This window comes from Pongo abelii, chromosome 16, assembly GCF_028885655.2.
Source record: "Pongo abelii isolate AG06213 chromosome 16, NHGRI_mPonAbe1-v2.0_pri, whole genome shotgun sequence".
Classification (NCBI taxonomy): Eukaryota; Metazoa; Chordata; class Mammalia; order Primates; family Hominidae; genus Pongo; species Pongo abelii.
The window spans coordinates 31,078,993-31,150,292 of record NC_072001.2 but is presented as its reverse complement, the minus strand read 5'-3'; the positions used below and the strand labels follow the sequence as shown (position 1 = coordinate 31,150,292).

At 45.4% G+C, this 71,300-nt stretch overlaps 3 protein-coding genes across 11 annotated transcripts; 1 reads left to right on the top strand and 2 right to left on the bottom strand.

Annotated features, from left to right (window-relative positions):
- Positions 1–23,288: 23,288 nt before the first annotated feature.
- LOC129050432 (golgin subfamily A member 6-like protein 26) lies at positions 23,289–31,957 on the top strand. Of its 4 annotated transcripts, none has more exons than XM_054532455.2 (10): positions 23,289–23,749; positions 25,396–25,524; positions 26,322–26,351; positions 26,616–26,666; positions 26,755–26,848; positions 26,944–27,050; positions 28,424–28,482; positions 28,813–28,954; positions 29,601–30,752; positions 31,410–31,957. In XM_054532455.2, the coding sequence occupies exons 1-10, from the start codon at positions 23,372–23,374 to the stop codon at positions 31,470–31,472; spliced, it is 2,205 nt and encodes a 734-aa protein (XP_054388430.1). In that variant the 5' UTR covers positions 23,289–23,371; the 3' UTR covers positions 31,473–31,957. The 4 variants fall into 4 exon arrangements, with proteins under 4 accessions (XP_054388430.1, XP_054388431.1, XP_054388433.1 ...); XM_054532458.2 differs by having other exon boundaries at positions 23,291–23,749; positions 29,598–30,752; XM_054532456.2 differs by lacking the exon at positions 26,322–26,351.
- A 3,392-nt stretch (positions 31,958–35,349) lies between these two features.
- On the bottom strand, positions 35,350–37,064 carry LOC129050028 (sterol regulatory element-binding protein 1-like). The gene is given in 4 exon segments (XM_063716108.1): positions 35,350–35,622; positions 35,625–35,744; positions 35,746–35,913; positions 36,879–37,064. Coding segments are annotated over 4 exon segments (747 nt in total).
- Positions 37,065–43,482: 6,418 nt separating this feature from the next.
- LOC103889486 (E3 ubiquitin-protein ligase HERC2-like) lies at positions 43,483–56,528 on the bottom strand. Of its 6 annotated transcripts, none has more exons than XR_008514068.1 (7): positions 56,415–56,528; positions 55,507–55,756; positions 53,378–53,571; positions 48,929–49,129; positions 46,528–46,756; positions 45,955–46,440; positions 43,483–44,946 (listed from the first exon to the last, which is right to left on the bottom strand). XR_008514068.1 is itself a non-coding variant. In XM_054532452.1 (6 exons), the coding sequence occupies exons 2-6, from the start codon at positions 55,538–55,540 to the stop codon at positions 46,418–46,420; spliced, it is 681 nt and encodes a 226-aa protein (XP_054388427.1). In that variant the 5' UTR covers positions 55,541–55,756; positions 56,415–56,528; the 3' UTR covers positions 43,483–46,417. The 6 variants fall into 6 exon arrangements, 2 of the variants coding, with proteins under 2 accessions (XP_054388427.1, XP_054388428.1); XR_008514069.1 differs by having other exon boundaries at positions 46,311–46,440; XR_010137435.1 differs by having other exon boundaries at positions 43,483–44,680; positions 44,768–46,756.
- Positions 56,529–71,300: the final 14,772 nt, after the last annotated feature.

The window sequence follows — 71,300 nt, the reverse complement described above, 5'->3', positions numbered from 1 at the left end:
AAATAAATAAATAAACAGTAATAATAATAATAACAAAACCTTGTCGATCATGGTCCTAGATCTTTATGTTTCTTACTTGATTTTTGACTACTTGTTCTGTAGATTTCTAAAGATAAAATTTCCCACAAAGCCATGGATTTGTTTTCTCCTTATAATTCTCAGTTTTCATATTACATATTTCAATCCTATGTTACTAGGTACACACAAGCATAAGGCTAAACCTATTAGTAGATGGAGTATTTTATCACTATGAAATATTATTTTTTGTCTTTTTGAGTAACAATGATTATTTTTGCCTTAAAATCCGTTTTGCTGAAGGGTAAGATTGCTTGTACCACTTGCTTTCCTTTTCTTGGCATTTTTCCAGTTACCTTTTCCATCTCTTTATTTTCAATCTTTCTGTATCACTCTGTTTTGCTGTCTCTTACACAACAACACATGGTTCAGCTCTTTTTAAACTCAATTCAAAAGTCTCTGTCTTTTAGCAGCGAATTTTATGTAGTCATATTTATTATGGTTACTGATATATTTGCACATTTTCTACCAATTTACCTTGTGCTTTCTATTTTATGTGCTGTTTTTATGTTTCTTTTTCATCCCTGATCTTCAGTTAGCTGTTGGCATTTTACTTGTTCCCAACTAATTTTTCTTCTAATGAATTGAAAAGTATGTGTTTAGATCCTGTATCTTTATATTTTTATACAGTAGCTATGCCTATTATTAATTGACATCCAGAGCTAATCAAATAGATAAAATGAGACTCCTAGCATGCTTTTACTTCTCTCTCGTACCTCCTTTCCAGACTTCATAACTTTCCATCCTAAGTTATCTCAGGTTTTACTTTATTATTATAGGTTTATTCTGATAATTTATTTAGACTTAAAAGTAAACTTTACTGATTCTCTTGCTCACCTGTGCTTCTTATATCCCTTTTTTCTTCCCAGGTTTATTTTCTTTTTGAATATATTTTCAACACCGTGGTTTCTCAACCAGAGGTGATACAGCACCATCTCCAAATGTGGGGCTGTTGTGTATTGTCACGGGGAGGAGAAACGCTACTGGCATGTAATGGATGATGGTCAAGGACACTAAGCAACCTGCGATGTGTGGATCAGTCTTACACAATGAAGAATTGTTCAACCCCAAATGCCAATGGTACCCTGTTGAGAAAGGTTAGTCTATGTGGACAGTGAATTATAAACATTTTGAATCTGTTTTTGTGTCTTAAAATGTCTTTATGATGCCCTCACATTCACTTGCACTTTGGCTGGTTAAACAATGTTAAAAGAAAACTTCAAATTAAACGGAGTTTAATTGAGCAAGAAAGAAAAAAAAAAACAATTCACAAGTTGGGCAGCCTCCAGAACCACAGCAGATTCAGAGAGACTTCAGGGATGCTTCATGGTCAGAACAAATGTATAGACAAGAAAAGGAAAGTGACACACAGAAATTGAAAGTGAGGTAAAGAAACAGCTGGATTGGTTACAGGTTGGCATTTGCATTATTTGAACACAGGTTGAACACTCAGCAGTGTATGAGTGATTGAAATATAGTTGCTGGGATTGGCCAAGATTCAGCTACTGTTACAGATGCATACTCCTAAGCTAGGTTTTCAATCTTGTCTATTAAGTTAGGTTATGGTTAGTCCACAAGGACTCAAATACAGAAGTACAGAGTCCTTCTCAGGCCATATTTAGTTCACTTTAACAAGAATCATAAGTTCACAAGTATTTTCACCAGAAAACTGTAAAAATGTTATTCTGTTTTCTTACCATGTTGCAAATGTAAAGTCTGGTATCGATCTTATTCTTATTCCATTCCACACAATTCTTTTCACTCTGAAAACATTCACAGTTTCCTCCTTATCCTTAGTGTCCTGAAGTTTTATCATTATTTACTTACATGTCAGTCTTTTTACAATCTTCCTGTAAATATTCACTGCTTCCTCTCAATATGAGTATTTCCAGTTTCTAAGAAATTGTCTTAAATTTTTGCTTTGTTTTAGGCACTCTCCTTCCTTAATTTTCTTCTCTCCTCTAATTCATATTATGCAGATAGTGGAACTTTTACAGCTGTCATTCACGTCTCATAACGTTTTGTTCATTCTTTCCATCTATTTATTGTTTTGCACTGCATTCTGGGAGAATTGCTTAGCACAATATTCTGGTTCACTGATTTACTCTTCAATCCATTTTGCTATTCAACCCATCTATTGAGATTTTTATTTCAAGAATACAATTTTTTAATTTCTAAAAACCTCGATAGATTTTTTATATTTTTAAAAAATGAAAACAGTAAGCTCTGTCATTTGTCCAAGGTATATAATGATACTTATTCCATAGTCTGGTTCTATTTGCTCTCTTTATTTCTTCAGGTGTAAGTTCTTTGGTTTGTTGTTTTTGATGTTACTATTTCATGTGTTGGGTTTTCCAAATATCTGGTGACTCTTGGCTATGTTTTTATTTTGAAGTTTAAAATTTCTTGTCAGCCTATCTGAAAGTGCTTTCTCTGTTCACCACAGTCTACCTCAAGGGATAGGTTATAAATTTGTTTTCTGGACTTTGAGACCCCTGTTACTTAACCCACCCACCCAGGATACAGTATTTGCAGTCAGACTTACTGCTGCCATCTGTGGGGAGACACTTATGTAACTTACTATTTCAAAACAGGGTGGATGGGAGGGAGCTGGTCACCATGCCTGACTGCTTCTCTTGCACAGCTCCAAATCAATCCCCTATCTCCCCAACCTCTCGGCTCTAGGTATCTACCACCCTTGGAATGATACCCATTATTTACTACCTTGGTGTGTTTGAGGCTGTTTTTACTTCTCTTTAATCTCATCTTTTGTAGTGTCTAAACCACAGGAGGCATGCCTTCCTGATTTCCTATATGGTTTTGCAAGACACACACACACATACACACACACACACACACTTCTGTTATTTCTAGATATTTAGAGGTGGGGCGAGGATGCTGCTAAGTGTTCCATCTGCCATCTTGACCCAATCATCCATAGATCACTTTTATGAGAAAAAAAAGATAATAGCTACTCCTGGGACCTTCCTCTATTTCAAAACAGCTGTGTTTCTGCTGTGACTTGGTATCCTCTGGCTGCTCCTTCTTTTCTTCCAACAGAATTTACAGTAAAGCCAGGCCTGCCTTTGTGGGGAGGCAGCCACCGTAGAAAGACTGACTGAGCATAAAGAGCACGGCAGAGGGGGCAGAGCAGAGGCTGTGTTGTCAGATAGGCCATTTGCTAGCTCTCTGACCCTGAGCAGTGGTTGCACTAGCAGCAACAGTAGTGCTAATCTATTAAGTAACAAACACATGTTGAGTATCTGCTATGTCCCAGGCAATATGCTATATGAACTGTAATCCCCGATGCATCCTAGAGGTAGGATTATTATTGTCCCTGTTGTACAGATGAGAAAAGAGGCCAGAGGGGTGAGTCTCAACCTCATCATCTGTTAAACAGAAATGATAAGACCTACCACTCAGTTTTGTTATGGCTATTAGTGTTAACATAACGTCAGACATGTGTTGCACACTAAATACCTATTTGCCGAATAGGCAAAAGTGATATAATCTATGTAAAATACCCGGCACATACATAGTAGGTATTCATTAAGTGGAAGCATATCACCATTCTTATCATTATTCTTATTATTAGCATTCACTGAGATAATGACATTCAAGGATTTTATGTTCTGGGTTTCAACTATGTAAGAATGCCACCACCCCTCCCACCTTCAGATCTATGACATGGACTGACTTATAACTTTGCTGAGGCATGAATTTGAACTACAAGTAGCAAGGCTGGTGTGTGGGAGTGGAAATGTGCCCAGCATCTGTCTTCCAAAATGGGTTTATGTTTTTAACATATGGCACCAGTTAACCCTCACCACTACCCCAAAAGGCAAATGTCATTATTCCAGTTTTATAGGACGATAAACCTGAAGAAATTGGAAGCTATAGTCACAGGGCAGTGGATTAGGACTCCAGGCTAAGCATTTGGATGGATGGACGTGGTTCTTTCTGACTGCAGAAACAAACTCTCTGGGCCTCAGTTTCTTCTTCTGTAAAATGGGCCTTACAGTGACTCTTTTGTCAACTCAGTTGGAATTCTACTCATCACTCATCCTTCAATGCCTAGTACAAGGGCATTGTACCACTTCAAAGGATTAGAACCATTCAGGCTGAACTGTCCCCACATGTCCCCACATTCCGCCATCTCCTCCAGCCCTTCATTCACGAAAAGCATCACATGTTGTACATCCCATGTACAGCTGATTGTACATGCATCTGCTCCCACAACTGAACAGAAAGGAACTGAAGAGAAGCACTTGAAGTGACAATGAGATGACTTCTCCAAATCTTAGAAATTAGGCTGACCTCTGATAATTAAATGCTTTGTAAAAATGGGATGGAAACAGAGAAATACAATGTCCCCTGTTCCACTAATTAAGCTGCGGACTCTCAGCTCCAAACCGAACTTTCCATACCCTGCTCTGTGGTGCTGGAGCTGGAATTCTGAAAAACTGCACTTCTGCTTCACCAGCAGCTCTCTTCATCCCTGCTAATGGGGGTGCTCAAGGGAAGAGGAAAAGGACTTGCCCTTTCTTGTTTGCTTTTTGGGGAATTGTTTTGAGCATCACTTACTCACCTTGGCAACAGTGGTGCAGTGTCTTCTTGTAACACCAGCTGAGTCCAGTTTGCAGGTTTCTTCAAAACTTGCAGACCAGTTTCTAAGTCTTAATAATTCCAATGTCTTTCCTTTGTTCCTTTCAGCCCTAGAGGTGGTAGATGTTTTTTGTAGTCACCACCCCCATGAGACCTTAGAGTCCTTTTGATCCTTTCCATGGACCAACTTAACAACTTTATACCCAGTTAACCATTCTTTTTATTGACTTATGTCTGTTCATATAACTGGTGTGGTTTCTGTCTCCTGACTCAGCCCCAACTGACACATTACCTTGAAGGGGCAGAACATCCCCTGAGACAAGATGCAGCCGTACACCTAAATAAAGACATAAAATCTTCAAACAAAGATAATGTCCTTCTGAAAAGGGTTTGTCAGCCATAGGCACCTGGCCCAGGGAGGGTCAGAGAATAAACCCCAAGATGACATTCTCAGCAGTGACAAGAGAACAGACCATCACCATCGATAGCCTGGATGACTGTAAAGATCCCTGCTATAGACTGAATAGCTGCTCCATGTGCCCCCCACACCACTACCCATTCATATGTTGAAAACTAATCCCTAATGTGATTTTATTTAGAGTGGGGCCTTTAGGAGGTGATTAGATCATGAGTGTGGTGCCATCATGAATGGGATTGGTGCCCTTATAAAAGAGACTTCAGAGAGCTCATTTCCCCTTCTGCCATGTGAGGACACAGTGAGAAAATGGCCATCTGTAAACCAATAAGGTAGCCCTCATTAGACATCAAATCTGATGACAGTTTGATCTTGGACTTCGCAGCCCCTAGAACTGTAGGAAATAAATATTTGTTGTTTCTAAGCCACTCAGCCTATGGTATTTTGTTGTAGCAGCCTGATCTGCCTAAGGCAACCTCTACTAGAGGATAAAACCACCCCTTAGTGTCTACAACCAGCTGCATTTCTTGCTTCTTTAAGCACAGGAGCCCTTTGATGGTCAGGTATAGTCTGGATGAGCAAAACAAACTGTTAATCTTATATAGGTTTGGGGAAGAATTTGTTTTGGGATGAAGTTGGTTTCCAAGCAGAGAGAGGGGTGACATCAGCCTGAGAAACATACTGCAGTGAATCTGGGGCAGCTTGACTGATTCTCAAAGCACAGACTATCACTGATTTCTTGGTTTCAGCTGCAGATTCAGTGAGATGAGTTGCCATTAACCTATTTGATTTAAGACCAGCTCTGGTGGTTACTTATTACTAAGACCAAAGAACAATCAGTCTTTTCCTATAAGGGTGGGGGCTTTTTAATATTTGCATCCCACTTGGACTTCTTGCTTCCATCTTTGTATTCTACAAGCTAGACTCAATACAATCTGGTCACAGCAACCAACTAGATATTTTTCAAAACTTAAATCAGATTTTGTCATTCCCCTGTTTACAACCTTTCAATGGATTCCTATTATACATAGAATAAAACTAACCCTCTCCACAGCAGGGCTAACAAGGGCCTTAGTAGCTGCCTCCTCCTTAACCCTCCCCTCCCCTCTCCTTCCCTTCTGTCTGCTTTTGTAATCTAACAACCCAGTTGAAGTCATGATTTTTTTTTTTTTTTTTTTTGCTGTTCCTTCTACCTGGAACACCCCACCCTTCACTCCTTACCTGGAAAACTCCTATTCATCCACCAGGTCTCAACAGAATCATCACCTCCACAGGGGGAACCTCCATGACTACACTTTCCTCCTGCTTTGGTTGCTGGAATGTGGGGAGGTGAGCCTAATCGTTTTCCTATTATATTTATCACATTTATAATCACACTGATGTGCTGGTTTGTTTGTTTATATGCTATCCATCTCCCTTGTGTCACTGTGAATGCCAGGAGGACAGGGACCATGTTTGTTTTGATCACTAACATACAGCCACTAGCTAGCAGACACCGAGCACTCAACAAATGTTCATGGAAAGAACAGATAGAAGATCATATGTATAGGTCCTCCTAGATAAACCAGAGCCTCGCCACACGGTCGCTTCCCGCAGCCAGCCCTCCACAGCCCAGCCAGGCCTTCACTTCCTCTATCACGGCTGCCTCAATTTTTCAACAAATGGGCAGCTGCTCTGGACAAACTGTGCCAGTTCTGTAAAACTCAGGGAGGTGTCTAGTGAAGCAAAGTGACCACAGACTGGTTAAGGAATCCACAACCTGCCCCAGGCTCTGGGTTCCAGACTCAGCTACAATTGAAAAGGATGAAAGCAATGGATGGTAAGACAAGGTCTGGAGTCAGCAAGACTAGCTCATTCTCCCCACTCCACAACCACACACACACACACACACACACACGCACACATCTGTGCAGGCTATTAAGACCAATGCTCATTGACTGAATACCTGCTCTGAAGTAGAAGCAGGAACTTTACTTCCTTTTCCTCGTGTAACCCCTGCACGAGTTAGTTCCTACTGTTACCCCAGTACCCACAGTAAGGATGGCAGAATTCAGCCAGCATGGCCACACCAACTGTTAAAATATTGAAATTCTTCCATATTCATTGGTAAATAGTAGCTGCCTCAAACCACTCTTCCCAGCAGCCCTGACCTCATCTTCCACCTCCAATGCCCTCATCTCCCTACATTCCAGTAAGTAAAAGGGTTAAAGCCTCGGCTATACTGTGGGGGAGGCAGAAGGACTATCTCCTGGGACCCCGGGGGGTGAAGGGCTGTCTGTTCTGATATGTCAGTACTGGTGCCTCCCTAGGTGCTAAATGTTTTGCATTGTTCATTAGCACTGTCTGCTTTGTTGTACTCAAACAAAATGTACTATCATAACGTTGTTACTATTGGACAAGCAGATCCCGGCAGCCAAGCTAAGCACTGGCTGGGGGCTTATCTCTGGTTCAGACAGATGCAGGGAGTTCTAAGGCCAGCCACCCAGCGAGTCTACAGCCTCCCTGAGCTTGAATACAAAAAGCAGCAAACTCACCACCAAGTCCCAGCCTGGTTACCATTTTCAGAAGCACTGAGCCCTTGCTGTGTGTCTGCTCTGAGTGAGGCTCTGTACAAGGAATCTTGCTGGGGGCACTCCAGACTCAAAGAAGGGCAATGTGGTCGTTTCCAGGGTACAGACCTGCAAGGTTGGAGTCCACTTGTTCAAGCCCCAGATCGGCCACTTAATAGTGGTCCAGCAAATGACCTAATCTCTCTGTCAGCTTCTTCATGTGAAAAGTCGAAGTTATAACAATAATTCCCAATTCAGGGGGTTGGGGTAAAGGTTGAATTAGATGCAGTATGTAAAGTACCTAGGAGTAAATAAATTGATGTAAAACCCTTAAAAGAGCTCCTGCTCCCCACCCCAATGTTATATTGCTAAGTGGCAGCTATTATTTTTATTTACTGTATGTATTAGAAATCTTGCAAATCTCAGCCAGCTGCAGGGATTCATGCCTGTAATCTCAAAACTTTGGGAGGCCAAGGCAGGAGGATCACTTAAGCCCAGGAGTTCGAGACCAGCCTGGGTAACAAACATAGTGAGATCCCCATCTCTACAAAAAACGTTAAAATTACCCAGGCATGGTGGTGTGCATCTGTAGTCACAGCTACTCAGGAGGCTGAGGCAGGAGGATTGCTTGAGCCCAGGAGGTCGAGGCCACAGTGAGCCATGATCACGCCACTGTACTTCAGCCTGGGTGACGGAGCAACACTGTGTCTCAAAAAAAAAAGAAATAAAATTTTTCAAATCTCATTGCTTCCCCAATGACACACAAACACACACACACACACACACACACACACACACACACACACCGGGCTTGCTTGATGTTGGAAGGTGGCTTCCAATGCCAGCAAAGGCTGCTGGTCTCCCGCATGCGGCTTGAGTACGCCCTCCCTGGGCTGACAGCCACTGCTCACCAAGAGAGTCCAGCCCCTTCCTAGGCTCCACTCACACAAATACACCATAACCAACACCCCCCACACCCCCGCCCACCCAGTTCTGGACGAACAATCTTTGCAAATTAAGTTACCGTGAGTTATGTGAACTCCTAGCCTGCAAGCACTGGTGCTAGACTGGCTGTCTGCCTCCGGCCCTTTTGCTTCCCGCTTCAGGAACTAAGTCACCATGAATTTTCTTAATGATACATTATTCGCCTGTTTTAGCCATTTTTCTTCTCTTTCTATCTGAGGCAGGGAGTGGTCTTGAGGGAGACAGTGTGCTATTGCAGAAAAGACAGAGGCCTTGAAATTAAATAGAGCTGGGTTTAAGTGCTGGCTTCACCACTCCACCAGGTAACAGTGGGCAAATGTCTAAAGTCTCTGTGCCTCAGTTTCCTCATTTGTAAAATAAAGGTGATAGCAGTATGTGCTTCCTAAAAACATGAGGATCAAATGAGATAAATCAGGTAAAGACTTAATACGTAGTCTCATCTATATCCGGGATTACTAAGTGTGAAAAAAAGAATGAAGAATTAAATGCCCAGTGGAATGCTGTTTCCACTGAGTAGTATCAAGAGAAAGACGTGCACTTTGAAGTCAGACTGACTGGGTACCAGCCAGGCTATGGTGCCTTAGCAAGCTCGTCACATCTCTAATCCTCAATCTTTCTCATCTGCAAAATGGGCACACTAATATGCCATAGAAAGTTGACAGTTTTAAGTGTGATAATTTGTATAATAGCCTCCAGTATAACTCTTGGCACATAGTAAACCCATGATAAATGCTAGTTCTATTTCCTTTAGCAGATAAATGAAGGTTTTGACATTTATGAGCTACCATGTAAAAATCCTTTTGGGATGGGCACAGTGGCTCACGCTTGTAATCCCAGCACTTTGGGAGGCCAAGGCAGGCAGATCACGAGGTCAGGAGATCGAGACCATCCTGGCTAACATGGTGAAAATCCATCTCTACTAAAAATACAAAAAATTAGCCGGGCATGGTGGCACGAGCCCGTAGTCCCAGCTACTCAGGAGGCTGAAGCAGGAAAATTGCTTGAACCTGGGAAGTGGAGGTTGCAGTGAGCCGAGATTGCACCACTGCACTCTAGCCTGGGCAACAGAGTGAGACTCTGTCTCAAAAGAAAAAAAAAAAAGAGGTTTTATCAGCTGAAATGTTTTTGATTTTCATTGTTTGTTGTCTTTATATATGAAATAGGTTTGTATGGATAGCTTTATATGAAACTTGCCTCCTATGTTCTGTATTTTTTGAAATACCTTAAATTATCCTTGGTTAATGTGACATTCCATATGGAAGAGATCAGAGGTTTCACTTGTTTCTAGGACTCTTACTTTCTTAGTTCTTTAGTTCTTTTCTTAGTTACCGATATTTATATATCAAGAAAATCACCACTTGATTCAAAAAATGTGCTGCAAATATATTCTCTAGTTTATGTGTTTTTCTTTATAGTGTTTTATTGCTATGTGGCATTTAACATTTTTTGTATTTATATTTCTCATGCTTATTCTGTTCTTTCTAATAAATTATTTAAGAACATTTTCCCCAGTCTGAGATTGAAATATGTATATATATATATATGTATATATGTTTGTACTCCTACCTGCCATGGCCTATTCTAGATCTTGAATCTTAGATTTCTTTGGTGTTTATTTGGAAATAGGACATGAGACAAGCTCCAACATGCATATGTACTCGGCCTGTTAATTTTGTGTGGATCAATATCTAGTGGGCTTTTCTTTGTTGACATCACTTTGTGTTTCAGATTACATTCAGTTGCTTCAGCTAGTGGGTCAGTTTTTTCTCCTGAGTTCTCTCTGGGGGCCTCTGAGCAGCTTCCACACAGATACGCTGCCCACTGTCTGCTGAAGGCCGTCACCTTGGAATCATCCTGGGATTCCCTTTGCCACTTTTCTTTGTTCAATATTCTCATCTTCCTTTTTTCATTTCCTCGTGGTGAGTGTTGAGGGTATTCAGTGGAGCTGATGGTATGATACATGATTTTAGAAACATGATGAAAAGCCAGACGATGAAGAACCTCATATGCCATGAGTTTTAGCTTCCTTTTAATGGTAGTGTAACTATTGAGAATATTTTATAGGTGAGTTATATTTGCTCTTATTGAGGATCCACTGTGGCTAAAATTTGTGGAATAGATGGAATGAAGGAAAATTAGATAAAGCCTGTTGTAGTAATTCAGGAAAGATATAATGGTGTAAAGAAATAAGACAGCCATAGTGGGGGTGTCATTTTCACAGAGCTTGGGGTTAATTGGGTGTGGGAGAAAGGAAAGAAGGGGCAAGGATGGTATCCAGACTTCTGAGTTTGGCTAGTAGATGGATCCTCAGAGTAGGAGTATCACGTTTAGAGTAGGCACTGAGTTTAATTTTGGACATACAGTGTAAATGATTGCAATAGATCCCTTGCCCACATTCACCAAATGTTAACATTTTACTATGTTTACTTTATAATTTATCTGTCTCTCTGTCTTTATCTCTTTCACTTTGTACGCGCGTGTGTGTGTGAGTGTGTGTGTGTTTTCTGACCCATTTGAGAAGTTTGTGGACATGATGCTCTTCTAAATCTAATTACTTCACTGAATGTTTCCTTGAAAGGACACTGACCTCCACTCTTCTCACTTTCTGGAGCAACACAAGAAGCAGGGTGAGTGGAGAGAGAGGGTCTGGCACATGACCTTAGCCTTGCGGGAGAGGTAAGGTAGGCTCCATTTTTCCTGCACTGTGCGGCAGAGATGGTGCCCCTGTCCTTGGGCTCCTACGCTCAGCACGAGTAGTAGAACTCGGAGCTTCTGTAGGGCCTAAAATGCAGATGCTTTCTACATATGTTGATTTGGGCTTGCAGTCTTATTCCCAGGAGATCTCGAGCAGAACTGAAATGGTGGGCCTATCTGTCCCCCTCTGTAAGGTTCAAGAAAGACCATGTCACCTTCCTGCCCTTGAAAAGAACAGCTCCCTCTTACTACCTGCTTCTTTGCCACACCTGTCCTGCTTGGGTGCTGAGTAGGTTAAGAAGTCAGTAGGCAGAGATTTGTCCCAGCCCAGTTAGGGAAACATAGTACTTGAAAGGGAAAGAACAAGAAGACCAGGTATTTTTTCTTTTTTTGAGACTGAGTCTCACTCTGTGGCCCGGGCTGGAGTGCAGTGGCCTGATCTCGACTCACTGCAACATCTGCCTCCCAGGTTCAAGTGATTCTTCTGCTTCAGCCTCCCAAGTAGCTGGGACTACAGGTGCTCACCACCACACCCGGCTAATTTTTGTACTTTTATAGAGACAGGTTTTCACCATATTGGCCAAGCTGGTCTCAAACTCCTGACTTCGATGATCCACCCGCCTTGACTTCCCAAAGTGCTGGGATTACAGGCATGAGCCACCACACCCAGCCAGACCAGGCATTTCTTATGGAGGCAGAACCAATGGAAGAGACAGAAAAGAATTTTAACAAATATTGAAAACTCTATGGAGAAGGCAGTGGGTTTTTTTATTTGTTTGTTTCCGAAAGTCTAGAACTGAAGGGAATGGCCTCTACTATGGATAGCATTGGTGCTTTGAAAGGCAGTATGAAAGGGCACATTGAACCATGCAGAGCTGATGGCAAAGACATAGAAACTTGAGAGGAAACAATAAGAAATATGGAGTGGAGGTCCAGGAGACCTCACATGCCAAGTGCCAAGAATTTTAGGAGGAATAATGAACAGATGGAAGAGGATTTCCAGTCGAGGAAATAATAGCGGTCATCTTCTGGTTGAACATGCTCTTTTCTGATACTGTTCTCAAATGAGAATAAAAGAATTAAAAGGTGTGAAACCACAAGGGCAGAAGCAAAGGGAAAGATGGCTAAAGCAGATGAATATTGTTACCTTGTCTTCGTATTTTGGAAGTTGAAAATTACCACGGACTCCATGATTTAAGGCAGTGCTCGTTTATTAACCTGACAGTATCCATGGGTCAGGAGTCTGGGCTTGGTATAACTGAATCTTCTGCTCACAGCTCACACACTTGATATCAAGGTGTTGGCTGGTGCTGAGATTCTCAGTTGAGGCTCGGGGTTCTCTTCCAGGCTCACTGATTCTTGACAGAATTCATTTTCTTGCAGTCTTTGGACTGACATCCACACTTTCTTGCTGGTATTTGGCTGGGGTTCACTCTCAGCTTCAAGAATCTGTCCTTCTTCTTCATTGACAGTTTACTGCATACTGTTTACTTTCTCTTGGTGGCCAGCAAGATTGCTTCTCATGCCCTGAGAAGCAGGGACTCATCCCCCTCATGCTTCAAACATCTTTGACTTCCCTCCTCTGCCATCAGTCAGAGAAAATGAGTTTCAAATGTCTCACTTGATTATCTTAGGCTCACTCAGGTAATCTGTGTATCTTAAGATTAATGGAATTGGAACTTTAATTATGTCTTCAAACTCACTTCCCAATACAGATGCTCCTTGATTTACAGTGGGATTGCATTTCAGTAAACCCATCATAAGTTGAAAATACCATGTAAAAATGCATTTAATACATCTAACCTACTGAGCATCATAGCTTAGCCCAACCTACCTTAAATGTGCTCAGAACACTTTCATTAGCCTACAGTTGGGCAAAATCACCTAATGCAAAGCCTTTTTTTTTTTTTTGAGACGGAGTCTCACTTTGTCATGCAGGCTGGAGTGCAGTGGCATGATCTCAGCTCACTGCAGCCTCTGCCTCCCAGGTTCAAGTGATTTGCTTGTCTCAGCCTCCTGAGTAGCTGGGATTACAGGTGCACACCGCCATGCCTGACTACTTTTTGTATTTTTAGTAGAGATGAGATTTCAGCACGTTGGCCAGGCTGGTCTCGAACTCCTGACCTCAAGTGATCCACCTGCCTTGGCCTCCCAAAGTGCTGGGATTACAGGTGTGAGCCACCACGCCCTGCCCACAAAGCCTGTTTTATACTAAAGTGTGGAATATCTCATGTAATTTATTGAATACCACCCTGAAAATGAAAATCGGAATGGTTGTATGAGTATTCCATATATGGTTTCTACTGAATATTGTTTTGTACCATGGCAAACTAAAATATCATAAAATGGCAAGTTGAATCATTGTAAGTTGGGGACCAGCTGAAGTATCTAGATTAGTGTTTGAACAGCCAGGATGGTGGGGCTTTGGGGACAGGGCAATCTTTAGCATTCTGCCAACCACCACCATCCCCAGAATGGAGGGCTACACAGCTGTGGAAAGGCCCAAGGAAGATGTCCGTACACAGCCATGGAGTCATCTACAAGATATTATTATCCTGATAAAAGTCAGATGTAGAACAGTTATTCATAGCATACTATTAATACCTTTTGTCTAAGAAAGGGGACGAAAACAGAGAAGATATATGCCTTTACTAATATTTTACAAAAGACAGAATGGAAAGTTAAATAAGTTAACAAGAGTGATAGTTTACAGGATTAGAAAGAGAATAAGGAAGGTGCAGGGGCAGGAATGAGCTATGCTTCTCTGAATGTACCTGCTTTATGGTCTAGACTTAAGAGCCATGTAAATGTTTTATATAATGTGAAAAATAAAAATGATAAAAATAAAGTGGTCTTTAAATGTTGAAAACCATCTGTGTGTCACGTTTGTGGTATGATTCCCCAGAGAAGAGATATTTAAAGCGAGTGCTTTGAAATCACAGTATTATGGCAGAATATTTCTATCATAATATATTTTAGTGACCAAAATCCCATTAAGAAACCTTAAACTGCATTCAGTGTTCTTGTTGTCAGTGTTAATATGTGTATTGCCATTTGAAACTATTATATATATTTTTATATATATATATGGTGTATGTGTGTGTGTATATATATATCGTGTGTGTGTGTATATATATATATACTCTCTGGTGTGTGTGTTTATATGGTCTCTCTCTATATGGTGTGTGTGTGTGTATATATATATATATGTGGCCTCTCTATATATGGTATATATATGTCTCCATAGTGTGTTTGTATGTATATCTATATATATATATCTATATATGGTCTCTATATATATGGTAAGAGAAAACTAATAATTTTGCTAATTCCAATAATGACCAATATTAGTGTAAAATAAAATGTTCAATTATAAAAACATAAATAAAATTCTCTCATATTTAATTTGACTCAAAAGTGTTAGGATAAACTCATTTATTTTTCTATCTTTTTAAGGAAATTATATATTTCGTAGTTTTATCTACATGTATTGGTTTGCTCGGGCTGTCATAACAGAGTACCACGGATAGGGCAACTTAAACAACATAAATTTATTTTCCCACAGTTCATCGGCTACAGATCCAAGATCAAGGTCCCAACAGGTTTGGTTTCTAGTGAGGTCTTTCTTCTTGGCTTACATAGAGGGCTGCCTTCTCCCTGTGTCCTCACATGTCCTTTCCCTTGTGTGTGCACACTTGTAGTGTCTTCTCCCCTTTAAGTACACCATTGCTGCTGGATTAGGCACCCCCCTTATGACCTCACTTAGCCTTAATTACCCCCTTAAGTCTCCAAATACAGCCCTATCTCTAAATACTTACCTATCTTCAAATATAGTCACATTGAGTATTAGGGCTTCAACATATGAATTTTGGGGGGAACAGAATTCAGTTTATAACACTAAGAAGCTATCATTCAAGTTTTAATTTGCAAATATCATTTTTTACTCAAATCATGGTCTCTTGTATAAATAGGTTCCGAGTCTCTGGCACAGCATTACATTTAGGCCAGAAATGAACAAATTGAGGCTGGAATATGTCTTTCCTGAAAGTGAGGAAGTTATCAGAGACTTCTAAGGTCATCTTAAAAAGAATGCAGGAGCCAATGTGAAGGAGCTTCTACTGGCCAAAAATGGAATTTCGAGAGTTCTTTATATATTTTAGACATGAGTCCACTGTCAGATAAACGGTTTGCAAATTTTTTCTCTCCATGTGTAGCTTGTCATCTTAACAGGATATTTTACAGAATCAAAGTTTTGAATTTTAATGGGTTCACTTTATCAATTTTTCCTTTAATGGTTTGTATTTTTGATGTCAAGTCTAAGAACTCTATCTAGAACCCAAAGATTTTCTCCCATGTTTTAAAAAATATTTTTTATGTGTATACGTTTTACATTTGAGTTTGTGATCCATTTTGAGGTAATGTCCATATAAAATATAAGGTTTAGTTAGAGGTTTTCTTTTGGTTTTGGTTTTTGCCTGTGGCTATTTAATTGCTCTGGTGTTATTTGTTGAAAAGGCTATCTTTCCTGCATTGAATTACTTTTGTACCTTGTCAAAAATCATTTGGGCATATTTGTGTGGGGCTACTTCTGGGTTCTCTAAACTTTTCCATTATCTGTGTGTCTGTCCCTTTATCAATACAACATTGTCTTGATTACTATAATTAAGATTACTTGATCATAATGAGGCTTAATATTGGGCAGAGTGATTCCTCTCCTTTTATTCTTCTGTGTCAAGATTGTTTTAGCTGTTCTGGGACCTATATGCTTTTCCATATAGGTTTTGGAATGAGCTTGTTTATTTTTGCAAAAACCTTGTTGGGCTTGCATTAAACTAATGCATCAATACAGGGATAGTTGATATATTTACTCTATGGTCTGCTGATCCTTGAACGTGGTCTCTCTCTCCATTTATTTAGTTTTTTTTAAACCTTCTTTTATTAGCATTCTATAATTTCAGCATGTTTTGTTAAGTATATATCTAGTATTTATTTTTGGAGGGGAGCAACTGTAAATGGTATTACATCATTAATTTCAGTTTCCACATTTAATTGATGTGATTTTTGTGTTTGTTGATTTTATCGTCTACAACCTTACTAAACTCAGTTATCAGTTCTAGGATTTTCTTTGTTGTTGTTGGTTTTTTTTTTTTTTTTTGCAGGTTCCAAGAGATTTTCTATATAGCCAATCATGTCATCTGTAAATGTGGACAGTTGTGTTTTTTTCTCTCTTGTTTGTGTGCCCTTTATTTTTATTGCCTTATTGTAATATCTAGAATTTCCAGTACTATGTTGAATAAGAGTGGTGAGAGCAGATGTTCTTGCTTTGTTTCTGGCCTTGTAGGGAAAGCATTTTTAGGCCTTCATGTTAACTATGATGTTAACTCTAGATTTTTTGTAGATGTTCTTTATCAGTGGAGGAAGGTCACTGTCATTCCTATTCTTTATCTCCAATTTTCTTAGAGTTTTTTTTCTCTCATCATGAGTAGGTGTTGGATTTTGTCAAATGCTTTTTCTCTATCAATTAATATGACAATATGATTTTTTTCAGCTGTTGCTATTATACACTGCATTAATTGTTTTTCAAATTCTACAGCAGTTGCATACATAGAGTAATCTCACATGGTAATAGTGTGATAAAGATAAGAGATTAGGAAAACTGCTGGGAGCAGTGGTTCACACCTGTAATCCCAGCACTTTGGGAGTTCAGGAGCTCCCAGCGCTTGAGCTCAGGAGTTTGAGACCAGCCTGGGCAACATGGTGAGACCTCATCTCTGCAAAAAATACAAAATTAGCTGGGCATGGTTACATGCGCCTGTGGTCCCAGCTACTTGAGAGTCTGAGGTGAAAGTGCTGCTTGAGCCTGGGAGGTGGAAGGTGCAATGAGCTGAGATCATGCAACTGTACTCCAGCCTGGGCAACAGAGTGAGACTCTGCCTCAAAAAATAAATAAATAAATAAATAAATAAAAAAGATTAGGGATACTAAAATGAAAACATTAGTGTTCGGAGAGAAGGTCAAATGGATAAACTGAATTGATATTAGAAAAATAAGAGAATTCTGTAAGATAGCTGAAAAAGCTGGCATTTTATACACTGAAGTCATAATTGCTGTCCTTTAGAAGTTAGTTAATAAGAATTTGAGTTTAGAGTCAAAAGGGTCAGTCTCCATCAAATACTAATATCCTAATCAAAGAATTACTTGGCTGGGTGCGGTGGCTCACGCCTGTAATCCCAGCACTCTGGGAGGCTGAGGCGGGCAGATCAGGAGGTCAGGAGATCGAGACTATCTTGGCTAACATGGTGAAGCCCCGTCTCTACTAAAAATACAAAAAATTATCCGGGCATGGTGGCGGGTGCCTGTAGTCCCAGCTACTTGGGAGGCTGAGGCAGGAGAATGGTGTGAACCCGGGAGGTAGAGAGCTTTCAGTGAGCCGAGATTGTGCCACTGCATTTCAGCCTGGGCAACAGAGCAAGACTCCATTTCAAAAAAAAATTATTTAGCTTAACTTTAGGATGCTCTAATAATCAAAATTGATAGTGGCTTGTGAACAGATGGATCGCTTGAATAGAATAGAGCCCAGAAATAAACCCAAATGCTTCTGGGGGAGTTTAGTATATTATAAGCATGACATTTTAAATCAATGAGGAAAAAGAAATCATTTACAGCTCACCCCACCATAGGCAGCAGGAATAGGAAGTCATTGGAAGAATAAAAAGAGGGTAAGAACAGAACAGAATTGTAGAACAGTGCATTTCTTGCTTCCCCACTTTTCAAAGTATTTTTTGCTTTTACACAAGTATAAGTGTAATTTTATTTTCTAAATATATACTAATTCTTTTGTCTCTTGCTTAGATGAATGAAAAAATTACACCTTTAGAAAAAGAGTTGTTAGAAAAAAACCTTGGCTGCGTGTGGGGGAAGTGACAGCACAGAAGAGACCAGAGAAGAGCCTCCTGGAGGAGACCCTGCACTTTGACCATGCTGTCCAGATGGGTGCGGTGCCCTCTTCTGCAAAGTGTTCACTTCTATGCTTTTTCTGTGGTTCCATTTCATAGAAAGACTTAGGGTGATATTTCTTTTCCCTCAACTTTTTATTTTAAAAACTTGCAAACACAGAAAAGTTGATAAAATAATACAGTGAACATCGGTATGCTATTCAACTGGATTCACCAATTGATGTTTTGTCATATTTGTTTTCTCTCCTCCGTGTATGGCAGATTGTATATGTGCCCTTTTCCCCCGTGAATCATTTCAAAGTAAGTTACCAGTATCATGGCATTTCACTGTTAAGTACTTTCGCAGATATCTTCTAAGAACCAGGACATTCTCCTATATAATCACAATACCATTAATCCACCCAAAAAATTTAACATCAATACACTAATGATACCTACTGTATAGATTATAATCAGCTTTCTTGCAGTAATCTGTTTAGAAGGCTTGCATCCTGTCACTGTTCACTGATTAAACTTTGAACTCTAATTTGAAACCCTGGTCATCTCTTTGCCTTCTTTCTTATACCCATTAAGTCAAAATGAGCTCTCATTTTATTTCAATGGAAAAGAGAATGGAAAAGAGGGGAAGAGTCCCTAGGTACCTTGGATAAAGTATGAGCACTTACTACCATAGGTATTCTAGTTCTGTAGTTTTCAAACTTCAGGGAGCATCTCAAGGATTATTAAAGCACAGATAGCTGTCCCTCTTTCCCACTTTCTGATTCAGGAGGTGTGGGGCTGGCCCAGGAATTTGCATGTCTAACACGTTCCCACGTGTTGCTGATGCTGCGGGTCTAAGGACTACAATGCGAGAATCAGCGGTTTAGTGGATATCTACCTAATGAATACATGTTGTATTTTCTTTAGCACCTGTGATTACAGAGGAAACACCTTTCAACTGGAAGATGTCATTAAGCAGAGGATAAGAGATCAGGTCAGTAAGAATTAGATTTAACTTAATGGAAATGTCACTGAAATGTTTAGAAATAATATGACAGGCCAGGCACAGTGGCTCATGCCTGTAATCCCAGCATTTTGGGAGGCCAAGGCAGATGGATCACTTGAGGCCAGGAGTTCAAGACCAGCGTGTCCAAAATGGTAAAACTCCCTCTCTACTAAAAATACAAAAATTAGCTGGGCATGGTGGTGCATGCCTGTAGTCCCAGCTACTCGGGAGGCTGAGGCAGGAGAATCGCTTGAACTCGGGAGATGGAGGTTGCAGTGAGCTGAGATGCACCACTGTACTCCAGCCTGGGCAAGAGAGCGAGACTCCATCTCAACATAAATAAGTAAATCAATAAAATAAAAATAAAAATAAAGGGAAGATGGGGCAGCTTTGTGTACTTCACATCCTGAAAATGGGCTGATTTCCCTCAAGAGGCAGCGATTTAAGCTCTCTAGCCTGCATGGGATACATACAGGAGAAAAAAGAAGGAAAAGAAAAGAAATATAAATATAAATAAATGAAAATAACACTTCTCCCTGATTATAAAGGAAATCACATTTTTTTTCTAATAATTTGGATGACAAAATATAAAGAAAAATCTTTAATTTTGCCACTCAAAACATTCCGGTTTGTTGCTTTTTACACTTTTTATGCATATAAACATTTTAAAAAGTAGAATCATAACATATGGTCTTTTGTCACTTACTATATTTTAAGCATGTTTCTATGGCAGAAATATATCCTGGCATCATCATTTTTAATAGTTGGATGTATTTTTCTTTTTTTTTTTTGAGATGGAGTCTCCCTCTGTAGCCCAGGCTGAAGTGCAGTGGTGCCATCTTGGCTCACTGGAAGCTCTGCCTCCCAGGTTCATGCGATTCTCCTGCCTCAGCCTCCTGAGTAGCTGGGACTACAGGCACCCGCCACCACGCCTGGCTAATTTTTTGTCTTTTTTTAGTAGAGACGGGGTTTCACCGTGTTAGTCAGGATGGTCTCCATCTCCTGACCTTGTGATCTGCCCGCCTCGACCTCCCAAAGTGCTGGGATTACAGGCATGAGCCACAGCGCCCGGCCTATAGCCGGATGTATGTTAAGTGAATAGCTGCCACCCCAGAGGTGAATTTCCTTGTATATACATTTTAATGGACTCGAGTGAGGATTTTTGCACTGAATTCATAGAAGTAGAATTCCTAGAGGAAAATAATATAAAACTGTTTCAGGATTTTTAAAAGAAATGTTCCAATTATCCTGTAGGAAAATTGGTTCAGTTTACACTCCCACCAACAGGGAGAGAGCTCCAGGTTCCTCCTTCCATTTGTCATCTTTGCTGGTCTTTAAGCAGAAAATCTCATTGTTTTCATTACATTTCTTTGATTTCTAGTGCTTTTGAATCTTTTTCATTTGCTCATTGGCCATTTTTATTCTTGCGGGACATGCCGGTTTCTCCATTGCCCATTTTCTGCTGGAAATCATTCATGTTTTTTTGTGAGTAATTTTAAAGATTTCTTTATAGGCTAAGGATACAAACCTTTTATCTGTCAATGAGGTTACAAAGACTTTCTCCCAGTAAGTAATTTGTCATTTCACTTTATTTATTTTTTGCTAGCAAAGCACCGAAATCAAATTTCATTTAATTTTTATCCTGCTGAATGAACACATTTTAACTTAGTGATTTTAGTGGAAACAGGAGCAGGACAGAATGTAATACCTAGATCACACTCTATCACCCCAGCTGGAGTGCAGTGGCATGATCATAGCTACCGCAGCCGCAAACTCCTGGGCTCAAGTGATTTTCCCACCTCAGCCTCCCAAGTAGCTCTAGGACTACAGGTGTGTGCCACCAAGCCCAGCTAATTTTTAAATTTCTTTTGTAGAGATGTGAATTCGCTATACTGCCCAGACTGGTCTTCAACTTGTGACTTACCCCACCTTGGCTTGCCAATATGCTGGGAGTACAGGTGTGAACTACTGCTCCTGGCCAAGAGCTTACTTTGTTTCCTAGTGAGGTTCTTGGTATCTTTTTATATTTGAGGCTTTCGTGCTAGTGCTGAAGTATTACATTCACCATCTGAGGTTTACAGGACTTTTATTTTAATATTGAACAGAGGGAACTGTTTAGTTTTGCATCTTTGCAGGTATACAAAATGTGCCTACCAGGACTCTGCTTTATATCCATTGAAAAGCAGGGAGTAATACAGTAAAAGTTTGCCTGTCTAGAGGCTTTGGAAGAATGGAGTATTCTGGCTTAATTCTGTTAACTTGGAAGGATGAAGGTGAAAAAAATTCAAAACTTTAATTTCCTGTTGAATGCAATTTGAAAATATAGCCAATGAGTCCACTTTTCTTCTCTAGTAAGTTTGGACATTCAGATCTACTTGGTCTTTTATCATAGAACTTTCAGTGCACCTGAGTCTTACATTGTGAAGATCCTTTTCTAAAACGTTAGATGTAAGAGGATAGAAATGATATTGGATGAGATCAGGCTGGATGACAACTGATACCTGTAAATATATTTTTTAGATGAAATCTCTGATTGCCACATGTTTTCTTATTGAACTCATAAAAATAAAACACACTGGCTGGAAGGTGGAAGTAGGAAGGAGATTTATGTCTTTTAATTGCATGTCCTTGTTTCATATCGAGACAGAACATATAGTATCCCTGGCTTTGGACCTACAGAAGGAAACACATTTTTCTACCTGCTGTATGGCAGAGGTTCCTGAACACCTGGATGGCTTATTGCAGCACGGATTGCTGGGTCCTACTCCAGAGTTTCCGATTCATCAGGTCTAGGGTGGGGCCTGAGAATTTACATTTATAAGAAGTTCCCAGGTGCTCCTGGTCCAGAGACTACATTTTTTAGAACCACTCTTATATGCTAATTGTAAATTGTAGAACTCTAGAAAAAAGCTTAGTTTGGTCTGGGATAAGAAGCACACAGGTAATGGAGCAAATCATGAAAAAGTCAACCCTTGATCCCAGGTAACAAACAATACACAGTGACATAACACAATTCTTGGTTTTCATGATTGCAAGTCATAGCCAAGTATCAAGTGAGAAATTCAGTTTCATTTTCAGGGTTTAGAGGTCAGATGATTCTAGAAAAATAGGACTTAGTGATTAACCTCATGAGAGTGGGAGTTATTTATGTCCTTTTTCTCTCCCCCACCACTTAGCATTTAGCCTTACTTTAGAAGGGTCCTGTATTTGCTTTAACCTTGTAAAGAACTTTGAGTGCTTATTAAATGGAAAGGTGTGTGTGTGTGTGTGTGTGTGTGTGTGTATGCATGTATTTAGAGACAGAGTCTCATTCTGTAGCCCAGGCTGAAGTGCAGTGGCACGATTTTGTCTCACTGAGACCTCCGCCTCACAGGTTCAAGGGATTCTCCTGCCTCAGCCTCCCAAGTAGCTGGGATTACAGGCACCTGCCACCATGCCCAGCTACTTTTGTATTTTTAGTACAGACAGGGTTTCATCATGTTGGTCAGGCTGGTCTTGAACTCCTGAATTCGGGTGATCCACCCGCCCCGGCCTCCCAAAGTGTTGGGATTACAGGCATGAGCCATCACGCCTGGCTCAAAAGCTTTCTGTTTTTAAGGATATTAGACATGTTTCTTGTTGTCTTGTTTTGTTTTGTTTTTTTTTTAATAAAAACTTAACACTAATGTAGGAGAATAAGAGAAAGTTTTTCCAAAAAAGAGAAAACATTGTGATTACTTTATCTTATTGGAATGTTGGATACTAAAGTCTGCTTTATCAATCGTCAAGCACACTATAAAATTTCCATTTTAATAGGATATGTACCTCAATTGAGGTAATAAAGTTTTAAAGTTTTTAAAGTGAAAGCCAGCCCCGCCCCTCTCCTGGAGTGGGCGGGGACAGCAGTTGCATGGGCAGCTTTCCTTGTGACAACACAGGTCCTTCATGACACGCTGCTGTCTGGCCACGCCTCCTTTTCCTTTCATCTTTCTCATTGACCAATGGGCTTCAAGCATTAAGGCCACGCCCCTATTCTGCATTCTAGTGCAGCCCTGGTTACGCCTCCTCTGGCTCAGTCACACAGCGACGTAGAGGTGACTGGAGGTGTATAGTTGTCCTCACCTGGATCATGCTGATGTGGCCCCAACCCCACCTCCCTACCCATCCCCACCTCCCTACCCATCCACAACTCCCTACACACCCCCACCTCCCTACCCACCCCCACCTCCCTACACACCCCCACCTCCCTACCCACCTCCACCTCCCTACCCACCCCCACCTCCCTACCCATCCCCACCTCCTTACCCATCCCCACCTCCCTACCCACCCCCACCTCCCTACCCACCCCCACCTCCCTACACACCCCCACCTCCTTACCCATCCCCACCTCCCTACCCACCCCCACCTCCCTACCCACCCCCACCTCCCTACCCATCCCTACCTCCCTACCCAACCCATGATGTCCAAAGAAACCCAACAGAACAAATTGGCTGAGGCCAAGGAAAAGGTAAACGCACCAGCACCCCAACCCAAGCCAAGGCCCCCTCTGACAGCTGAACTGCTGCCAGTCTGTGCCACTCCCGAGGCACACCAGGCTGGGCCCCCCCAGTGCCTCTGGGATCCCCACACCAAAATCTTGTCAGCCAGCCCAACCCCCACATGAGTCCTGCCCCTGCCCTGCCCAGCACCCCAGGATGACTTTGAGCAGGTGACTCCCGGGGCTTCCAACTCCATACTCTGCCTTACCTCCTGCTACCCCAAACCCGACCTCCCTGGGCTCTTTGGGCTCACATCTCCAAGGACCTGGGTGCCCCAGAACCTGCCCTCACCAGTTGCCACAGGGTGACTTTGGGGATGTGACTCCTGGGGCTCCTTGTTCCTTACTTGGCCCTCACCTCCTGCCGCCCCAAGCCTGACCTCCTGGGGCTCTTTGAGGTCACGTCTCCAAGGACCTGGGTCCCAATTTTGTGACCCCCCCTCCCCAGTCTCAAAGTGGCAACTTGGGCATTGCGCTCATATGTCCCCCCCCCGCCACTCCACCAAGGAGTGGAATGTAGTGATGTCACAGTCCCTCTACAAACTGTCATTACTACCACAAGACCGGCCTTTGGTCTTAGGACCCAGTCCCCTAAGTGTTCTTGCCCACTTCTGTTTCCTCTGGTTGCAGCACAGATTTCCAGCTGGAAGGGGAATGGGGACTGTGGGACCTAGAAGAGAGAGGTTTCAGGCTGCCTGACTTCCTTATCACAGACGTTGACAGTGTGAAAAGCCTACACCTCCCCCATGAGCTCAACATGTTGACAGTGTCTCTGGCTGGCAAAGGGAGAATGGGTTGGGTTTGGTTTTCTCCCAGGCTTCTACTATCCAGAGAGACTTTAACATTTTTTCTGAGTTCTGCACCTCAGATTTGAATTCTCCATTGTTCTTGAACCAGAGTGCCCCTCAGTCACTGGTTTCTGGAGTGAGATCTGCTTATCTTCTGCGGAACAGATCTTGGGAAACTGGACTTGACAGCTTGAGTTTTCCTCATCTCATCTCAACCTGGGGTACTTTGAGTGCCACAGGATAAATATGGGGCATCTTTCTGAAGCATCAGTTTCCCTTGATTCTATTGAGAGACAAAACATTAATGTACTTAGGGATGAAAGTCACATAGATTTATAAGAGTATACAAGACTTCTCTCTGAAATGAGGCTTGGGTTGTCCTCTTTCTGTTAAATTCCCGGATTTAACAGAAAGGCTGCCTTCTGCCATGAGGATACATTGATGTAAAAGTTTGAGAGGTACTGGTGTACTTCTTAACACTAACAGGTGTGTGAGGGTGAATAACTCTAAACCACAGAGTGTACAGTTCCTGCCTACTTAATATTTGCTTTTCTACCAATGCCTCTGGTTTTGGTCCCTGGCAGCTGCTGATTTGTGGCAAAATCCCAGAGCTCAGAGTCAGAAAACTGAGTTTAAGTTCCATTACTGCCTTTTTTTCCAGCCATGGTATCAATCTCTCTCAGTCACTAACTGATTGTGACAACATTTCCTACAGTTGGTGGCATTAAATCAGATGGTCTACAAGAGTATTTAGTATAAACTGTAAAGCAGGATGTGACTGTAGGAGCTTGTAGTTCTCATGAGTATCACTGCTCTTCCTTTCCACAGTTGACAGACCATCATGCCCAGACCAACCCTAGTGTTGGTGCAGGAGCAAGCGACACCAAAAAGAAGAAAATAAATAATGGCACTAACCCTGAGACAACCACTTCTGGTGGTTGCCACTCACCTGAGGATGTGAGTCTTGGCTGGCCAGGCTCCTGGGGACAGAGGGCCCAAGGGGTGGTGGAGGGTAATTGTTAAGATTGTGGAAGAACTGCCAGGTACTGGTTAAGAGTTCTGGGTTTGAATCCTACCTCTCCATCTGCTAGGGATATGATTTAGGGCAAATTGCTTGAGCTCTTTGGGCCTCTCTTTTCACATCTGTAAAACAGGAGTGGTATTGTTTTACTTGTATTTGTGAAGTTTAAATGGTATTTGTCATTGTGTTTTTATGTTAATCCCTAGTCCAGGGCCTCCTGTAAACTCTCCTTCTTGGGCTTGCATTTCCTGAGGTAGAGTTACAGAGTATCAGAGGTTTCTGTTAGCTCTGAGAGCCCGACAGTTAAAGGCCCACTAGAATGGAAACCTCGGGGCCAAGGGCTCCTGTCTGCCTTTTCTGACCTCTATCCCTGCTGTGAGGAACTGTCCCTGGCCTGTATGTGCTCAACGTTTGCTGAATGAATGCACCTTTCTAAATCACAAGCTGGCAGAAGGGTGGGCTTTTCTCATACTCCATCTCTGAAGGTTTCTGTTACTATCTTTTCAAGAGAATCTAGTTTCAGACTTTGAGTTCCGTGGCTGTGGGCAAAAACCAACAAAGACCCAAATCCTTCTTCTTTGGGAGTTGAGGAGAGTTTACCAGTTTGTGTTCCCATTGGGTCTGAGAACTGTGCCTTTTAAATCCATTCCTGACCCCTGCCTACCGCTTCCTGGCCTGGGGAGTAGAGTCGAGGGGGCCACCCTCAGTCACCTTCCTTTGACTCTCCCCACAGAAACAACAGAACCGAGCTCAGCTGGAAGAAGTAACGCGATTTCTTTCTTTGCTCATGACATGACCGCTGGGTTTGGGGTCACTCAGATGTAGAGGCCCCAGTTTCATCTCCCCCACTCCCAGCCTGGGGAAGAAGGCTCACCCCCCTTATTCCACCCCATCCCCACAGGGTCCCTGATAAACTGGTCCCATGGGTGGGCCTGTCCTGGGGCAGTGGTGCCATTCTGGGGGCATGTCTCTTGCTGTGCCATCTCTGCCTCCTCCTAGCAAGAGCTCTGTCTTCCTCTTTCTATAGGAAAAGAAGGCAAACCACCAACATCAGGAAGCTCTAAGGAGGGAGCTAGAGGTGAGTGGAGGGTGTGAAGTTCCCTCCTGTCCTCTGGAGACTGTTTCTTTGCTTCTCTTTCAGCATTTGCTTGTCTTATCTCCCAAAGGCCCAGGTTCATACCATACGAATCCTTACATGTCAGAAAACCGAGCTTCAGATGGCACTCTATTACAGCCAGCAAGCTGTCAAGCAGTTGGAAGGTAGGAATCTGGCACCCCATCATCCTTGAACCTGGCACTTTGACAGGCCTTTAGGGGGAGTCCTTTGGGCCACATCTGAATGTCTCTCATTCCAGGAGAGGCCAGGGATCTGATCGGCCGCCTGCACGATTCATGGAAGTTTGCAGAAGAGTTAGAGCAGGCTCTCTCTGCCGTCACTACACAGAAGAAGAAGGCGGATAAGGTGAGTTCAACCACTGCCCCGTCCCCTGGGAGCCCAGCTTCGCAGATGGAGGAGTGAGCCTAAAGTTCCCTTCTGTAGGATGGAGTGTCCTGCCCAGAAGGCAGCATTGCCATTTCTTGCTGCTTTTGTGTGTGGTTGTTAGAGGCAGACTGGGGCTGAGTTGGCTGCTGCAGGTGAGTTGGGGAGCACTGTGGGGAGCGAGCACTGGACATAGAGCTCAGAGGCCAAGTGCCCGCCCTGCCCATCCTTGGCTGTGGCCTTGGCCAAGTCCTAAGTGGCGGTTAGGGTACTTGTACCATAAAGGTACAGAAGAGTATCTTGAGTATGTTATTATTTGTGTGGAGAGAGGGAGCAGGTATATATGTGTGTGTGTGTACATATTATGGTAATATATATAAAACATGTTTGTAAGGATTCATTAAAAAACTCAGGATAGAGGCACAGTGTGGGGGGGAGATATTTCCCTTCTGGACTTTCTGAGTTTTGGACTATGCGAACGTATCATCCTTTCAAAAATTCAACAAAGGATTAATTTCCTCCTTCTTAACTGTGCCCCTACCTCCAGCGAAAGAATGGGCTTAGAGAATCAGATATACCTGGGTATTGAAATTCCAGCTCTAAGTGATCTTAGGCAGCACTTAACCTTTAATGCCACACATTTTTCATCTACACAATAGAGATAGTAATGGTAACCATCTCCTATGGAGGTTGTGAGGATTAAATGGGATTATTAGCATCGTGCCTGGTGAAGCACTCAATAAAGGTTCCAACAGTGGTAGTAATAAGAGTAATAACAATAGCAATATTATCTGAGCTCTCTGGGCCCCTGTTAGCCAGCCCTAAATTCAGTCTCTTTTCCTGTCCCTTCCACCTTCACTGAGTTCTCTGAAAAACAAATGAGGGCCGGGTGCTCTCACTCACGCCTGTAATGCCAGCACTTTGGGAGGCCGAGGTGGGCGGGTCATCTGAGGTCAGGAGTTCAAGACTAGACTGACCAACATGAAGAAACCCCGTCTCTACTAAAAGTACAAAATTAGCCGGGTGTGGTGGCACACGCCTGTAATCCCAGCTACTCGGGAAGCTGAGGCAGGAGAATCGCTTGAACCCAGGAGGTGGAGGTTGTGGTGAGCTGAGATTATGCCATTGCACTCCAGTCAGGGCAACAAGAACGAAACTCTGCCAAAACAAAAAAACAAACAAACAAACAAAGAAAAACAAATGAGAACATGGGCTTGGAAATGCCTTGAGAACATGTCAGGTGTGATTGAGAGTGAGGAAGTGTTACTGTGGAGTAGTCACAGTGGCTGTTGTTCCTGGTCGTCCAGCTACTCCTCTGCCTGCTCTGTCCTGACTTAACCTTTCTCTATTTGCAGTACATCGAGGAGTTAACAAAGGAGAGGGACGCCCTGAGTCTGGAACTGTACAGGAACACGTAGGATGGGGGAAGGTGGAATGGGAGGTCTGGGGGCCCTTAGCGTGGGTGGTGTGCTGGGAGGTGGGGGGTACAGGTGAGCATGGGGAGAGGCTCCTACAGGTTTTCATGTGTGCACAGGGAAGCTCTAGTTCCAGCTGTGTCACTGACTCATGGGGTAGCCTCAGGCAACTCATGTCTTCTCTCTGGCCTGCCACCTGTGACTTTTAATTCCTGGGGTCCCTACCAATGCCACGGTTCTGTGGTTGTGGGTTGAAAGTAGAGGGCTGATCACCAAAGTGGTCCTTTCTGTTCTTCGTTCATTCCTTTCTCTACTGCCTCTGGCCATAGCATAACCGATGAGGAGCTGAAGGAGAAAAATGCCGAACTACAAGAAAAACTTCGACTTGTAGAATCTGAAAAGTCTGAGATCCAGCTCAATGTAAAGGAGCTAAAAAGGAAGCTGGAGAGGGCCAAGCTCCTGCTGCCACAGGTGAGCGGCTGCAGCCCCGGGGGTTGTGGGAGCCCCACCCAGCTGGGACCATGGTCTAGGGATCATGCAGGGTATGGGGAGGCTCCAGCCAAGAGCTGGAAAATTTGGGTCCCTGTTCTGGTCCCACCATAGAATCCTCTAGAGTGTGCTAAAAATGTACAAATTGGGGCCCTGCCTGGGGAATCAGAATCTCAGAGTTAGTGCTTAAAATATTTCTTTAAAGGATCCTGGATGAAAACCATTATTTTATAGATTACATTTATTTATTTATTTATTTATTTATTTTGAGTTGGAGTCTCGCTCTTTCACCCAGGCCAGAGTGCAGTGGCGCAATCTTGGCTCACTGCAAGCTCCGCCCCCGGGGTTCACGCCATTCTCCAGCCTCAGCCTCCCAAGTAGCTGGGACTACAGGCGCCCGCCACCACACCCGGCTAATTTTTTGTATTTTTAGTAGAGATGGAGTTTCACCGTGTTAACCAGGATGGTCTCCATCTCCTGACCTCGTGATCTGCCCGCCTCAGCCTCCCAAAGTGCTGGGATTACAGGCGTGAGCCACCGCACCTGGCCTATAAATTACATTTATATGGCTAGCTCATGAGTCTGTTTCCTTCTGAGGTTCAAACCAACACTTTCACTATTCCAGCAGCAGCTGCAGGCGGAGGCTGACCACCTGGGTAAGGAGCTGCAGAGTGTGTCAGCAAAGCTCCAAGCCCAGGTGGAAGAGAACGAGTTGTGGAACCACCTGAACCAGCAACAGGAGGAGAAGATGTGGAGGCAGGAGGAGAAGATACAGGAGCGGGAGGAGAAGATAAGGGAGCGGGAGGAGAAGATACGGGAATGGGAGGAGAAGATACAGGAGCAGGAGGAGAAGATATGGGAGCAGGAGGAGAAGATGCGGAGGCAGGAGGAGATGATGCGAGAGAAGGAGGAGAAGATACGGGAGCTGGAGGAGAAGATACACGAGCAGGAGAAGATACGGGAGGAGGAGGAGAAGAGGCAGGAGCAGGAGAAGATACACAAGCAGGAGAAGATACACGAGCAGGAGAAGAGGAAGGAGCAGGAGGAGAAGATGCGGAGGCAGGAGGAGATAATGCGGGAGAAGGAGGAGAAGATACGGGAGCTGGAGGAGAAGATACATGAGCAGGAGAAGATACGGGAGGAGGAGGAGAAGAGGCAGGAGCAGGAGAAGATACACGAGCAGGAGAAGAGGCAGGAGCAGCAGGAGAAGATGTGGAGGCAGGAGGAGAAGATACACAAGCAGGAGGAGAAAATATGGGAGCAGGAGGAGAAGATGTGGAGGCAGGAGGAGAAGATGCACGAGCAGGAGAAGATACGGGAGGAGGAGAAGAGGCAGGAGCAGGAGGAGAAGATGAGGCAGGAGGAGAAGATACGGGAGCAGAAGAAGGTGTGGAGGCAGGAGAAGAAGATACAGGAGCAGGAGGAAAAGAGGCGGGAGCAGGAGGAGAAGATGCGGAGGGAGGAGGAGAAGATGTGGAAGCAGGAAGAGAAGATAAGGGAGCAGGAGGAGAAGTTAAGGGAGCAGGAGGAGAAGATGTGGAGGCAGGAGGAGAAGGTGCGGAAGCAGAAAGATATAATGCGGGAGCAGGAGGAGAAGATACGTGAGCAGGAGGAGATGATGCAGGAACAGGAAGAGAAGATGGGGGAGCAGGAGGAGAAGATGGGGGAGCAGGAAAAGAAGATGCAGGAACAGGAGGAGAAGATGCGGAGGCAGGAGGAGAAGATGTGGGAACAGGAAGTGAGGCTGCGGCACCAGGAGGAGAAGATGCAGGAACTGGAGGTGAGGCTGCAGGAGCTGGAGGAGAGGCTGGGGGAGCTGGGGTGGAAGGCCGAGCTCTGGGGGGAGCAGACGAAGGTGCGTGGAAACCCTGGAGATCATACAGAACGACCTCACCACAACTTAGCAGATGGTGGTTGGCTCCCTCTGCTTTTCCACCAGTCTGTGGCCTACAGTTTAAATGGTGGGAAGAAGGGTATGAGATTTGAGGCTGGGGAGGGAGGCATGGGCCTCTAGGCAAGGGAGGCAGTCATTTAGGCCTGGAGGAAGGGGCCAGGGCAAGGGGCCTGGGCAGGCGACAGAGCCCCACAGTGCCCTCACCACCCTGTTTATGGGCCCAGAATCTGGAAGCCAGCCACTACCTACCCTGACGCCTATCCTGCAGGTGGAGCTGAAGAGCCAAGAGGCTCAGAGTCTGCAGCAGCAGCGAGACCGTTACCTGGGTCACCTGCAGCAGTACGTGGCCACCTATCCGCAGCTGGCCTCTGAGAAGGAGGCACTGCCCAGCTGCAGCAGCAGGAAGCTCAGGGCGAAGCGGTGGCCGAGATGGCCCACCAATAGTTGCAGGAGACCCGGTTGAGGGAGGTGATGAGGGCGGGGCCCCAAGCGGGATGACCTGGCAACCTCCGTGCCTTCTCACTCTCTTTCCTGGCCCCTTAGGAGCACCTGGAAGCTGCCATCTACCGAGCAAATGACAAGAACGCAAAAACAACAAACATGTAAAAGCCGGCAGCAAGGCCTGGAGAAGAGTAAGCCGCCACGTGACTGTTTAGAAGAGAGTCTGAGCACAAACCTGAAAAAAAACATTTATTTATTTTAAATTGTGGCAAAATACTGGCCAGGCGCGGTGGCTCACGCCTGTAATCCCAGCAACTTGGGAGACCGAGGTGAATGGATGACCTGAGGTCAGGAGTTCAAGACCAGCCTGGCCAATACAAAAATTAGCCGGGCATGGTGGTGCGTGCCTGTAATCCCAGCTACTTGGGAGGCTGAGGCAGGAGAATCGCTTGAACCTGGGAGGCAGAGGTTGCAGTGAGCTGAGATCGTGCCACTGCACTCAAGCCTGGGTGACAGAGCGAGACTCCGTCTCAAAAAAAAAAAAAAAGTTTCTTCCTTACATGTATGTTTCTATTGTGTTTTTTCTTGGTCTTTCTCGTTTAGTCTTGTGTTGTCTTATGGCATTCCTAATAAACTTTGTTCTGCCTCCAGAGAGTATTGACATTGACTTTATGGCACACAACTGGAGTAAGGGCAGATCGCCTTCATCTAGTTTGGGACTAAGCTGGTTCAAAGCAAGTTTTAGGTTTTGTGACGGCTGGTCTATGTTTTATTCATTTGGACTCCTAGGGGTGGCCCTTCCAGGGTCCCCACTGAGGTCCCATCTCCTTCCCAGGACCCAAATTCTCATTAGATCGTTTCAGCCCTGTGAGAGTGCCAAACATTCAGGTAGGCTCTCCAGCCCCTTAAGTACTACTTCATACTCAGTTTCTTAGCCTCTTAGCCCTCTACTGTTGACCAATCACCAAATGTGGGAAAAGCACCACAGACTGTCAGGGTCACCTCCTAGGCCTGGTCACTCAAGTTCTGGCTGAGGTCTTCAGTTACCTTCCAACAATTGTTTTTGACTGGGGGCAGGGCACACTTTTGTCCAGTTTTTCTAACTGCTCTTGTGGGGAGGCGAATCTGTAACAAGCTCCTCTGCCTTTAGTGAAAGTTGAAAACCTTCATCTGTCCTTTTTTTGTTGTTTTTGAGATGGAGTCTCACTCTGTTGCCCAGGCGCTAGTGCAGTGGCACGATCTCTGCTCACTGTAACTTCTGCCTCCTGGGTTCAAGCAATTCTCCTGCCTCAGCTTCCCGAGTAGCTGGGATTACAGGCGTGTGCCACCATGCCTGGCTAATTTTTTTGAATACCTTTAATAGAGACAGGATTTCACCATGTTTTCCAGGCTGGTGTATCGAGCTCCTGACTCAGGTGGTCTACCTGCCTCAGCCTCCCAAAGTGCTGGGATTACAAGTGTGAGCCACTGCGTCTGGCCCATCTGTCTTTTAAAAAAATGTTTTTAATTGGAGGTATAATTTATATTCAGTGAAATGCAGAGATCTGTTTTACATTTGGTGAGTTTTAACTCATTTAACATTACCCATGGAAGCTACCTCCTTTGAAGATACAGAGTATTTCTATCATCCAGAAAGTGTTCCTGTGCTTTCATCCTGTCCGGCACTCCCCCAGCAGCTGATGAACATGCTGAGGACATTGGTACTGGATTCTGGCCGCCCCAAAAGAGCCGCTTTGACAAGGCTTACCCAGCACTAAATCCCTGCCTGCTCTCTCAAAATTTCCATCTTTAAACTGGTTGTACCTATAACCCTCCCTCATCAACTCAATAGATAAACAAACCCTGAAAAATAAACACCCCTTCCTGGCCCAGCAGCCCACAGCCTAATATTGACTGTATTCCCAGGCTTTCAGAAATGGAACTCACCTGCCGGTTCACCCTCACTAGGGCGGCAGCTGCACAGGAGCAGCTGGGCTCACCCATTAAGCAAGAAGCCAATAGCTGGACAGTGACACTCAGACCCCAGCCTGGGCCAGCCTGGCTGAAAGCCCCCTTCTTTCCGTCCCACTGTGGAGAGAGGGGGTGGAGCATACACAACTCTACTGCCCTCCGCATCCTTCAGCTGTGCTTCCTTCTGGGAGAGGGAGCCGCTCATTAATTTGGCCAAAGCCTTCTTGAGGGCTGTAGGTTTCACAGGCTGGGTGTGTGGGGCCCACCGCGCTAGAGAGAGAGGCTGGTGTGTCAGAAGGCAGCCACCTGGCCAGAGGAGGGTCAACCACCTTGGTGATCTCCTTCCCCCGGCTGGACACAGCGTCCTGCACTCTCTACATGTGACTGTTCCCCTCAGAGCTGCTTCCAGGGGAGGGGTTCTAACCCTGTGGGTGGGGACATTGTGTCACTTTACAGTGGGCCATGGCTCCCTCTGACATCTCCAACTCAGAGGCAGTAGAGAGAAGACCAGAAATTCCCTGGCCCCTCCTCCCTCAGCGCCCCCACCTCTGCACATGTCCACATATGGAGACCCTGACAATGGGCCCTGGGAGTGCCGCCATCTGCGCCTCCTTTCCATGCCTGCAGCAGCCATGCCCACTCTCCAGACCCTCACCCGCCTGGCTCAGTAGACGCTGCACCGCCTGTGGTCCTGCGCCTACACCTGGGCCTCTGTACCCGTCAGTTCCCCCAGTCTGGTTCTTATTTTCCCCAACAAGTAGGGAGCCTGTAAGGTCACCTGTTGAGCAAGCTGGGGGGAGAGTAGGGTGGGGCTGGGAGGATGAGGAGGAGAAGCTCATGGTCATGCTGGAGAGTCAGCTGAGCAGAGTCTCTGCAGGCCCCTTGGCTGCCTAGCCAGTGGTGATCCCGCTCCCACCCTCATTTCTTCTTTGTTAACAAAACCATGACCTCATTAAATATTGGACACCTATAAACCTCATGGACCCTCCTCCAGCCTCCCCACCGTGTACTGGTGAGTCTAAGTCAACTCTAGTCATTTCATTCCTCTGGACTTTGACTGCTTGGGGCTTGGGCATGAGCTGCCTCTTCGCCTGAACCTGACCCACAGGTACCCTCTGCACCTACCATGCTGATGCACTGGGCCAGGGAGAGCTCCGTCTCGATGGAGATGAGCTGTGAGGAGGTGGCGGCTGGGTGGATCAGGTTGTGGTAACGGGTTTTGTTCGGAAGGTCGTCCATCAGTTTCTGCTCGGCATGGGCCACGCGGCAGTCCCCTGGGTAACCACACAGACATGCTGGGACCTTGTGCAGCTGTCCCCCACTGCAGCTGACAGCTATGAAGCAGGAGCTGAGAGGGCCAGGGAGCACAGACACCCTGAGAGCTAGCTGAAGCAGTGAAGGTGCTGGCAGGCCTTTCTTTCCCTGGGGACTTCAAATGACATTAATGACAGAGCTCAGCTACCTCCTCCCCATGCCATACCTCTTCCTCCTCCCCCTCCCTCGATCAGTGAACAGCATCCCACACTCTACACATCTGATACAAAACTGGGTGTCTCTTCCTGACTCCTCCCTTGGTTCATCCAAGTAGCCCCCAAGTCCTGTCTGTCCTCCCATCTCCACGGCTACAGCCATGTCCCTGCCTCCCCCGCCCTGCCTACCTTCTATTCTCTCCACCTGCACTCTGCCCCTGCCATCCGTGTGCCATACAGTGGCAGACTGGTCTTTCTACAGCAAACTGGACTAGGGCCCTTCCCCACCCACAGCTCCCAGAGCTGGAGGTGGAGTTGAAGCTCATGTTCTGGCTTGGCATTCAGAGCTCTTTCCCCCTCAGCACTGGCTTATCCAGAGTGCTCACAGTGCAGGGCAGGAGCCCCATGACTCAAATGTGGGTTTGGTGCAGAACTGGGTCTGAGGTGGTGCTTTCCCTATGAAGAGACAGGGCCGACATGGGGGGATTTTCTGGGTTCAGAGTTAGACCTACAGAGTGCAAGGTTTCTCTGAGGCACCAAATGGAGGGGTCGAGCTAGCAGCTGGCTCCTGGTCTGGAGCTTCAAGGAGGGGTCTCAGCTCAGAGCCACATTCAATAGCCAGCTTACATGCAGCCTCCCGCAGGGAGCCCCTGGAGCTTCCACAGCCTCAGATCTGCCCCTCTGCGTACCCCAGATCTCTTGCCAAGGGGCGTTTGGGTCTTCATGTCATCTCCCTCCCATGTCTGGGAGTAAAGTTGAGGTGCGGGGACTTGCGCTTGTGTACTCTGGTGTCTTAAGGGAGAGTGTGTCAAGTAGAGTGGAGGCGGCTTGGAAAGAGGGAGACTCAGAGGAGAGTGAAGGACACGTGACCAGGCAAGCCTGGGAGTAGGAAAAGAGAGTGAGCAGAGGAAACCGCTGGGTCAGGGGAGCGGACGGGAGGATCAGGGAATGAGGGGGGCTGGAGACATGGGGGTGGGGACGCTGGTGAGGGGCTGCCTGGCTCGCCAGGCTCAGGAGTCAGTTACATCCTCCCACAAGGGCCAGCTCACCTGGTCGTCCCAAAGCCCTCCCTCTGTGGGTGGGACCAGAGGGCCAAGAGCACAGATAACCCAGTTGAGCAGGACTGAGGCGGACTCAGGTGGGTGCTGGGCTGGACTCCTGGCTGTGGGGAGCAGCCGCCCCCCTGCCTACTGCATCCACTTTCCAACTCGCTGCCTATCTGAGCAGATGCAATATTGGGCACCTTGTGAAACATGCTCCTGGTGCACCTGCTGCCTGCTGCCCCTCCTGCAGAGTGCCCGGGCTCTCCAGAGGGGATTCCTGTAGAGGCTTGGCTTAGATTCTGAGTCCCGCCTCTCATACCCGGGGCTGCTACCCCAGAGGCCAGCTGCTTGAGTACCCTGGAAGCTAGTCTGTAGCCCCAGGCTACAGCTGGGTCCATCCCACAGCCCTTCTTTAGTGTATCTATTTGGACTGACTGCTCATTTCATAGACAGGGGTGTGTCTTGCCCCAGCCCATCTGGCATGTCTAAGGCAGCTGTGGGGTCAGAATCTGCAGCTCCCGGCCCCCAGCCCTGCAACAGTAGGAGAGGCTGGACCCTACATCTCTGAAGTCCCACTGGGCTGGTGCGAGCGGGCTCCCGAGTCCAGAGCTGCTCTGCAGGCTGTGGGGCTCATGCACCAGCTTTGAACCCACCTGATGTGCTCAGGTTGCTCATCTTTGGGCCTGTCCTGACTCTCAGGCATTCGGCTGAGCCTGAGGGCCTCTCCCTCACCTTGACCACCAGCTACAGGCTCTGACTTAGAGGTTCCCAGAACCTTAGACCATTTGGCCGGCCCCCCATTTCTCACCTGAGGAAACTGAGACCAGAGAGGGAAAGCAACTTTCTCAAGGACTCCCAGCAATTCAGAGGCAGAACCAGGTCTAGGAGCCTCTTCTCGATAGATTTTTCTCCCTGTCCCTTGAGCCTTCTTTAGTGCCTCATTAACTTCCCTGTAAGGAAACTGCCCCGCTGAGGCTGGAAATGGTGCTGTCCAGAGTGGTGTGCGCCAGTGACTGCGCCTGTGTTTGTACTTGTGAGTGTGTATGGGGGTGGGGATGAGGGGGGAAGAAATGGCAGGGATTCTGGGGGCTGGATACACTCCACCTCACCCCAAAAAGGGGCGCAGGAGAGCCCAGCCAAGCACAGCACATGCTTCCACTTTCCAATCTGCTGAATGCCTGTGAGGCGGGCTGGGCCCAGAAGACAAGGGACAGGTCTTTCCCCATAGATGGCAGTGGGGGCCCAAGATGGGTGGAAGCTTCTGCCGCAGCTTCGGGGGTCACATCCCAGCCCATGGGCTGACACTTAAGCAGAAAAAGCCACCTCTAGGAGTCAGTCATGGTCTAGTGATTCTGATGAGGAGGGGCCCCACCAGCCTTTGTCCAGGGTCTTGTCTGGGAAAAACTGCTCCCTGGCAGAAAGAGGCTAATAATTTGAGAGGAAGCCATAGCTGAAATCCTAAACTGTGTGAGTGTGTGTGTCCAGTTTGAAAAAGTGTATCTGACCTAAACATTTATATTGAAAAAATGGAAAGATATATTCCCCTTGTTTTGAAATACAAACTACAGAAAGCAACACTTAACAGAATCTCATCGGAAAGGTCAGATTCTGCATCTGGAAAGGCACAGTGATTTTCAACTGCAGTGTGTGTCCTTAACTGAGGAAGGGAAGGTGAGATTTATATTTAGTAAAAGGCAGCTATGAATTTACCTTTTATAAAGAGCTTGCTATATACTATTAGTGCTTTTCAATCATGTCAGAATCAGCCAGATGCCTGTGGAAATGAAAATTCCCAGGCTTCATTCCCAGAGATTCTGGTCCTGTGAGCCTAGGGTGGGGCCCAGAAATCTCTATGGGGTGGTGCAGGCTGCCCCAGGACCACACCAAGAAACACTGCAACTGGCCCCCACACATCCCAGTCCACAAATATGCAGGCAGGCATCTTATCTCCACAGAACAGATAGGGAAACTGAGGTCCAGAGTGGGGAAAGAAACGTCACGGGGCCACCCAGCAAGTGGCAGCAGAGCCACAATACACCCACTGTCTGCAGACACCATCTCTGATGACAGCTCCACCTCCCCACAGGAACCTTGCCTACCCCCACCCCTACCTCCTGCTGCCCGTATGGTGGGTCTCTGTCCAAGGAAGATGTATCCTAGGTCCTCTAGGCTGACTGGGGCTCAGAGGAAACCTTGGCCCAGAGTGTAGGAGCTAGAAGGGTCCTTGGAATTCATGTGGGGAATTTGAGGCCCAAAGAAGGCAGTCCTCACATTTGAACTCTGTCTGGAGAAGGGCTGGGTCTCCTTCCTGAGTGGTAGGTTTGACTTCACCAGCCTGGCCCTCAGTCAAGCTGGCTGTCCAGGCCCGCCACACCTCAGGGTGGGTGACCAGAGGCGGTGGTGCCATAAAACACATTTCCTGGGAGATCCACCCCCAAAGCTCAAAACATTCCAGGGCTGGTGAGTTGGGCAAGCCCCCTTCCCTCTCAGCCCAGTTTCCCCATCTCTACAACAGCTGTGCTGGTGGAGACTTCTCCCTGAGACTGAGCCGCAGATTTTCTCCTGGGTGCCTACACCACCCAGGTTGCCGGCTCCTCTGTGCCCGCTCTTCAAGAAAGTCCTCTCAGGTAAGGAAGGCTTTGCCTTGGCTCTATCAGGAGCAGGAGCCGGTGCACCCCCAGCCCCCCAGACCAGTGGGGATGGCCGGGGCTGCCTACAAAGCTGCTGCCCAGCCCAGAGACACCCCCCTGGGAGGGTGGCCCTGGCCCTCGCAGCGGCTCTAAGAGGCAGCCCCCACTCCAAAACTGGCAGAGCCACCCACGCCTTCCCTCAGCCCAAAGAGGCTTTTAGGAAAATGAATCATCTCAGGTTCAAACCCATGGGACTGCTGAAAGACAAGAAAGTGCGGGGCGAGCTGGCGCGAGGGAGCGCTGCTCCGTGCAGACTTTGCAGGGAGGGCACTTAGGAAAAGGGACTGGAGTCTGGGAGGGTGACTAGCTCAGGGTTAAAGGGAGGGGATGGAGCTGGAGTGAGCTGGCCTCGTCCTCCCCCTTGGGCCTTCCAGCCTGGGCTCAGGTGATTCAAAGGAGCGAGCACCTCCCTCTCCCGGCCAGGGAGTTCTTGCCACATTCTTCAATCAGTACCATTCCCTTGGGGGCTGGGTGACAGCACCCATCTCCAGACCTGGCTGGAACTGCTGTCTCAATTCTAGATCCAAAAGAACCTCTGGCAGCTTCTCCATCTCCCTCTCAGTCCAGCCTCACCTCTTCGCCCGTGGAGGAGCTCCAACAGCAAATCTCGCAACTGGAGGAACAAGGCAGGAAGGGCAGGGTCTGAAGAAGGAACCACCTTCAAAACGCAGCTCTGCCACCTTCTCTCCAGGACTCTTAGGCTTGCTTTCCTATTGCGCCCTCGACATCCTTTTGCTATAATCTGGCATGTTGACGTATAGTCTTTAAAAGCAACAACACTGTTGACATGGAGCAGACTTCCCATTTGGGATGGTCTGGAGAAGTTAGGTTTGAGGGCATCCTCTCTTCTGCAAACTGCAGCAGTAATAGATGAGATATACAAAATAAATAAAGGCCGCACGCGGTGGTCACGCCTGTAATCCTGTAATCCCAGCACTCTGGGAGGCTGAGGTAGGAGGATCACTTGAAGCCAGGAGTTCGAGACCAGCCTGGCCAATATGGCAACACCCTGTCTCTACTAAAAATATAAAAATTAGCTGGGCATAGTGGTGCACACCTGTAGTCCCAGCTACTCAGGAGGCTGAGGCAGGAGAATCACTTGAACCCGCAAGGCGGAGGTTGCAGTGAAACGAGATCCCGCCACTGCATTCCAGCCTGGGTGACAGAGTGAGACTCCATCTCAAAAAATAAAAATAAAAAATAAAGTACATAAAAAAGACATGCCCAGGCTGAAAAATAAGTTAATCTTTATCTCCATGAACGAAAAGCAGAAAAAAAATGCAAAGTGGTTGGAGGCTGAAGAGCCTGGACCCTGCTGGGCTTTGGGAACCAATGATGGTGGCAGGTCCTTTGGGATAAAGAGGGACCAAATGACTCCTAGCTAGAAGCTGGGAGCTTGGGTGTACCCCAGTACTTGAAAGGATGCTGGCCGGGCGCAGTGGCTAATGCCTGTAATACCAGCACTTTGGGAGGCCGAGGGAAAGTAACTCTTATGTCAGTGTGAAAGCAAATCAGACAGGACAGGGGAACATGGAGAGGAGGAGAGCCAAACCAGGGCCTGGTTCCACCCGCCCCATTGGGCCAGAAGCACAAGTGGTTCTCTGCACAACATCAAGAGCGAGGACATGCTTTCAGCTCCACTTTAACTCAGGTTCCTAATGTGACAGCAGGCTTGTCAATCCCACTTACCCCTGCGGCTCACACCAGAAAACTACCAGCAGTGTGAGTAAGGACAGAAGCAGGAGACAGAGCAGCCAGGGTTTGGGAATCCCACAGCAACCCACAGGCCCTCATCACACACAGCAAGGATGTGCCCTCACTGGGCTCACCACCACCACCAGACATCACCTTCACTACCTGATAACCTGCCTGGGTAACACCACTGTAACACAAGAAACAGGTCTAGAATCTAGCATGTATGCTACACCTGAAGGAGCAAAAGACGGTAATAAAATATGATAAAATTTTTATTTCTTTAACATAAAATTTAGAGCCATAATCAAAATGTGCAATTTTGACAGGGTTCACTACTTATAAAAACTTCACAGCCCTCTATTTTCAAATGTAAATGGTATTCCGTGGCTCCTCGCCAGCATGTAACTAGAGTTACTCTGAAATCCGTTTCACGGCTTATTTTTTGCAAGCGGCGATTTCTTCAACCCACGTTCTCCAAGGGAAAAAAGGACATGAAATGTTTCCAAAAGTTTCTTACAATCTTTAGATAAACTACTGCTCAACAACTGCATCCTCCAAGTCAACACATCAAGAATCCTTCAATCACAAACACTTAAGGTGAGAAAACGGTGTCTATCCATGCAGGAGAGGGACACGTTATCCATGCTTATGAAGACAGCCTGGATATCGGCTACTGAAAAGCTGTGAATGTATCTTCCTTTTTCTACTTTCCAAAATTTTTGTGAGGTGATACTTATTTCTATGTTTGTTTCTATTCTTTTTATTTTGTATTTTTTAGTAGGTACATCCTTATTATAAATCTACTGTAGAACCAGTGTCCCATACAGGACTCCATGTGCCACAGGAACCAAAAAGTCACGTGCAGCGAAGATGAAGACACAGCAGACAACCTGTGTGGACACCACAGAGCCACCTGCCCAGGACACCAGTGGAGCCACAGGTGCAATTCAAAATGTTCTTAGTCGTATTAATAAACATGGCCAGGTGCGGTGGCTCATGCCTGTAATCCCAACACTTTGGGAGGCTGAGGCGGGCAGATTACCTGAGGTTGGGAGTTCAAGACCATCCCGGCCAACATCGTGAAACCCCATCTCTACTAAAAATACACAAATTAGCCAGGTATGGTGGCATATCTGTAGTCCCAGCCACTCAGGAGGTTGAGGCAGAAGAATCATTTGAACCCAGGAGGCAGAGGCTGCGGTGAGCTGAGACTGTGCCACTGCACTCCAGTCCAGGCAACAGAGTGAGTCTCCATCTCAGGGGGGAAAAAAAAATTGTTCTTAGTCACATTAATAAAAGTAAACACACACACACACACACACACACACAAAATTAATTGTAATAATGGCCGGGTGCAGTGGCTCATGCCTGTAATCCCAGCACTTTGGGAGGCCAAGGTGGGCAGATTACTTGAGATCAGGAGTTCGACACCAGCCTGGCCAACATGGTGAAACTCTTGTCTCTACAAAAATACAAAAATCAGCCAGGCGTGGTGGTGTACATCCATAGTCCCAGCTGCTCGGGAGGCTGAAGCAGAAGAATTACTTGAACCCAAGAGGCGGAGGTTGCAGTGAGCCAAGATTGCACCACTGAACTCTGGCCTGGGCAACAGAGCAAGACTCCATCTCAAAAATAAAAATAATTTTAATAATGTATCATACTTATCCCAACAGATTGAAAATATTACCATTTCAACATGAAATATAAGAAAAATGATTGAGATATTTTACATAGGTTCTCTTTTTTTTTTTTTTTTTTCTGAGACGGAGTCTCGCTCTGTCGCCCAGGCTGGAGTGCAGTGGCACGATCTTGGCTCACTGCAAGCTCCGCCTCCCGGGTTCACACCATTCTCCTGCCTCAGCCTCCCGAGTAGCTGGGACTACAGGCGCCCGCCACTTCGCCCGGCTAATTTTTTGTATTTTTAGTAGAGATGGGGTTTCACCGCATTAGCCAGGATGGTCTCGATCTCCTGACCTTGTGATCCGCCCGCCTCAGCCTCCCAAAGTGCTGGGATTACAGGCGTGAGCCACCGTGCCCGGCCTGGTTATTTCATATTAAGTCCTCAAAAACCATCAGCATAGCTTACATATGTAGCACATTTCAATTTGCAGTGAAATTTGCATTGAAAATATTTGATCTGCACTTAGACTCATAAAATATATAGTTGACAAAGTAGACTCACGTGGCCAAGTGACATTCTTAAATGCTTTCTAATAACGGAATCAAGTTTTTAAACCTGCATTTTAATTAATAAAATTTAGATAAAATATTCAGTGTCTCAGCTACGATGGACACACTTCAAGTGCTGATCAGCAAACGGTGTGAGTGCCGGCCAGACTAGCCAACGCAGGCTACACCGCTGCAGCTGAAACAGGCCAGTCTCTCTGCGCACGGGAACAGTCTGGGCAAGCAGGAGACGGGGAAACGGGCGCTGCCCTCATGAGAACAAAGGACCCACAACAGGAACCCTGCACTCATCCCCTGCCAAAGACACCAACAACCCACGACGCAGCCTCCTCACAAAAGGGAGAGGCATTCAAGAACTTAGAAAATCACCTCTTCCTGGAAAATGCTCACTTTAAAACTTCGCATGTAACTTTACATTTTAATTACAAGGTTTTTAACATCCATTTTCTCATGTCTTCTTAACTCTGTGAAAGTAAACACAGCTTTTATTCTTACTCCTATAGTTACTGTGTTGGAAGTTCACCTATGTGAACAAGCTGTTGCAACTGAAATTTTCTGAGAACAAATCTCAAGCTCTTTCCATTAACACAAACTATATTAAGTTTAGTTCTCTAATTTCCATTGCTTAAAGGCCAGAATGTGTGAAATATGTATTATCAGATTAGAAAAACAAAACATCAGAAAAATATTTTGCAAAATAGCATTTGCTAAACTCTATGACACAAACTAGCTCTAAAACTTCCTGTTTCAAAATTTCACTGTGTGTCCACTAAGTTAGTTTTTCTGGCTGTGGACAGCAGGCCCACCGTACGCCGCAGGCCCACCGCACGCCGCAGACGCACCCCATGACACAGGCCCAACGCACGCCGCAGGCCCACCCCACGCCACAGGCCCACCCTACGCTACAGGCCCACCCCACGCCGCAGACGCACCCCACGCCGCAGACGCACCCCACGCCGCAGGCCCACCGCACGCCGCAGGCCCACCGCACGCCGCAGACGCACCATGCCCCCCATGAACAGGCCAGCTGAGAGCTGCGGCCACTGCCCAGGGCTCCCTGCTCTGTGCTCAGCTGCCTGATCCAACCTGCCAGGGCTCTGCTTTCTCTATGTGTAGAAACAAAAAAACCAGGAGCACGATGTGACAAAAAGCAGATTTTTATTAAACAGAGGTACAAATGTGTTTCATTTTCTAATAAATCTCTTTCACAAATCACCTTGTTTTTTCGCTCTTCTTGAATGATCATTTTTAGACAACACTGTCTGACTGTTTTGGCTTCTGCCAAAGTTAGTTTCTGTTCACAGGCTGAGTCTGACTTCTTCCCACCTCCTCCTAGTCGGGCCTTCCAAAACAATGCTCACCATTCTTTCACATTGACTTTGGTTTTGAAAAGAAAAGTTATCTTACAAAGTAGTATGTATAACTCTGTAATATATGAAGTGAGGCAATGATACAACCAGTTTTAAAAATAACCTTCCATGATGATTTTCATTTACATCCACCTGCTTATTAGCAAGAATCTTTTTACAGGTTTACTGCACACCCAATTTCTCTTCTGGAAAAACTTTTGAACATCATCATGCCCTCCAACTTCTCCTCTCACCTATATTTAAAAGGGTCTGCTCTTTACCCTAAAATCTATACTAGGTAATTTTCAGAATATTCCTTCAATCACCAAACAAAGTTTTGAGATCCTCGTGCTGGATTTCACTATCTTAATAGGAAAACCAATAATCACCTATTAAAATTCAATACAGGCCAGGCACAGTGGCTAACGCCTGTAATCCCAACATTTGGAGAGGCCAAGGCAGGTGGATCACCTGAGGTCAGGAGTTTGAGTCCAGCCTGACCAATATGGTAAAACCCCATCTCTACTAAAAATATAAAAATCAGTCAGGTGTGGTTGCAGACACCTCTAGTCCCAGCTACTCGGGAGGCTGAGGCAGGAGAATAGCTTGAACCCAGGAGGCGGAGGTTGCAGTGAGTCAAGATCGTTGACACTGCACTCCAGCCTGGACAATAGAGAGAGACTCCGTCACAAAAAGACAAACAAACAAACAAAAAAAAGTTAGTAAGTAAATAAATAGGCCAGGCGTGGTGGCTAATGCCTGTAATCCCAACATTTTGGGAGGCCAAGGGGGGTGGATCACCTGAGGTCGGGAGTTCAAGACCAGCCTGACCAATATGAAGAAACCCCGTCTCTACTAAAACTACAAAATTAGTAGGGGCGTGGTGGCGCAAGCCAGTAATCCCAGCTGCTCGAGAGGCTGCGGCAGGAGAATTGCTTGAACCTGGGAGGCGGAGGTTGCGGTGAGTCAAGATCGCGCCAGCACTCCGGCCTGGGCAACAAGAGCGAAACTCTGTCTCAAAAATACAAAAAAAAGTAAATAAATAAAACACAATACAATACAGCTAATACGATTTACCTAAGACGCTGTTATATGAGCTGAACCAGAGGCAAACAATGTTTGCCAGAAGACTCACAGATCCCCGTATTAATAAGGTCTTTATCCAATGGAGTCCTGCTTCTGTGAAATGCTGAGGCATTTGCTTCCTGTTCATCAATTTCTTTTTCCTTCTGTGCTTCTTGTTTGGCTTCAATATCCTGTAATTCATAAACAGAAATTGTTTACAAGTGATCTCATTACCAGGTGTGAAGACACACAGGCTGGCTGAGCCCTGACCCCAGTGCCAAGCTATCCCAGCCTCTGTGGCTGCCGCACACACCTACCCACAGGCCTCCACCTGCCCTGTTGGAAACCCCAACTCAGTTGTGCAGTTTCAAACAGTGTCTTCTGTTTACAGATCCAAGGTCCAGGCTGCCTCTGCTGATGCTCTCCAGCCTCCTTCTGTGAAGTCCCTAAAATCCTTAACCCTGCTACTGGCTCTCACAAAACCCAATGTGATCTGCCCCACACACGCAGCATCCAGCTGCTCTGTAAGGACAAGAAGGAGCTAGAATTCTCACACACAGAAGTCCTGTTTCAAATGTAAATGGCAGAGCCACTTTGGGAAACTATGAACACACACTGACCCCAGAACCTAACAAATTCCACTCCAAGTGTTTACCCAAAGGGAGGACATATGTTCACTAAAGTACTTGTTCACAGCACAATCGTGGCAGCTCTACACGGCCAAAAACAAGAAAGCCTGGACGTGGTGGCTCACGCTTGTAATCCCAACACTTTGGGAGGCCAAGGTGGGGGGATCCCGAGCCCAGGAGTTGGAGACCAGCCTGTGCAACACAGTAACACCTTGTCTCTACAAAAAAAAATCAAAAAACTAGCCCGGCATGGTGACATGCCTGTGGTCCCTGCAACATAGGAGGCTGAGGTGGGAGGATCATGTGAGCCTAGGAGGACAAGGCTGCAGTGAGCCAAGATCAGGTCACTGTATACAGCCTGGGTGACAGAGCAAGACCCTGTCTCAAAAAAAAAAAAGAAAACAAAAACCAAAAACAATTTAATGTCCTTCAATAGGAGAATGAACTAACAAAGAGTACTGCACCCATAAAATGGAAAACTTCCCAATAATAAAAACGAAGTCACAATAGACACATCAGTGAGTGAATCTGAAAATCATTCTCCAAGGCAAAGCAGGAAAGAGTGCATACTATACAGTTATACTGCTGCGACACTCAGAGCAGGCGAAATGCATCTCATCTGAGGGCAGGGGAGTATCCTGGCTGCAAGTGCCAAGGGCACAGGGATCTTTCCGGGTGACGGGAATGGTCTACATGAGTAACAGGTTATCTGTTAACTTCACTGAAACAGGCAACATGCAGTATTTTATCACAATTAAATCATCTCAATAATTTTTAAAATTAGCACATAAAAGAATTTTAATTTAAGAAAATACTTGGATATAAAAGTTGAGTGTTTTACAGTTTTCAGTTATTCTTCACATGTGTGAGTGTGGTATTTCCGATCTCAGCGCACCACCAGGTCACGTGTGCCTCCAAGGCCATACCTGGATCTCTGCAGTAATGGCTGCGTGTAAGGCTGACTCCAACCCTCCAGCAGCCATCAAGCTGCCCACCAGAAGATCAATCATGAATCGACAACCTGGACTTATGTTCACTTCATTGCCTGAAACTGAACTAGAAAGTGTGTGCCAATTTGAGTGAAACGCCATCCCCTCCCAGCGCCCTGACCCATGCCCTCTCCTGTTCCTTCCCCGAGCCCACCTGCGCAGGGCAGGAGAGCAGAGAGCGCCCCGGTCTGCTTCTTGGCGGTGGGCAGCAGCACGGACCAGCCGCTCTGCAGCATGGCCTGGGAGGCTGAATGCACGGTGCTCAGCACGCCTGTGCTGCTGGCCGGGGTCACCACCGTCTGCTTCAGGCTGTTCAGGAGGACGCTGCCCAGACCTAAACCAAGGAATTCCGGGTCAACCTGGTGACTAATAGCAGCATGCAACTGAAAGGAGAAAAACAATTTTCACTTAGAACCCCTAAAAATGAGTGAATTTCAAAGTCTTATTAAACACCGAATAAAACTCAATTTGAAGTATTATTTAAATAGACAAAATAACTTCTCAGCTTATGTATTTTTAAAAACTGGACTAAAAAAACTCTTACCCACAATAGTTGAAGTATTTTCTAGAGGAATTTTTGTAACCCCACTATGAACACATATATGGAAAAGCTCAAGATCAGCAGAAGAGCTAAACAACTAGCAACAGCAACCTCCACCCCACTCCAACCATCTGCACCAAACACAAATAATGGCTACAATGTAACCACAAAAGCTGCCACAGGCGGTGGCTCATGCCTGTAATCCCAGCACTTTGGGAGGCCAAGGTGGGAAGATTACTTGAGATCAGGAGTTCAAGACCAGCCTGGCCAACATGATGAAACCCCATCTCTATAAAAAAATCAGCCAGGTGTGATGGTACACACCTGTACTCCCAGCTACTTGGGAGGCTGAGGCAGGAGAATCACTTGAACCTGGCAGGCCAAGACTGCACCACTGCATTCCAGCTAGGGTGACAAAGTGACACCCTGTCTCAAAAAAAAAAAAAAAAAAAGCTGCTAAAAATTAGATTGCGGAGCTGAGAGTACACAAGGAAACTCCTCAAGTGCAAAACCGAAATTCACATGGGCACACACAGCAGGAATCAAGAGGTTCCGGGCTCTGAAAGCAGAGCCAAGCCGCCAGGCTTCAGCACAACCTCCCACACGGGAATGCACACAACGACCCACTGAACCCGAGCTTCCTGCAGAAGGCTGGGAGCCACTCAGGATCACCTGCCTGCCAGCCAACCACAGCCAGGGGGCAACGCACTGCCCGTCCCAGGCTCTGGGTAGCAAGAGGCCCCACGAGAAATCAGAGACCCGGCCTTGCCCTGGGAGTAGAAGTGAAATCAAAAGCACACCACTCATCTAGGTATAGATATCACAGGTCAGGAAATGACCACCGAAACTCACCTAGAGTCTGTGAAACCTACAGAACCCTCAGGACCCCGGAGAGGCAAATGCAAAACCATACGCTGGGACACCTCGACAGCCTAAGACATACATGAGGCCACGCCCCACAGCACCGACCAGAACAGAAACATCACTGAAAACCAGGAGGGGCAGCAAACACCTGGGGTGCACCCACGCAAACGCCAGGATGCCACAGGTATGGTGATAAATGTGTGCTACAGAGGACTAGAGAAGCACACTTCAGACCTCTGCTCAGTTCATTACTGTAACTAAACACTACACTCAGTTCTGTACATTCTAGAAGCACGGCAAAAAGGGGAGGGGCTGGAAGAGGGACATGACGGGTTGTTACACAGAAACCACTGTAATAAAAGGGAAAAATTACTATGTCGAGAAAACTGTGGTTCTTGTCATTAAGTTAGAGGGTTTTATTACAAAGACAAAAGATGATGATCAAACACTTCAGCTTTAGTTTTGCCAGAGAGGAAGACTTTTTTTAGCTTTTATTTTGACCGTAACCATAACCTTCATGGTGAGGAAAGGAAGGTATTGCTTTGGGAGCCGAGCTTACTGAGTAGATCAAGCTTGTCCAACCCACGGCCCGAGGGCAGCACGGGGCCCAGGACGGCTTTGAATGCGGCCCAAAGTAAAATTTCTTAAAACATCATGAGATATTTTTGGGATTTTTTTCTAAGCTCATCAGCTATCGTTAGTGTATTTTATGTGTAGCCCAAGACAATTCTTCCAGTGTGGCCCAGGGAAACCAAAAGACCGGACCCTCTTGGTGCAGGGTTTTCACAGTACAGAGGAGAGACAGGCCAGCACTGGTGTCTCAGCTGAGCGCTGTCTCTCTCCATCACCTGTGATCTCACCCAGTCATTTCTCCACAGGCAACAACAGTAAAACAGTAACAATGCCAACGAACTAATGATTCTAGCAAAAATAACACAATCCATACACACTCTTCCTGCACGCCGAGGCTGACTTCCAGGACAAACATAAAATAAACAGATCACGTTTTTTAAGCCTTGCGTCCATTATTAGTGCATTACAATCTTACTTTAAAATACTTCACCCAACAGGCCTTCAAAATAACATAAACCTTCTTACAAATCGCTAAGACACTTATAAAAGGAGCAAGAGGAAGGGAAATCACAAATACCTGAAGTCGGGGAAGATTCAGCATTGCCACGGCCACGCACTCTTTCTCCTGGGGCGGGGGCCAGTCCGCGGAGCCGTCCATCCCCTCACTCACCTGCTGCAGCAGGAGATCCAGCTGCTTAAAAGTCACTGAGCAAATGTCCACCCCAAAAGGGACACGGAGGCCAATGGACCACTCAGAACACGATGACCAAGCACAGCTCTAAGAGGAAACGCAACAATCTAAAATGAATCTCCAAATGCAGCTGCTGGTCTGTTCCACAGGAGTCACCAGCGTGTGTGATGGAGCTGCCTTATGTTATTACCTATCATCCCTCTAACTGCCCAGTCGAAAAGCATTCATGGGTGTCTAGCTCACACACTACCAGCTTCCAATTTTCGCGCCCATTTCCCTAGCCCCATCTCACTTGGCCATACCTAAAAAAGTAAAAACATTTTTAAAAATCTTTTCACTCTCAAAAGGATTAATGCACATTAATGGATGGCAGTGAGGCTCTCCATCCACTTGAAGTGGTATAATAGCAACTCTAACTAGACAATGAACTGTTAGACACATATAACACACACACTACCTTTCATAGTGAGAGAACAAGTAATCGGCAAAAATCTAGGAGAACTGTAGAACACCATCAATAAACTGGATCTAATTTATAGAACACTTCACCCAACAACAGCAAAATACATATACTTTTTTTCTTTTGTGAGACAGAGTCTCACTCTGTTGCCCAGGCTAGAGTGCAGTGGTGCAATCTCAGCCCACTGCAAGCTCTGCCTCCCGGGTTCACGCCATTCTCCTACCTCAGCCTCCTGAGTAGCTGGGACTACAGGTGCTCGCCACCATGCCTGGCTAATTTTTTTTTGTATTTTTAGTAGAGACGGGGTTTCACCATGTTAGCCAGGATGGTCTTGATCTCCTGACCTCGTGATCCACCTGCCTCAGCCTCCCAAAGTGCTGGGATTACAGGCGTGAGCCACCGTGCCCGGCCATACATATACTTTACATATACTTTTATTTTATTTTATTTTTTTTGAGATGGAGTCTAGCTCTGTCGCCCAGGCTGGAGTGCAGTCGCGCGATCTCAGTTCACTGCAAGCTCCGCCTCCTGGGCTCAAGCCATTCTCCTGCCTCAGCCTCCCGAGTAGCTGGGACGACAGGCGCCTGCCATCACGCCCAGGTAATTTTTTTTGTATTTTTAGTAGAGACGGGAGTTTCACCGTGTTAGCCAGGATGGTCTCGATCTCCTGACCTCGTGATCTGTCCGCCTCGGCCTCCCAAAGTGCTGGACCATACATATACTTTTTAAGCACAAACAGACCACACATATACTTTTTATACATATATGTATACATATATGTATATACAGACCATACATATACTTTTTAAGCACATACAGAATGTTCACTAAGAACATATCCTCACACATAAATCTTAACAAATTTAAAAGAAATGAAATCATATGCAGTTTGTTCTCCAATCACAATGGTATTAAACTACAAATCATTAACAGAACAATCTGCAAACACTTCAAAATAAAACAACATACTTAATAATCCATGGGTCAGGCCAGGCGCAGTGGCTCATGCGTGTAATCCCAGCACTGTGAGAGGCCAAGTTGGGGGGATCACCTGAGGCCAGGAGTTGAAGATCAGCCTGGCCAACATGGAGAAACCTCATCTCTACTGAAAATACAAAACAATTAGCCAGGCATGGTGGCAGGTGCCTGTAGTCCCACCTAATCAGGAGGCTGAGGCAGGAGAATCGCTTGAACCCAGGAGACAGAGGTTGCAGTGAGCCGAGATCATGCCATTGCACTCCAGCCTGGGCAACAACAGTGAAACTCCGTATTGAAGAAAAATAATAATAATGATAATAATAATCCATGGGTCAAAGAACAATTCTCAAAAGAAATTAGAAAATACTTTGAACATAAATGAAAACGCACCAAAATTTGTGGGTTTAATTAAAGCACTGCTTAGAGGAAAATTTATAGCATCAAATCATTATATATTACAAAAAAGATAGGTCTAAATCAGCAATCTAAGTTTCCACCTTAAGAAACTAAAGAAGAGCAAAGTGAACACAAAACAAGCCAAAGGGACAAATGACAAGATAAAAGCAGAACACCAATGAGATTGAAAGCAAAAAAACAAGGCAAAAGTTAATGAAACTTAAAGATTGTTCTTTGAAAAGATCAACAAAATTGAAAAACTCTAGCAAAACTGACACAGAAAAAAACAGAAAAGATACAGATTATCAGTATCAGGAATGAATGAAGGGACATCACTGCAGGGCCCACAGACTTCAGACGGTTAGCAAGAGAATGCTAAGGAAAACTTGACATGTAAAAATCAGACAACTTAGATGAAATAAAGCAATGTCTGAGTGCCATAAACCAGGAAAATCCTCCTAGAAACAAACAGGTCACCTCAATAGTTCTATATCTGTTAAATAAATTGAATTTGCAAAATCTTTTTTTTTTTTTTGGAGCCGGCGTCTCACTCTGTCACCCAAGCTGGAGTGCATTGGTGCAATCTCAGCTCTCTGCAGTCTCCGCCTCCCAGGTTGAAGTGATTCTCCTGCCTTAGCCTCCTGAGTAGCTGGGATTACAGGCGCACGCCACCACGCTCGACTAATTTTTTGTATTTTTAGTAGAAACGGGGTTTCACCACGTTAGCCAGGCTGGTCTCAAACTCCTGACCTCTGGTGATCCACCTGCCTCGGCCTCCCAACGTGCTGGGATTATAGGCGTGAGCCACCGCGCCCGGCGTAAAATCTTTTAGAAAGAAATCTCCAGGTTCAGACGGATTCAAAAACATTTAAAGAAGAAATAACACTAATTCTACACAATCCCTTATAGAAAATGGAAAAGGAGGGAACACATGCCAATACTTTGTATAAGGTCAGCTTTCCCCTGACAGAAAGTCAGACAAGATAGTATAATACAAAGAAAGAAAACTGCAAACCAACATCCCTGATGAGCATCAACAGAAAAATCCTCAAAAACGTGTTACCAAGTCAAATTTAGCAATATAGAAACAGAATAGGGCTAGGCGCGGTGGCTCACGCCTATAATCATAGGATTTGGGATGCCAAGGAGGGTGGATCACTTGAGGTCAGGAGTTGGAGACCAGGCTGGCCAACATGGTGAAACCCCATCTCTATTAAAAACAAACAAACAAACAAACAAAATTAGCCAGGTGTGATGGTGCACACCTCTAATCCCAGCTACTCAGGAAGCTGAGGCAGGAGAATTGCTTGAACCCAGGATGCAGAGGTTGCAGAGAGCTGAGATTGCACCAATGCACTCCAGCCTGGGTGACAGAGTGAGATTCTGTCTCCAAAAAAAAAAAAAAAAAAGAGTAGTAAATTGTGGCCAAGTGATCCCTATCCCAGTAACACAAGGCTTGGTCAGTATTTAAAAATCAGGCTGGTATAGTGTCTCACACCTGTAATCCCAGCACTTTGGGAGGCCAAGGCAGGTAGATCACTTGAGCTCAGGATTTCAAGACCAGCCTGGGCAACATAGTGAAACCCCATCTCTAAAAAAGAAAAAAAAAAAGTTTAAGAAAAAGAAAGTAAAAATCATCAATGTAATACACCACACTAACACACTAAAGAAGGAAAACTGCATGACCATTTCATTTGGATTAAAAGCATTTAACCAATTTTAACACCCATTCAGGATTTTTCAAAAGCTTCTAAAAGGGGGAATTAAGGCTGGGCACGGTGGCTCACGCCTGTAATCTCAGCACTTTGGGAGGCCGAGGCAGGCAGATCACAAGGTCAGGAGATCGAGACCATCCTGGCTAACACGGTGAAACTCCGTCTGTACTAAAAATACAGAAAGTTAGCTGAGCACGGTGGCAGGCGCCTGTAGTCCCAGCTACTCGGGAGGCTGAGGCAGGAGAATGGCGTGAACCCAGGAGGCGGAGTTTGCAGTGAGCCGAGATCACGCCAGCGCATGCCAGCCTGGGCATAGAGCGAGACTCCGTCTCAAACAAACAAAAAAAATTGGGGGGGAATTAAAGAAACTGCCTTAATCTGGTAATAAGGCACCTCCATAAATATGCGCAGCTAACATCACAGTTGATGGTGAAAGACTGAACTGCTTTCCCCTACAGTCAGGAGCAAGGCAGGGCACCCACTGTCACCTCTCCTATTCAGCTTCACACTGCAAGTCCTGGCCAGGGCAATCAGGCCGGGAAAAATACATAAAAGGCAAGCAGACTGGAAAGGAAGAAATGAAACTGCCCCTCTATACAGACAGCATTTAATTGTCTATGAAGAAAACCCAAGGAAACTACAATGAAGCTCATAATAAATGAGTTTAGCACAACTGCAGGACACAAGAACAACAAACAAAACTCAGTGGTATTTCCTATACACTGATAATGAACAACTGGAAACCCAAATCCTCCAAAATACCAAATCAAGCTCTATATTCAGTACCTGGGCAGGCCCACAGGTAATTCCCACTATGTGTTTGGCGTCCAGTCCTGGCAATGCTGCAGGTTCTGGCTTGGTCACGTGCAAGGTGTCAAAGTGCTGGCACTGGTCGTTGCTCCTCCAGCTGCGGACCTCGCTGTCCTCAGTCAGAGCCAGGCAGTGGGTGGAGCCTGCAGCCACATCAATCACCTTCTTCCCTACAAGGAAAGAGGGATGCAGATGCAGCTTCAAGCCTATGACCTGAATGGCCTAGAAAGATATTTCCACTAAGCCATTCAGGTCAGAAAGCTTTTAATATTAACTTCTTGAGGATAATCTGTTGCTTTAATATTAAGCACAATTCATTTGCTTTGGGTGTGTTATTAAAACTCCTATATTTTGTCAGCTACAATTTGTTAGGATCCACAGCCTACAAAGATCATAATGCTATGATACGAAAAGGATCTGTTCTTTTTCTCCTCATTCAGATTTTCATTCAGAAAGAAACAAGGTGCTTTTAATTAACTATTAGATCATATTCTCCCATCGCAGATATAACAACGCACAGCACACTCTTCACTGAGGAAGGCTTCCTAAGAAGAAATCTATTGTTCTCTCAGAGTTACATGATAATCACTATTTAAAACGTTGTTTCTATTTAAACACTCAGCAAAATATTCTATTTTTCTTTCCTGGTAAATCTAACATGACCAACACAAAGGGTGTTTCACAGAAATGTCAACATATAAAATAATTCAGCTGAAAAAACACACTGCAGTGAGGGGAACAATTCTATCCTAGGAGCTTACCATAAGTTAACATCAGCAACAACAAAAGGTGTTTTCAACAGTAATTTAAATACTCTGAAAGTAAACGATTTCTGTATCTAATAACTGTCGTAGCTTTCCTATACTAATGGAGGGGAATATAAACAAGGAGGCAAGTGAAATTGAAATACCATTCAATGACACAGAGTAAACTTCTTACTCTGCAACTTATCTCAGAAGCTTAGAAAACAATAAATACCGTATGGGCACACAAAACTCTTAGACATCAAGATATTAACATGCTTCAAAATAAAACTAATGGAGAAAGGAACTGGCAAGTCTTACTTAAAAGTCCCACTTCCAAACCCACTTGGTAAAGAAGCAAACACACAAAGAATGTATATAGTAACCAGGACCTAATGAACTACAGCCCCCCACAGAATGCAGCCCAAGGCCTGCTTCTGTGAAGACACTGGTGTTGGAACATAGCCAGGTCCACCTGCTTCAAATACAATCTGGCCCTTTAAGAAAAAGGCTGCCCACCCTGAGAGAACCCTAAAGAGTCCATCTGATGTACCTCTCACTGCCTTTTCCCTTCTTCCCTACTTTCTTGTCAACTTGCCTGCCCTTCGCCAGTTCTCAACTAGGATGAAGACTATCTCCCAACCACTAGGCCAAGTGATACAGAAAAGTCCAGTTTTACCTTAGAAAAATCCCTCCATCATCATAGTTTTGATGGCCCCCACCCCAACTTCCTGCAGCATAACATCCCTAGTAAGAACACCATAGAAGAATCTCAGGGTCTTCTTGTGGAGGCTCCCATCCTCTCTGCCTGCGCCGGCAGCCCACACTGAAGGCGCCGGCTCTCTTATCTACATAGCTTGGCTTCCATCTGTTCCCTCCAACTACAATGCATGCTGGACACCTTTGCAACTGAGCAAGCAGGAATCACCCACCAAGGATGAGTTCACATGAGAGCGTCCCAGGTGGACCCAATCCCACCTCCCAATGTGGCCCCACAGCACAACGCACACTCACGGTCTCAGTGTGCTTGCAGTACAAGTACAGGTGACCTCACCCCACAGAGGGAACCCTTACTGAGTCCAGCCTGCTGTGTGACGAATGCGTGCCTGCCACAGAAAGTGGCAATGTTTGTAAAACTCAATGGGTTTAAATTAAATTTGATAAGAATAATTCAAAGTCATTTTTTAATAGAGACACACCCACTTTCCTCTTAGTATCAATACCTACACCAAGCTAGCAGTAAAAGTTTCTAATGACAGTCCATTCATGGAATGTCAGGTTAAGAACATAAAACCTGCAAACTTTAAAACATTACTAAAAAAACTGTCCTGAAGGGTTTTAAAAGTTTACATTTGCACTCACCTTGCAAGCCTTCTAAGAGTTGGATAATGAACATGTTCCTCTGTTCTGTGTCCAAGTCTCTGGTTGTCACCTTTTCCCCATGAATAAACTTGGCCACTTTTCATCAAAGCAATGGAAAACTGACTTCCACAGCGGACTTTGACCACATCCAAGTCTTGAAGCTTTTCAATCAGCTTTGGGGTTTTGCAGCCATCACTACCACCTCTGCCCAATTTCTCATAGTCACCATCTCCCCAAGACCACACTTGCCCTAAAAAATACAAATGCATTTAAATAACAACAACTCTGCATTTTAATGAAAAATTTTAAATGACTGAAAACAATATAATGAAAAATGCACACTAATCTAGACTACCCATGTGCATAGTTAACACTACAAGGGTGGCTACTGAGCAAATGAAATCTACGTGACACTTGAGGTTGATATAGAAGCAATAAAGACAGGGAAAGCTGAGCTTTCTTTTTGTTTTCATTCCATGAAAAACAAAGTCCTGACTCTTACTAGCCTGGGCTCAGCGTTCACTGCTTCACAGAACCAAAAGCCCACTGCCTCTGTAACACACAGTAACTGGGGCCCGGCACACAGCAGACACTTGCGGACCACCCTCCCATTTGCCTGCCTGCTTCTGTTGCCACCGTGCGGACTGCTGGTCAACTGTACCACTGTATGTGTTCCCAACTGCATGTATCAGCATAATTATATAAGGTGATAAAATGCTCATACACAGATGGTGGCGCTGCGAACCAGCTGACAGGCCCCAGGCAAACAAGCCCAGTAACCACCGGGGCCTCTTCACCAATGCCACTGAGCCCCACACCCACTGGACAACAGGGTGGGTGGCTTCCTCCAGGGAAGCTGCCATGCATGTCCTCGAGGGCCTGTCGAGGGTGGCGAGAGCTCTACGTACCGTTCTCAGTGACAGCCAGGGTTTGAGCGTCCCCACTCCCACATGCCACATCGATGACCTTCAGTCCTTTAAGCCCAGCTACCAGCATCGGAATGGCCTCGTCCTCACTGGAGCCTTCAAACAGATAGGACGGCCGTGACTAAGTCCTGTAAGAGGCCACCTCCTGCTGTATGCTCCCACTCATGCAGACCAGACGTACCGTGGCCCAGCTGGCTGTAGTTCCCGCGGCCCCAGGTGTACAGCTCCCCCCTCAGCAGTGATGGCCGCACTGCAAGTGCTCCCGCAAGCGATGTGCACCACGGGCTTCCCGGCCTGCTTTCCAGAGAAGGCGGAGATCACCTTAGGCTCCTCCAGAGGCCTTGGGGAGGAAGGGAACAAACATGAATGCCCTTCTTCTTGGTGTTATTTCTTATTAGTGTTAGCAAAGGAAATTCACTATCCAAATTTAGACCATCACAGCATCAGGCCAGTTTCACCTTCCAGGTACCTAATAAAATAAGAAAGACAGAATTCAAACACCTAACACTCCATGACTTTTTGTTCAGTTGGAACCCGATGCCAAGCATGGTATCCAGTAGAAATATAAAAACAGTGTTTGTTAAAGACTTGTACAATAGGCCGGGCATGGTGGCTCACGCCTATAATCCCAGCACTTTGGGAGGCCGAGGTGGGCAGATCACCTGAGGTCAGGAGTTTGAGACCAGCCTGGCTAACATGGTGAAACCCCATCTCTACTAAAAATACAAAATTAGCTGGGCATGGTGGCGGGCTCCTGTAATCCCGGCTACTTGGAAGTCTGAGACAGGAGAATCGCTTAAACCGGGGAGGTGAAGGTTGCAGTGAGCTGAGATCATGCCATTGCACTCCAACTTGGGCAACAAGAGCAAAACTCCATCTCAAAAAAAAAAAAAAAAAAAGACTTGTACAATAAAGTCCATTGCAGCTTTATTCACAATGGCGCAAAACCACGGTCCATCTGCAACAGAAGGAATGACTTACCCACACACACAACAACATGGCTGCATCTCAAGACATCATGCTAAGTGAAAGATGCCAGAAACAAAACACCATACGCTGTATGGCTTTGTTTATATTAAATTATGGAAAAGACAAAATGATAACAACAGAGGGCAGATCAGAGGTTGTCAGGAACTGGAGGTAGGAAGGGGCATCGACTCGAATCCCCGGAAGCGACGGGAGCGCCCCATGTCTTGAGGACAGTGACCCAACTGCGTGCACTTGTCAAAACCACCCAACTCTACATCTGAAACTCAGTCATCTGGCTGTATGGAAGCCTCATAAAGCTGACTAACATTTGTATGTATTTGTTAAATGAATGTGGATGGAATAAAGCCAGCACTCTGCAATCTATTTACAAATGAAAAGTATGAGGCAGTGGGGATTAGGGTAGAGAAGTCTTACTAGTTGAAGAAATTGCAAAGTTAGCAAAATATCCTATTCTTAGGATCCAGAATATGTTCCTATGATGGATGACATTTTCTTGAGAATCTATAGAAGCCAGGCCTCTCCAACGACATGGTTTACTCACTTTGTGACCTACTAGTTTGCAAAATACACACACACAGTGGCACAGGCGCTCACAGGGACAGCCCAATGACTCTACTCAGTACAAACTCTCCCTTATTCAGCTTAAGTTTCAACTTCCCCAAAAGGTTATCTCCAGCTTCTGCCATCTGCACTCATCTCTCTTTCTGCCTCGAAGTCCTAGAATAAGGCCTAAGTTACTCATCCCAGTACTTACTCTCCACTGAGAATTGTTTTACTATGAAATATTTTATACAAAGTCAGTTACAAATACCATAAAGGAAGTAAGCAGATATACCACACTGTCCTGCACCTCGACGCCTTTCAAGTCCCATGTACCCCATGTCAATCCCAGCCTTTAGGATCCAGTGTGAGAGTAACAGCTATAAATTCCATGGAGATCAATCTTTTGTTTTTCACTCATTTTACATTTGCCTGAATCCCTTTCAACACTGTCAGGGTTGGGCTGTTCTGAGCTTGGCATACATGTACCACACGATGCACATCACTCTGCTTTTCTCCCAGTTTGGGATCTTCCCAGCAGATGCTGTCAGCAATGATGACCTCAACTCCATCCTGTGGTGTGCATGGGCCATGCCCCCCAGGCTCCTCTCAAGGGACACAAGTGCAGTCATGACTTCGCTCATTTCAAGCTCTGCACTGCCTGCTCCCTGCTCAGGGCTCTGGCCCACATGAAATGGGCTTGCTGGGTTGGTGTGTACACACATCCTTCATTTAAACCTAATGCCAAAGTTCCACGCACAACAGCAAAGTACAAGAGGGTTCCCATCACTCCATGGGGCTATCAGACCTCCCAATTCTTACAACCTGGCATTTATAACAACTTTGTTTTATCTCTGTTCTTTCACAATAAAAGGTTCCACCGAATAGGATAATATTAGGAAGAAACTGCTGACTTTTGTTCCTGTAAAAATAATATATGGTTCAAGGAAAGGGTGACACCTTATCTATGGGAGACAGGGTGAACTGTTTGTGAATGAAGGAACAGTGGTGTGGGATTTGTTTTGGCAAACTCCAGAGTGGGGATGCAGTTTGAGTAGATAGAAGGCTGGCCAAGGCTGCACGGGGTGGAGAAGAGCCGAAAGGCCAATGCCTGTTGCCCTCCACGCATGGGCAGAGCTCCTAAGCCATCACCAAGGAGGGGCATATCATAGTGTCCTGCTCCACCCCAGCGCTACATGTCAGGGCAGCTGGAAAACACCTGGACACACATCTGTGCTCCATCCTGTTTAGGATATGGCAACATAAAAGAAGAGTGTGTCCCCTACAGAAATGAGCAATACATACACAGTGTCCCCGTGGCCCAGCCGTCCGCCATCCCCACAGCCCCAGGAGTACACCTCTCCAGTGGCAGCCAAGGCTAGGTAATGGTGACCACCAGAATGGGCAGTAATTTTTACAATGTTTCTGGAGGCGAGGCTTTGGACCAGCTGTGGGACCTAAAAAAGGAAAAATACGAAGAAAAGTAGTCATCAGTCCAAGGAAAATGAAAGCAGCGCAGCTCTCCTTTATCATGTATCCCTGAGCAAAGCCTGCTCTAACTGGAAGTGGGGCGTAAGTCCCTGGGGGCACGGGCCGGCTCTCCAGCCCTTCCCACCCAGCACCAACAGAACAGCGGGCAGCCTCCAAGTGCTCTGTGCCAAGACCAGAGCCGATGCAGGGGCAGGGCAGGCTAGCCCCGTGCCACAGAGACACACAGCCGACAGGGAGGAACACCTCGCTTTAATGAAAACATGCCACGTCCCAATTTGCCGCTATCCCCATGAGACCCAACTCCCTCATCTGTCACCTGTCTGGCCCCAAAGTCAAATGAGTTTACACATGGAAATGAGTTTACAAATGGGAATCTCATGATTAGCAATGAGTTTCACTGTAAGGACTTCCTAATCTTCACAACCTAAATCTTGACAATATTACAACTGAGATCATTAAACATAATATACAATAAAAAGAAGCTCATCAATCTTCAGAAATCAAATGGCTTAAAGAAACACCAGAGCTTGTGCATCTGTAGTACAGACCCTGCCCCCCAAGGGAACACTGCAGGCGGTGCCCAGAACACTCACCAGTGTGTCACTGTTGTAGGCCTGTGTGTACACGCGGCCATTGCGTGACAGAATCAGGAAGTGCTTCTCTGCACAGGCAATCTGTGTGACTCCCAGGTTGGCCAGGCCTTTGCACTGGATTGGACCAATCACATTGGCATAGTATTTCCATCCTATTAACCCCCAACCTTTGACCTCTTGCAATGATCCCTGCAAGATGAGAATATGCTGATTCAAAACATCAAAATAGCTCGTACCATGCTGTGTTACCTCATTTAACAGGTATGATGAAGCAACTGAACAGGCTATTTTTCCGTTTCTATTGCATTTCATTTTAACAGAGCCCATTAAAAAGTAGTATAAATGGCCCTTAAATACTAATGTATTTTAAAATGCTCAAACTATATCAGGGTCACCATTTTGTGCTTTAACAGGCAAAATCCCAAAAGGCCACACACAAGGCTGGGAGACCAGCAGCCCTATTGGTGGTGAGGGAAATCAAGTTGTACAGGAGCAACCTGGTGACAATCAGCCCACACTAGGTGCATCCCCACCCGTGCATGTGCACAGGCACACACGTGTGCACACGTGGAGGACACATGTTCCAGGTCAGGCCTTGCAGTACTATTTGTGTTTTTTGTTGTTTTTGTTTGAGACGGAGTTTCACTCTTGTTGCCCAGCCTGGAGTGCAATAGCACGATCTTGGCTCACTGCAACCTCTGCCTCCCAGGTTCAAGCAATTCTCCTGCCTCAGCCTCCCAAGTAGCTGGGATTACAGGCATGTGCCACCATGCCCGGCTCATTTTTCTATTTTTTAGTAGGGACGGGGTTTCTCCAAGTTGGCCAGGCTGGTCTCAATCTCCCAACCTCAGGTGATCCGCCCACCTCGGCCTCCCAAAGTGCTGGGATTACAGGCGTGAGCCACCTCAGCACTATCTGTATAGCAACATTTCGGCAATAAGCCCAAGTGTCCACCAATAAGAGACTCACTACAGAAAGATACATAAAAGACACATCCGCACACTGAAGACTAAGCTGCTTTATAAAAACAAAGAGCGACACTCTGATAAAGTACTCCAGTATATATGGTTAGCAAAAAAAAACAAGCAACACAAGTAATGCAACATGCTACCAGTAGTGTACTCATTCCAGAGAACAAGGAGGTTACGGGAACGAGGAGGTTACGGGAACAAGGAGGTTACAGGAACAAGGAGGTTACGGGAACGAGGAGGTTACGGGAACAAGGAGGTTACGGGAACGAGGAGGTTACGGGAACGAGGAGGTCACGGGAACAAGGAGGTTACAGAGGAGACTGAAAAGTCAGAGGCAGCAGGTGGAAAATGGGTGGAGGGGGTGGGCGGGGAAGCGACAGTGTGTCTCTGCCTAGGTTTGATTTTTGAACCATGTGACTGTATTCCTTTTTTTTAAAATGACTGTAAAACAAAATAAATACTCTTCATATTAGAAATAAAATCTTAGAAAAATCTGGATTCAAAACTAGGATTAGTTATACCCCGGCAAAGTTCACTACCATTCCCAAAGGCAGTTTTCTCATTGACATAATGAGATACAACAGCGTGCATGAGGTCCTCAGTGGGCCTGCACCCTACAGGTGCTCCACACACGCAAATCACTACTATTACCATTACTATTACATAACAGATATAATATATAATTATACTCTCACTACTATAACCAGCATTACATACTAAGACAGCCCGTGTTCAAAGTATAAAGAAGGCTGTGGAACCCCCTGCAGGTGGGAGGGCCTGAGGCTGTGGATAAAGGGGAGCTCTCTGGGGCTGTGCCACCTGAACCTGGAACCTGGGCCCCCAGGTTGGGTCCCCAGGCCTGTGTGCCTCAGCTTGCTCATCACTCACTCTCAACCCAGATAACATTTTCAACGGCAAACACGTTTAAAAACCACAGGCCAGTTCCCCTCAACAATACCAGAAAATACAAGTCTCCACACGGGCCCAGAATGAAAACCTAGAAGTGGTACTAGCTACAAAACACATGGAGAACACGGTTCTTGCACACACCTTATGAGATGTCAGAGAGCTACACAGCGGAAGCATCTACAGGGCGTAGCCAGACGGTCTAAATGGGCCATGACAACAACCACCGTTTGTCGCAGATCAATGGCAAGCTCGTTGTCTTGTGGAAGGTACCTCAGGAAACTCTCAATGGGGCTCAGAGGGCCAGACAAAAGCTAGAAAGGAAAAGTAAACAAACATTCAGAAATGGTGGGAAAAATTAAAGTAACACAATTAGCCTTTAATTACTCTTTGTATTTTGGTATTGACTCATTTGACCCATCAAATGACAATGTCGAGATACAGTTATACTATACAGCTATATATTTATGCAGCATATAAACTCACTGTACAAATGTCTAAATTTGCGGTATACATGTACACAACATTGACTGTGCATGTATACATTTATGATTCCACAGGTAAGTTGAATCCACAGATTACTAACACAACCAAACCACCCTACAGGCCTAGGACCCCTGGAGAAAGGCAGAACCACCTCTGTGGGAACCCAGCACAGCATCTCAAGCTGGCCTTGAAATCTAAAACCAAAAACTTTATTTCAATCTAAACGTTGCCCGTTCTGGAGAACACCTACTTTCATTTGCAAATTAAATCATAGTTCTAATTCTTTTAAAGGCAGAAGAGCCCTATTATCATAAAAGACTGCAAATAATAGAAAAACCAAAGCATGATATTGGAATGCCTAAGACTTTCCCAAAAAGACCGGCAAAATCCAACTTGTACTTGACCTGTAAAGACCAGCAGTCCTGGAGGTTTATGCCCAGGGCCCCACATGCCTGCTCCTCCCCCAGCTCGGTGTCCACACCTGTTAAGTGGGGAGCTGGTACTAAACAGAGTGACAGCTCAGGTGACATGCCCTGCACAGAGCCCAGTACATAGGAAGGGCCAACAAAGCAGGCCACTATTTTCATTGTTCTTTTCTGGTATTGATTTAAAAGTGCATGTTTCAAGCTTGGTTCTCTGCTGACAAGGAAGTCAGTGTTCACTGATCCGAGTCTTCTCCACAAACAAGTGGCCTCTCACACCTGTCTCATCTGACTCGATGCTGTTACCACCAAACACACACACGCCAGAGAAAAATACTGCCGTGGACACGCACGCTGGTCTTGCTTAAAAAATAACTAGACTTGAGTGCCACCTACACACAAAGTTCCATCATGACACTCACGTGCATGTCGCCCTCGGAGTGGGGTGTATCCTTCCTGCAAATGATGCTCTGGAACCTTTGCAGCAAGGGCAAAAGTGGGGCACTGGTGCCCTGGGCGGTGGAACGCTCATTTTCCATCTCCTGGGCCCCGCTGTCCCACAGCTGAAGCAACAACAGGATGGCAGACAACATTGGGAGGCTAAAGGAGAAAAGATATTTATTCCTAGTAAAAAGAGATTAACTTTTTTTTCATGGTTGATCAAAAATAAAAGCAAACAGCTAGATAGAAGTGAAGAAATACTTGGGATATGAAAGGAAACGAAAGTAAAGCCGTGGTAATTAAATCACTGAATTGACACCAAGATTTTAGCACAAGTCATCGCCTTCTGCTGATAGGAAAGACCAGTTAAGAAGCTCAAAGAGCATGTTTACATGAAAGATCTAGGATCTTAAATTCATGGAATAAAAATAATTAAATGAGGAAAACTGAAAGAAAAACAACAACAAAAAAACAATTCCCAGTCTAGAAAACTAAGCATAAAAAAGGAAGTGAAGAAAAGGAAAAGAGCGAGCGAGCTCTGGGACATGGTTCTCTGTACAGAGCACCACATCTGCTGCAGTCACAAACGATTCAGTGAAACACACACAATGCAACAGGTATTTGGATACAGAGCCGCTTCCCCAAAGCGTTCCCAGTCTGCAGCAGCCCTCACCTCAGCGTCCCTCTCTGCACAGCCAGCTCCAGCAGGATGGCCAGGGCCAAGTGCTGGTCCTGCAGGTGGATGCTTCTGGCCCTTTGGTGCCTGGCGTTCCGTGAACATCCCTGAAATGAAAACAGTGGATGCAGGAACAAAGCGACCTCCAGAAAGACAGCATGCTTACAATCACACTAACACGTTTACTACACGCTCCCTCCCAAGGAAGGATGTATTTTTAATATTTAGAATCAAGTTTCTGAGATTTGCTACTCAAATTTATTCATAGATTTTAAAAATAATCAGCTTACAGAAATATATTTTATTTAAATTATTCATTCAGATACTATATTATAGTAGATGACATACTCCAAATTTGTGAAGCATAAAATAATTTATCTCATTATCAAAAACATGAGTAGAAGAATATCTAGCTATCTTTTCCAGTTTCAATGACTTGTAAGACTATAACAGTATCAACATTCTCCTACGGAATTAGAGAACCAATCTCCAAAACCACCTGATAATCTGGAGGCAAAATGTCTACACTAATCTTTATCTCTGATCAATGAAATATTTTTAACTTTTCTATGTTACTCAATAATAAATTTTTTAAAATTTTATCCCAAGACTGCAGAGAAGGGATCTTATGGCATCAATATTACAGCTGAATTTGTGAAATCAACTCCAAGCCTATGTTCAGGGCCTCCAGCATTAAAACTCTGTGGTGATGCCTTCGCCAGCAGGCTCAGGAAGTGGACTCAGAGCCGGGGACGCAAACGCCAAAGGCCTCCTGCCGGATGGAAGAAGGCACAGTGCTGACCTCTGCAAGGAGAGTGAGGAGTGGCCTCACTTTTCCTCTGCATCTGTCCTTCCTGTTGAATTTTATATTTTCTTTAAATTTAAAAACCTTAACAAAAATGCGTAGCATCTAAAACCAGAGTTCATGTTTTTCTTACACACAAATGATTCCTATTCAAAATTTTTTACACTAAAAAGACCAGCTACAGGACTAAACTATTTGATCTTGAGTAGTTGTTTACTCCTACATTATCTATAAGACTTCAAACCAAGCACCACTCTGCACTCAGGACAGCAGCTCCTAATCACAGACAGATACACAATGTAAGTGCTCAACCCTCCACGAATGACTGATGGCCAAATCTCTAAGCATCCTCCCTCATCCATCCCATTTAGTATCACAGCTTCCTGGGTCTAGTCAGAGTATCATATATCAAATCTCCTGAAAAGCTGAGAACCCAGACCCGGAATCACAGCGCCGAGAGCCCGCTGAAAACAGGTGAGAAACCAACCTACTACGCTTCTTAGCTCTAAAGAGAGGGTGGTGAGAAGCAGCCTCAAGCAGGCCAGCTGTCTGCATGCAGAAGGCAAGAAAGGAAAGAACTCGCCCTGTTACGACAGACCTGAGGAACCTGGTCACTCTCTCCACCACCTCCAGCCACACAGAGGACATGGTGCTCTCGTCAAAGAGCGAGGCCTCGGGAAGTGCTCATCGGGCGTCCAGGGACTCCTGCAACAGCTCACTGCAGAGGTCCGCATCCTCGCCTGGGCGCACACTTGTCAGAGGAGCCTGCCCACTCCCCTCACTCTCCTGCTGGGCTTCCCACCCCTCAGCGAGAGATGATGCCACTGTCACCTTTCCAATCCCTCACTCAACAGGCCAAAATCTAGCACAGCTGTTTCAGTCAACTCTGTATTTCACGGCTGTCACATAAGCAATACACTAACTTCTTGTTCTTCTAGAATTAAGTCTGTACTTCTAGAATTAAGTCTGTGGTAGTGGTTGACGTGGGGGTGGGGGTGCATGCACTCTGTTTTTTTTTTTTTTTTAAAGCACAGATGGAAAAGCCAGCCTCTGCAGCCTCTCATCTCACAAGCAAGGAAACTGAGGCACAGAGAGCACATGGGATCAGCTGAAGGGCACATGGTGGCTGAACCGAGCTCGAAACCCAGTCTGTTGATGTGTTAGGGAAGCAGAACAACGCGCCACACCAGGGACCGTACCTGATCGCCAAGCCCTACGCGGGAAGGCGAAGGCAAAAGACAGCGCCGCTCGGGATCCCACTCTGGCGAGCCCCTCCACACCTTTGCTCACAGGCTGGGAACTGCAGACAACACACACGGAACATACAACCAGTCAGCAGCGGAGGGTGCAGATACTACATAAAATCAATACTGTGAAAGGGTGTGTACCAAAATCTGACCAATGGTTTTCTTCAAGTGACAGGATCACAAGTGGATTTTTAGTTTCGTTGTTTAACAACTTTGATCAAATGTCTTTTGTAAAGGAAAAGTTTTCTCTTTAAGAGTCAAAGAAACGTATAAGGAATTTTAAATGTCTTGGGAAAATGCTCATGAAATGACCTCCCAAAGTGAGATTCTAGTGGGAGGAAGCAGACGATAAACAGATAAATACATAAACGGAGGGAGAATAAACCCCACATGGGAGACCAGGCCAGAGAGGAACTGGAAGAAGAGCAGCAGAGCCGCACAGGGTAGCCTGGCTCGCCCCAGCTCCGGCCTCCTCCACTCGGGGTCTGCTCCTGGCCGCGGGTGAAGCCCTGCATGCTTGACCCACCCCATGGGGAGTCGCCCTCTTCTGAGGGTGGTGCTCATCACCCTCCTGTGTGTTTTTAAGCTCTTCACTACTTGTGTATGTTAACTTCACAAGTCACAGTTTCATTCCGCATGTAGTAAAAGGTTATGCAAATGGTACACCACAAAAGCCATCCTGTACAAGAGAGAAAAGGCTAGAATACAAAAATGCATAATCTCAATTCAATCATGCATAGAAAGTAATTTTATTTTATACTTTATACTATATCATATTTCTAATATATATATTACAGTATTGCTACTATAGGCTATATTCTCCAAATTTACTAAAATTTGCTTTCATGATCAGGGGATATGCTATAAAAACAGGTGATATGGAGTTCAAGACCAGCCTGGCCAACAGGACGAAACCCTGTCTCCACTAAAAATACAAAATGAGCCGGGCATGGTGGCACATGCCTGTAATCCCAGCTACTTGGAGGCTGAGGCAGGCGAATCGCTTGAACCTGGGAGGCGGAGGCTGCAGTGAGCCAAGATCACACCACTGCACTCCAGCCTGGGAGGCAGAGCAAGACTCCATCTCAAAAAAAACCCAAAAAAACAAAAAAACAAAACAACAAACAGGGATGTTATGGAAGGATCTCCCCAAGATACAATGTGTAATAAAAATGGCAAAGAAGAACACGGCTGGCCGGGGCAACGGTACACACTTATCCACAAGTGCCTGAATAATGCACCGGGAGCTCAGAGAAGAAACACAAGAACCTCTGAGAAGGGCACTGGGTACCTGGAAGACGGAAATCTTTGCTCCTGAATCCTAAATGAGAAATATGAACATGACAAGACACAGACATGTAACAGGACACACAGTCCTTACAAGAGAAAGCACATGGTCCAAGTGTGGTCAGAGGAGGTGGGTGAGTCACTTTAGGTCAGGAGTTTGAGACCAGCTTGGCCAGCATGACAAAACCCCGTCTCTACTAAAAATATAAAAATTAGTCAGGCGTCGTGGTGCATGCCTGTAGTCCCAGCTACTTGGGAGGCTGTGGCAGAATTCCTTGAACCCGGGAGGTGGAGGTTGCAGTGAGCCAAGATCGCGCCACTGCACCCCAGCCTGGCCTGGGTGACAAAGCGAGACTCTGTCTCCAAAAAAAAAAAAAAAAAAAAAAACAAAACAACTACTCAGCAATAATGATACATGCAACAATCTCCTTGGGAAAATGTCAAGGGGATTATGCTAAGTGAAAAAAGTCAATCTTGCTTGAGGCCAGGAGTTCAAGACAAGCCTGGGAAACACAACAAGACCCCAGTCTCTACAAATACAAAATGAGCTGGGTGTGGTGTCATGCATCTGAGGTCCCAGCTACTCAGGAAGCTGAAATGAGAGGACTGCTTGAGCCCAGGAGTCTGAGGCTGCAGTGAACTATGATTATATCATGGCACTCCAGCTTGGGCATCAGGGTGAGACCCTGTCTCCCAAAATTACAGTAATAACAATAATAAAAAATTAAAAAGCCAATATCAAAAAATCACATAATAGACACAAAGAACAGATGAGTGGTTGCCAGGAGGTAGGGTGGGGAGAGAAGGCGTGAATGTGGGTATAAAGGGCCCTTGTCCATGTACCCTGATTGCAGTGGAGGTCTCAGAAAATCCACACATTAAAAAACTGCAAAGAAATACACATACAATTGAGAGCATGTAAAACTGGGAAAACCTGAATAAGACAGGCAGACTATCAAAGTAAACACCCTCGTTCTGATGACTGTGTCACAGTTTGCAACTAGCTACCATTGAAGGCAATGGGGCGAACAGTAAAAGAATCTCTATACTATTTCTTACAACTGTATGTGAATCCACAATTATCTCAAAAAAAGGCTTTTTTTAAATTTTAGGAATTCTTCCAATTAATGAAAGCTATATTCCAATTAATCCACCAACCCTATGTCATCACAAAGGAAACAGCGCAGAGAAAAATCAGCTGGGCTCTCAGCCATTTCTGCAGCTGAGGGAATTCAGTTTGATTTGACAAACACACAACACTGCTTGGACAATCTTAGCACCTACCGCGCACCTGTACGGAACACTCTGATTCATGACCATCACAGCCGGTCCGGAAGGAAGGAAAGAACCATGGCACTCCTATTACCAAATGGGTAGGAATCTCATCTGTCTCTTGGTTTAATTTACTCTAAAACTATTTTCAAAAATACAACATGTACAGTTGTCCCTTGGTATCTGCAGGGGTTTGGTACCAGGCCTGCCCCACCCCTGGCTCCATACCAAAACCCTAGGATGCTCAAGACCCTGATAGAAAATGCTGTAATATTTGCATACAACCTGTGCACATCCTCCCGTATAATTTAAATCATCTCAGCCAGGCACAGTGGCTCACACCTATAATCCCAACACTTTGGGATGTCGAGGCGGGAGGGTCACTTGAGCCCAGGGGTTCAAGACCAGCCCGGGCAACATGGCAATACCCCATCTATACAAATTAAAAGAAAAAAAAATTTGGCCAGGTGTGGTGGCTCATGCTCGTAATCCCAGCACTCTGGGAGGCCAAGGCAGGCAGCTCACTCGAGGCCAGGAGTTAGAGGCCAGCCTGAGCAACATAGTGAGACACCGGCTCTACAAAAAATACAAAAATTAGCCAGGCATTGTGGCACACGCCTGCAGTCCCAGTTACTTGGGAGGCTGAGGTGGGAGAATCACTTGAGCCCAGGAGGTCAAGGCTGCAGGGAGCCATGATAGCCCCACTGCCCTGGGCAACAGTGAGACCCCCATGTCAAAACAAACAAACAAACAAAATCATCTCTAGATTAACACCTAATACAAGGTAAATGCTCTGTAATTAGTTATATTGTACTGTTATTTGTATTTTTTAATTGTTGTGTTGTTTTTTATTGCTTTTCTTCCAATATTTTCGATCCACAGTTGGTTGAATCTGTGGATGTGAAACCCACAGATACAGAGAGCCAACTGTAATGTGATTTCAACTATATTTAAACAGAAGGAAACAAAAAAGGAAAACAAATACAAAAATTAAAACGTAAAACAAGGAAACAAGCTGCAAGTATCGCTCCTGTCTCTGGTGAGCAAGATGATCAGGGTTTTGCTCTTGTTTCTTCCTGCCTCCTGTACTTATGTGCTCTCCAGGGAGTCAAAGTCACTATCACAGTCAAATAAAGCCCACGCTCCTAACTACACAAAATATAGTTTCATCTGGCAATCTTGTATTTCAACCTTCTCAGGACAAAAGTCTGACAGACAGCTGCATTTTGGAAAAGTACAATTTTACATAAGCTTTAAACATTCTAGTGGCTGTCAGCAAATAGAGGAAATCTGTAATATATTATCAGGCATCAACAAATTAAAACTCATATGCCCAAAAGCATCCCCACTTTTTTTTTTCTTTTTGAGACAGGGCTTCATTCTTGTTGCCCAGGCTGGAGTCCAATGGCACAATCTCCGCTCACCGCAACCTCCACCTCCCCAGTTCAAGCAATTCTCCTACCTCAGCCTCCCGAGTAGCTGGGATTACAGGCATGTGCCACCACGCCCTGGTTAATTTTTTTTATTTTTAGTAGAGACGGGGTTTCTCCATATTGGTCAGATCTCGAACTCCTGACCTCAGGTGATCCACCCGCCTCGTCCTCCCAGAGTGCTGGGATTACAGGCGTGAGCCACCGCGCCTGGCCCAAAAACATCTCTTGTAATAAAAGAATAAGAAAATCACATTAGGAAGGAAAAACATGAAGCATCTAAACTAGATGGGCACTGAACATTACAATCTATCTCCTTACCCAGCAGCAAAACAAAATAAAACGTACACAATGTTCAGAACTCATTTTCAAATTTATACTTGAGCTGATCTACAGCTTTGGCTGGCTTCCACAGTTACTGACAGAAAAAGGTCTTTAAAATAAAGACACAGAGCCAGGCGCAGTGTCTCATGCCTGTAATCCCAGTACTCTGAGCAGCTGAAGCAGGAAGATTGCTTGAGGCCAACAGCAAGACCCCATCTCCATGCACACACACACACACACAAATTATTTTTATTTAGCCAGGCATGGTTGCATGTGCCTGTAGTCCTGGCTACTCAGGTGGCCTGAAGCAGGAGGATCACTAGAGACCCAGAGTTCAAGGTTAGAATGAGCTATGATTACACCACTGCACCCCAGCCTGGGTGACAGTGCAAGACGTTGCCTCTCAAAAAAAAAAAAAAAGAAACAAAAAAATTTAATTGAATAAAATAAATAATGACAGAGATTACACAGTATGGTCTGTTACTACATGAGCAAATTGGCAAATCCATTCTCCAGATTACATAAAACATACAAAAAGGGAAAGCAAGAATAAATTTCAGAAGGTGAAGACAGACACTATATTGAAAATCTTAATTAAACTTTCTGAAACAAAACAGTCTGAATTTTATATTTAACTGGCATTAGGATTCTTTTTTTTTTTTTTGAGACAGAGTCTCGCTCTGCTGCCCAGGCTGGAGTGCAGTAACACGGATCTCAGCTCACTGCAAGCTCTGCCTCCCGGGTTTACGCCATTCTCCTGCCTCAGCCTCCCAAGTAGCTGGGACTACAGGCGCCCGACACCATGCCTGGCTAATTTTTTTTGTATTTTTAGTAGAGACAGGGTTTCACCGTGTTAACCAGGATAGTCTCAATCTCCTGACCTCATGATCCACCTGCCTCGGCCTCCCAAAGTGCTGGGATTACAGGCGTGAGCCACCGCACCCGGCCCGTTAGGATTCTTTCTTCGCTTTATATTACCTTTTTTTG

Coding starts and splice junctions, on each gene's coding strand:
- LOC129050432 (XM_054532458.2), top strand. CDS start 23,372: ATGCTGATGTGGCCCCAACCCCACCTCCCTACCCATCCCCACCTCCCT. Junction 26,352..26,615: donor ACCGAGCTCAGCTGGAAGAA/GTAACGCGATTT, acceptor CTCTTTCTATAG/GAAAAGAAGGCAAACCACCA. Junction 30,753..31,409: donor AGAAGATGCAGGAACTGGAG/GTGAGGCTGCAG, acceptor CTGGCCCCTTAG/GAGCACCTGGAAGCTGCCAT.
- LOC103889486 (XM_054532452.1), bottom strand. CDS start 55,540: ATGTTCATTATCCAACTCTTAGAAGGCTTGCAAG. Junction 49,130..53,377: donor TTACCTGTGGGCCTGCCCAG/GTACTGAATATA, acceptor GTTTCCTCTTAG/AGCTGTGCTTGGTCATCGTG. Junction 46,441..46,527: donor TGCTCTCCTGCCCTGCGCAG/GTGGGCTCGGGG, acceptor CACACTTTCTAG/TTCAGTTTCAGGCAATGAAG.